Genomic DNA, 72089 nt, shown 5'->3' with positions numbered 1-72089 from the left:
CTGGCATGCTGTTCAGCTGGTGTGTGATCCGTTTTTTCCACTCTTCTGGGATGGGGGAATCTTCCAAATCAAAGTTGGTGGTGTTACTCTGAGACTGAGGGATGTCAGGCACAGTCATATTTTGGGATTCAGACGGCATCACATACTGTGCTACCATCATTTCAGCTATCACCTGCCTTGGATGCAGTGTGACACTACGATCAGTCACATTTCTGAGAATGACAGGAATCTTGTTTAAAGATCGAAGTGGAGTTTCTATCAAGGAATTTTCAACGAACACTCCACCAGGTAAGGAAACGGTTTCAGGGGATTCGACCACGAAAAGAGAACGTGGGAAATGTTTCTTCACTCTGACATCTCCAAAGACAGACACTTTTCTTCCTGGTGGAATGGTGACAGGATGGCGGCCATGCAACTTAACATGATTGGCGGAAATCTCTTCCTGATGACTTAGGGCAACATGCTGGAACAGCAAGATACAGTCACTATTGATATTGGGCCTTTGTAAGAATTCTCTTCCATGCTTTTCTATGCCACCTTCATATAATCTGTCAAGGACATTGGTTCCAATCAATAGAGGAATCTGAGTGTTAAAATGGCAATTTGGCACAATGAGAACTAATGAAGAGACCTGTTCAGCTACGCCAGTGATGCTGCTGGGGAAGGAGATGAGGGCTTGGATATAACCCTGGTAAGGAACATGTTGACCACCTGCACCTTCTATCTGGAAAAGAGTCTGAATGGGCTGGATGGGGAGGAACGATAAGTGGTTCAAGTAGAATGTCTCTGAAATGGTTGTTACTTGGGAACCGGTGTCAAGGATTGATTCACATTCTATTCCTTCAATGGAGACAGATGCAGTGCAGCGTGGCCCTACAAGTTCACAGGGAAGGGATTGGCTATTTCGGTATCTTTGTCTGTATCTATTTTTTCTTGTCTGGGTTCTATTCATAATATCATTAATGGGTTTGGGACTCTTATGCTGGTACTTAGCTCCTGAACGTCCCGAAACAGGAGCTGCTACTAGTTTAAAGGCATGGAGGTGAAGGTATGCGTATTCCTGTGAGCTTCACGTTTTTGTCTCAGCTCGGTGTTCTTTTGATGGACAAGAACGGGGTTGGGGGCACTCACACAGTGGGCAGCAATGTGACCATCTCCACCACATTTAAAGCAGAACCATGGCTTGGGAAAACGAGGCGTGTAAATTCGAGGTGTGGAGGCATTCGCGACCATACAGCTGGTTTCAATCTGAGTTCTGTTTGGCTGTGGTTCTTCCTTGATGGACAGGGTTGCAATTTGTTTCTTTAACTCAGCTACCTCATCGTGGAGTTTCTGTGTGTCTTCATTTTTGTTTTCGGCTGGGGCTTCGATTCCATAAACAGTGTGGGCATGCACTGAAGCTTTTGAGCTCCCTAGATGTTTCTTCATCCTATCTAGTTTAGCTGAACGACGGCCTTCTTCTGTCCTAAGCTGATGAAGCAATTCAGGAAATGAGGGTGGGCTATTTTTTTTCTGTTCAAGCTGAAGACCTAAAATCAACGAGTGGTCCCAGCATCCTCTGCAGAACTGTCTTATTAAGTGTTTTTCTGAATCTACAAGTGAAGCTCCCCCTCTAGAGATGACTTTAGTGAGGAGGGTCTGAAGTCTGAATAAATAATCAGATGGCTTCTCTCCAGAATTCTGGTTTGCACTCAAGAATGCAGCAAAAAGCTCTTCTCCATCTTCTACGACTCCAAAGGCTGATTCGATGTGGTTTACGTACGCAACAGGGTTTGCATTGACACCAAGTGGTTTCACCATGTCAGAAGCTGGACCAACCAAACTCTCTAGAACCTTTCTGATTTTTTGTGAATCGGTGACATAGGTGTCACTTAGAAGCAGCTCAACTTGAGTTCTCCAAGCTTCATAATCTACTTCCCCATTTGGCTTTGGAAGCCTACCTGAGAAGGTTCGAATTTTACTTGGGCTACTGTATGCTTGTGTTGACTCATTCTTAATAACATGTTCTACTACTATGTTCTGGATACTCGGGGGACTAATGATGTCTCCTTCAAGGCTCATTGAATTACGCACGGATGAGTGTGTGGTTGGAGCACGGTGAATGTCAGATATAGATGGCCATCTGTTACATTCCTGGGTCATGCTAGGCATGTGCTCAACATCAATGTTAGGCTGAGTGTCCTGCATAGGGCTGTGATCCGGTAAAGACATGTTGTCAGTTTTCTGTGATGCTGTAGACCGAATGCGTCTCAGTTCATTTTCTAAGATGGAGGCATAGCCTGACATGGCACTACCACCAATAGCGCTGAGTTCTTCGAGATATTGCTGGGCTAAGTCTTTGCCTATTTCCTCTTGACATATTTGTCTAATTGTTCTGACATTCCATAGAGTAGTTGGATCAACAGGGCTAGGTATAAGGCCAAGGGTATCTGGGGTTATCCTGGTGATTGACTTTTCACACTCAAATTCTATTAATACCCTACCATTAGGTTGGTTGGGCTCATCCGCAACTCTGATGCAGGTTGAGATCTTCCCATGTTGTTCGAAGAAGCTTATTATCGTTTCGGCAGAGCTCATTTCATTGACACCTTCAACTAATAAGCAGTTTTGTCCATGGACTTTATACTGATTGCAAAGATCCATATTGACTGTGTTATTTTCAAAAATAAAAAAATATATAATCAAGTATTTTATAGAGAGGTGTGGTCAGTGGGGTAGTATATGGCCTGAAAGGCTAATTAACCAATCTCCTGGCTGGCTCGCCAACTTTCTGTAACCTGCACGACAGGGGAAGGGGCCTATGCTTGCGCAGGGACAGTTTACAGTCTAATGTCTAAGTTCAGTGGAGATTGGTGTAGGTTTTTTTCTAGACCAGATTCTAGTACTCACCCCAAAGACAACACACACTCGTGGGTATAGTTTACAATAAAAAAAAAACAATTTATTTCAACAGTTCAAAGTAAAGTTATTTCAATATCAATACTAAATTAGATGTGTTATATATATATATATATATATATATATATACACATACATATACATATATATATATATATATATATATATATATATATATTACTCTATTATACTTTTTAAAAGTTCCTCCTAATATTCTATTTATTGTCTATATCTATCTATATTCTATTTTATACCCTTCTAATATATTACTTATGCAGCCATATTCTACACTAACAAATTAAAGAAAATAATCCAAAATAAAGTATGAGTGCACTCAAAGAAATAATAAAGAAAAGAAAAGGGGGAATGATTCAGTCTTCCAATCTGTGCAAGGTGCAATGTCCAGATCCTACCACAATCACAGGGGCAAGTTAATGTAGAGGCGATGATGATGAATCCAAATCCAGGGCGATGATGGGGGCAATCCAAAGGGGGTATCCAAGGGTTCCAAACGGTGTAGCAAGGGGGGTTGTTCAGGGTACAAAAAAAACCAGTCAGGATTCCAGCAGCGTACAAAACACAAGAGAAAAGAGTCTTCCTTCTTCCTTCAACGGGAGATCATCTGTCAAGGAAGCTTCGTGGGAGGGATCTTTTTTGTCGTAGTTCAAATGTCCTGTAGCTCAAATATCCGTAGTTCAAATATCAATAATTCAGGTATCCATAGTCAAAGTTGTCCGTATTTCTAAATATCCGTATTTCTCTTCTCTATTGTCGACGGTTGTTTGCATGGTTTAAACTCTGTAGCTCGTGTGCCTCCTAGAGGCTACTCGTGGAACTTACATACGTCACAGGGTACATGTAATCATGTGGGTTACACCTGCATTTCCTGAGGAGGCTGAGGAGCGCCCATCTATCCCCCAAAATTCTCCCCAACTTCTACCACTGCACCATAGAGAGCATCCTGACCATCTGCATCTCAGTGTGGTACGGCAACTGCACCTCAGTAGACCAGAAAGCCCTGCAGCGGGTTGTCAAGGCGGCCCAGCACATCACCGGTACCCAGTTCCCAGCCATGAAAGACATTTATCACAAACGCTGCCTTCGAAGGGGTCTGAGCATCAGCAGAGATCTCACCCACCCCAACCATGGACTGTTCTCCCCCCTGCGCTCTGGGAGGCGCTACAGGAGCCTCAGAGCCCGCACTACCAGGCTCAAAAACAGCTGCTTTCCACAAGCTGTTGCCTACCTGAACCTGGCTACCCACTGAATGTCTGTAGATATTTTTAAATATTTTGTACTCCAGCTCTTTTAACTTATTGTTAGCTTTTGGTCTTCATGTGTGTATATCTTATATTATGTTTGCTGTGTTTGTCTGTGTCTGTCTTGCACTGTTTGGTAAAGCCACAGCCCTCTTTCATTTTAACATGCGCCTGCACTTTGTTTTTAATGAAAATAAATTGAATTAATGAAAATGTCAAAACTATAATAACCCTGGTGTGTGTCTTGATGCGTGCTCAATAATCCAGTTAAGAAAATCAAATAAGGTTGAATCAGTCTATCTGGATACAACGTTTGTTGACAGAAACGTTTCACCACTCAAATAAGTGACCTCTTCAGTCTAAACTGACTGCAGGTATCCCCGCCCTTTTAACCAATACAGTACAATACCGTGCCTAATGACCGAAACCAGCAACCTGCTTCATATGCAAATATGGGTGTGACCATTGATCATGTGTACTATTCACAGAGGGTTGGGGAATAGTTTCAATCACAGCATTGTAAGATGGCTACAGATGTACTACACTGGAGCAAGGACGCCGAACCACTGAGCTGACAGTCAATGACAATGTCCCCACCAACACAGCGGCCAGGGACGGGGAGAAGTCCCACACTAAACAGGCCCTGGGTAAGTGTGGTTATCCTAACTGGGCGTTTGTCAAAGGCAGGAAGACGCCTGTGCACCAGCCGATTGACGAGAGCGTGGTGCCCCCTCTCAGGTTCTAATAGAGAGTATGAGCCGTTGTCTGCAAAGAACAAGTTTCGTACACTAGACTTTGACACTTTACTGAAGGAGGTCCAGAAAAATCTGGAGGTAACAAGAGGTCTGCCACTGGAGGCAATAAACACTTACCTCAGAGTTGTTGGATGGCTCCACACATTCAACGCTGCCTTTCATAGAGCCCTGTGAAGGACTGGCGGCCTGTCCAGGGTGTCTCCCCAACGGCTGCCAAATGACCGCTTATCCTGACGGCCTGGATAACGGAGGGATGGAGAAGGACAACAGCTCCCTAACCGTAAACCAGTGGTGTTTCTGTATATGGCAGGAGTGTTGGAAAAGCGGAGACACGTATTTTCAAAACACTGCGTCTCAGTTGATTTCAAACCCCAAAACATGAAGTTGGTCCACCCCAAGGATCGGGTCCCCTGGCACAAACAGAGCAATATAGTGTGCCAGGCAGATTGCCGTGACTTGTACATTGAAGAAACTAAACAGACGTTGGCCAAGAGGATGGCACAACACAGGAGAGCTAACATATCAGGCCAGGACTCCACAGTCTACACCCATCTACAGGCCAGGGCCCGGTCTTTCAAGGATGAGGATGTGCACATACTTGATAGGGAGGAACGATGGTTTGAACGGGGAGTAGAAGAGGCCATCTATGTGAAGAGGGAACGACCATCCCTGAACCGAGGCCTGATCTGTGGGGGGCTAAGAGTACATGTGTCACCATTTTACAATGCTGTGACTGCAACAATCCCTAATCCTCTGTGAATAGTACACACGATCAATGGTCACACTCATATTTGCATATGAAACTCGTCGTTGGTTGCGGTCGTTAGGCAACTGTATTGTTTATAAGGGTGGGCTACCTGCAGTCCGTTTAGACTGAAGAGGTCACTTAGATGGGTGATGAAATGTATCCATCAATAAACGTTGTATCCAGATGAACTGATTTAACCTTCTTTGAACCTTGGTGTGTGTGTGTGGGTGTGTGTGTGTGTGGGTGTACCAAAAGCAAGTCAGGTAACATTGTGTAACACAGTGTTGCATCAGTCAAGTCAAACAGCATTATTGCCGTTCAACCGCAACAGTAAACAGCATACAGGAGCCAAGTTAAGTCAAGTCAAACTTTATATACAACATTTCATACACAGCAACACAATGTGCTTTACACAACGTGACAATACAGCTGCAACACAATCATAAAAGTGCAACGGCGTGAAGTATATATGCATATCAACAGGTGTTAGTGCAGTTATGCAGGAATCACTGCAGAATACAACACGGTGTTCCTCAGGACCACAGTACAACAGGACAATACAACACACGAGACTACAATACACAGCTCAATATCTAAAACACACTGAGACTACATCCAGCAAAATAAGCTGCGAATAATAAAACACCTTGGTACTATATATAAAGTGCAGGTTATGTGTGGCAGGTAAACACAAAGTCTAGAAATATAAATATAGGTGTAAAACATCTATATTTCTATTTCTAGACAAATAAAAATAATTTTATTTTTGGTTTCAAATACAGCCAACGTGTAAAATGTAAACGCCAACTCCTGAACCTCATTGCGGGGCAGGCAAAAATGGCTATTTATGTGAGCCGGGGGGGGAAAGCATGGAAGAGTGTGCACAAGCTGATGGTGAACTGTTGTTTAGCAGGATGCTCAGGACGAGGCAGATTTGAATCATTACGAATCAATGAAGGATCTGGACACATTCCCAGCCATGTGGTGTGGTTCAGGGGCGCTGTGTGCCACCAGAGAGGATGAGCTGTTTTTTTCTGCAGAGCTCGGGTGAAAGGGGTTTTACCTGTTTTCTTTTTTTTGTTGTTTGTTTGTTGTTTTTTTTAATGTTATGAGTTGTTGTCGAATGATTATTTTTGGGATTGTTAAAAGACGCAGGTTAAGTGTTTGTTTGTAATGTGACAAATATTGTTTATATTGTTACAAAGATATCAAGTCTTTTATTTGATCTTTTTTTTGTTAAATAAAGACTTGTTTTAAAAAAACAAAATACTCCCTCTCTTTCACTCACGCATGCACGCACGCACACATTGTAGCATGTTCAAGTTCAGCATGGTCTATAAGTATCAGATGTGCACAGTTTGTTATATCAAAGAAAGGTGAATCAGTTCATCTGGACACAATGTTTATCTACAGAAACGTTGTATCACTCATCCAAGTGACCTCTTCAGTCTTAACTGACTGCAGGTATCCCCACCCTTGTAAACATGTGTGGCGGGAGTGTCGGAAAGGTTGAGACGTGTATTTGCTTTCGTAGTTGCTTTCAAACCCCAAAACATGCTGCGCCAGAAGTTGGTCCACCCCAAGGATCGGGTCGCCCGGCACAAACAGAGCAATATAGTGTACGCTGTTAAGTGCCAGGAGGATTGCCGTGACTCGTACATCGGGGAAACCATACAGATGCTGGCCAAGAGGATGACACAACACAGGAGAGCTAACACATCAGGCCAGGACTCCACAGTCTACACCATCTACAGGCCAGTGGCCACTCTTTCAAGGATGAGGGTGTGCCCATCCTTGAGAGGGAGGAACGCTGGTTTGAATGGGGAGTCAGAGGCCATCTATGTGAAGAGGGAACGACCATTCCTGAATCGGGGGGGCTAGAAGTACACTACCGTTCAAAAGTTTGGGATCACCCAAACAATTTTGTGTTTTCCATGAAAAGTCACACTTATTCACCACCATATGTTGTGAAATGAATAGAAAATAGAGTCAAGACATTGACAAGGTTAGAAATAATGATTTGTATTTGAAATAAGATTTTTTTTACATCAAACTTTGCTTTCGTCAAAGAATCCTCCATTTGCAGCAATTACAGCATTGCAGACCTTTGGCATTCTAGCTGTTAATTTGTTGAGGTAATCTGGAGAAATTGCACCCCACGCTTCCAGAAGCAGCTCCCACAAGTTGGATTGGTTGGATGGGCACTTCTTGCGTACCATACGGTCAAGCTGCTCCCACAACAGCTCAATGGGGTTCAGATCTGGTGACTGCGCTGGCCACTCCATTACCGATAGAATACCAGCTGCCTGCTTCTGCTCTAAATAGTTCTTGCACAATTTGGAGGTGTGTTTAGGGTCATTGTCCTGTTGTAGGATGAAATTGGCTCCAATCAAGCGCTGTCCACTGGGTATGGCATGGCGTTGCAAAATGGAGTGATAGCCTTCCTTATTCAGAATCCCTTTTACCCTGTACAAATCTCCCACCTTACCAGCACCAAAGCAACCCCAGACCATCACATTACCTCCACCATGCTTAACAGATGGCGTCAGGCATTCTTCCAGCATCTTTTCATTTGTTCTGCGTCTCACAAACGTTCTTCTTTGTGATCCAAACACCTCAAACTTGGATTCATCCGTCCACAACACTTTTTTCCAGTCTTCCTCTGTCCAATGTCTGTGTTCTTTTGCCCATCTTAATCTTTTTCTTTTATTGGTCAGTCTCAGATATGGCTTTTTCTTTGCCACTCTGCCCTGAAGCCCAGAATCCCGCAGCCGCCTCTTCACTGTAGATGTTGACACTGGTGTTTTGCGGGTACTATTTAATGAAGATGCCAGTTGGGGACCTGTGAGGCGTCTGTTTCTCAAACTAGAGACTCTAATGTACTTATCTTCTTGCTCAGTTGTGCAACGCGGCCTCCCACTTCTTTTTCTACTCTGGTTAGAGCCTGTTTGTGCTGTCCTCTGAAGGGAGTAGTACACACCGGAGTAGGAAATCTTCAATTTCTTAGCAATTTCTCGCATGGAATAGCCTTCATTTCTAAGAACAAGAATAGACTGTCGAGTTTCAGATGAAAGTTCTCTTTTTCTGGCCATTTTGAGCGTTTAATTGACCCCACAAATGTGATGCTCCAGAAACTCAATCTGCTCAAAGGAAGGTCAGTTTTGTAGCTTCTGTAACGAGCTAAGCTGTTTTCAGATGTGTGAACATGATTGCACAAGGGTTTTCTAATCATCAATTAGCCTTCTGAGCCAATGAGCAAACACATTGTACCATTAGAACACTGGAGTGATAGTTGCTTGAAATGGGCCTCTATACACCTATGTAGATATTGCACCAAAAACCAGACATTTGCAGCTAGAATAGTCATTTACCACATTAGCAATGTATAGAGTGTATTTCTTTAAAGTTAAGACTAGTTTAAAGTTATCTTCATTGAAAAGTACAGTGCTTTTCCTTCAAAAATATGGACATTTCAATGTGATCCCAAACTTTTGAACGGTAGTGTACATCTGTCGCCATCTTACAATACTGTGATTGCAAATATTCCCAAATCCTCTGTGAACAGTATACATGAACATTGAAGCTCTAGTTAATGGTCACGCCTATTTACATATGAAACTGATCATTGGTCTCAATCGTTTACCAGGTTGTTACTCTTGTAAACTGTATTGTTTTTAGGGAGTTGTTCCTTATCCGATGCGAGGGTCTAAGGACAGGCTGTTGTGTTGCTCTAAAGCCCCTTGAGGCAAATTTGTAATTTGTGATATTGGGCTATACAAATAAAATTGACTTGACTGTTGTTTATAAGGGTGGGGATACCTGCAGTCAGTAGAGACTGAAGAGGTCACTTAGATGAGTGATGAACGTTGTGCCCAGATGAACTGATTCAACCTTCTTTGATTTCCTTACCTGGATTTCTGAGTATGCAAAGAATGGTGCACTGTTGCCGGGGCCAAATGTTTAGTGGAAGTTTAGGGAGAGGCCTGCCCCTTCTGGGGTGTGGTGTGTAGTGGGGAGATAGGAGTGACAACTCTGTGGGCAGAGAGAGAGACGTGCTGAGAGTTCAGCAGAATAATGTTGTTCCGTAAGACGTGGCTGTGGCCGGAAATACAGGCAACGCTCAGTTGTCACTTATGTCAGTGTGTTCTTTAATAGCGGTGAACGATATGTCAGAAGAAAACTCAGCGGTGGACCACCAGGGGTGGGCAATCTTATCCAGAAAGGGCCGGTGTGGGTGAAGGTTTTTGTTCCAACCAAGCAGTTACACACCTGATCCCACTGAGCAACCAGTAGAGTCTTTGCTGAGAAACCTGATTAGGGGACACAGGTGTGTAACTGCCTGGTTGGAACAAAAACCTTCACCCACACCGGCCCTTTCTGGACTAGGTTGCCCACCCTTGGATACGGACATTCTGTGAACCGGAGGGCTAATGTAACAGAGTTAAAAGCTCTTTAATAATTCTTGTTTCAATTCAATTCAATTTTATTGTCATTAAAAACAATGTGCAGGCACATGTTAAAAATGAAATGAGGGCTGTGGCTTCACCAAACAGTGCAAGACAGACAGAAAAACACAGCAAACACAGTATAAGATAAACACATGAGGACCAAAGCTAAAAATAAGTTAAAAAGAGCTGGAGTACAAAATATTTAAAAATATCTACAGACATTCAGTGGGTAGCCAGGTTCAGGTGGGCAACACCTTGTGGAAAGAAGTTGTTTTTGAGCCTGGTAGTGCGGGCTCTGAGATTCCTGTAGCGCCTCCCAGAGCGCAGCGGGGAGAATGGTCCATGGTTGGGGTGGGTGGGATCTCTGCTGATGCTCAGACCCCTTCGAAGGCAGCGTTTGTGATAAATGTCTTTTATGGCTGGGAGCTAGGTACCGGTGACATGCTGGGCCGCCTTGACGACCCGCTGCAGAGCTTTCTGGTCTACTGAGGTGCAGTTGCCGTACCACACTGAGATGCAGATGGTCAGGATGCTCTCTATGGTGCAGTGGTAGAAGTTGGTAAGAATTTTGGGGGGTAGACGGGAGCTCCTCAGCCTCCTCAGGAAATGCAGGCGTTGTTGGGCCTTTTTCCACAAGGGCCTGGGTGTTTAATGTCCATGAAAGGTCCTCGCTGATGTGGACTCCAAGGAATTTAAAGCTGTTAACACTTGCCACTTCCACCCCATTGATGTGTATGGGGGAGTGGCTGCAGCTTCTAGACCTCCTGAAGTCCACAATCAGCTCCTTTGTCTTCTGCACATTAAGGACAAGATTGTTGGTAATACACCATGATGTGAGGTGCTGAATCTCGTCCCTGTAGGCCGTCTCGTCATTGTTGGTGATACGGCCAATGACTGTGGTGTCATCTGCAAACTTAATTATAACATTTGAAGGGTGAGTTGGCAGGCAGTCGTTGGTAAAGAGGAAGAAAAGGAAGGGGCTCAGAACACAGCCTTGAGGGGCACCTGTGCTGAGGGTCAGGGTGGAGGAGGTGTGGTCACCTAACCTAACAGACTGAGGTCTGTTGGTCAGGAAGTCCAGGATCCAGTTACCGAGGGAGGGGTTGAGGCCAAGGGAGTTTGGTGGTTAGTTTGGCGGGGATGATAGTGTTGAAGGCAGAGTTATAATCTATAAACAGCATCCGAATGTATGTGTTGTTAAGTTCAAGGTGGGTCAGAGCAACGTGCAGGGCAGTGGCAATGGCATCCTCAGTAGACCTTCCGTAGACCTTCCGAATAGTATTTGTGGATTTGATTTTACTGAGTAAAAATTTTACTGTGAGGGAATTTACCTCACCGCACATCGCCTTTCTGTACCTCCTGGGTTTCCGTAGCCCCTACCGCCTCCTCACGTTACCGTTTTATATTGCTGAGGGTAAGTTGTGTGGGAAAAATTTGTTGCTTTCCTTAGAAACTGAGCGGTTCATGTTGTACCTTTAATGCATCTTGTTTACTGTTGATACTGTTGCGTTACCCAGCTGTTTTGTGTTGTTTTGACCCTTAATATAAGTTTTGTAGACGGTTTTTTATTTATCTCTCTGGCGCCATGTGATCAACGTAACGCCGCAGGTTTTGGCGCCCATTTCTTCGTGTGAATGCTGCTATTTTGCATGTTTAGGAGTGGCTGTGCAGAGGGGACCAGAAGACAACCCATGTGTGTTGTGTTTGTCTTCTGCAGGTATGTGATTTTCCCTCCCTTATTAAATGTTATAATTGTCGTTGTCTGTTTAGTAAGCCAACCCCCATGCACCTTTTACTTTGCCCACAGGGTGGCACTGTTTTCCCTTTTGTATATTTTTCATGGTTAAGTTTTGAAGAGGAGCGAGTAAACACTTTGGTGTGGTATTGTGAGACTGGCGACCTGTCCAGGGTGTCTCCCCGCCTGCCGCCCACTGACTGCTGGGATGGGCTCCAGCATCCCGCGACCCCAGCTGGGGTAAGCGGCTTGGATAATGGATGGAGAGCAGACATTGCCGTTTTGCATTGCAGAGGAAGTGGATGTGCAGAGGGGACCAGAAGGCAACTCGTGTGTTGTGTTTGTCTCCTGCTCTGCAGGAGCAAATAAAAGCTCAGTGGTTGGTAGTCAGTGGTGATTATCAGTGAACTAAGAGACTTAAATGTTCCAGTCCGGAAATGGACAAGCAACATAAAAATAATAATATATGAATTTTGATTTAAAATCGATTAAAACGTGTCAGAGCCATTCAGTTTCCTCCTAAAGTCCAAGGATATGCTTGTCAGGTGAGCTGAAGACGTAGAACGGCAGTAGACACTGTTATGTCTGCACACATCGACAGTGCTGCATTTGATTTGGTGCTGTTCTATTGTGCTGGGATCGATTGGTGATGCCTGCGGGCTCTGGGTTGTTTGATCGGGTCTGCCTTTGATGCTGTGTCAGTCTAAATAAAGAATGCCACGGAGAGGTTGTGTCGAGCGACAGTGCTGTGTCCTGACGTGATTTAAAAATAGAATATTGGCGACGAGGATGGCTGATATCTCTCTCCCACCACCTGCCCCCTTCCTGGCATTACCTGGCGAGCCTCCGGTACCATGGACTCGCTGGCTACATAGTTTTGAAAATTACATCATCGCCTCAGGGCTCGACGACGTGAGCCAGGCTAGGAAGACGGCTCTGTTGCTACACTGCTTGGGAGCAGAGGGTCATCGTGTGCTCGGGACTCTGGGGAACGTCACAAGCTTTGCCGAAGCTGTGGGACTTAAGAGCACCCATTTCGCTGCTCCACAGAGTGCCCTCCTTCGGCGATTTATATTCCGTCAGCGACACCAACTGCCTGGTGAGTCTGTGCGGCAGTACGTAGCTAATTTGCGAGGGCTAGCTAGCTCATGCAAGTTTGGCGCGCTTCAGGACGAGATGGTTCGCGACCAGCTAATCGAACACACCAACAACGCAAAGGTGCGTGAGACTCTCCTGCTGGAAAAAGACGATCTGCTGCTGTCCAGAGCAATTACCATCGCACTACAGGTTGAGGGAGCAGCTGAGTGTGCTGCTATGCTAAATACACAGCAAGTGGCCACCTCCAGTCAAGCTGCCAACGACTCCTCCCTCTACTCACGGCTGCCCCTCGGGACGCAACCCAACCAGAGCGAGGCGGGCGCCGACTCCACTGGGGACGTCTTGCAACTGCAACGACGGCGTTCTCGGCCCCGCCCTCAACAGTCCTGTGGTAACTGTGGGTCTCGGTCTCATGTTTCAAGGGCTCAGACATGCCGTAGCTGCGGTAAGCAAAATCACTTTGCCAACGTCTGTCGATCTTCCCCGGCTGGGTCAGAGGGCCACACCCCCCAGTCTTCAACCGCCGTCATTCACAAGGTGAGCTCTGGGCCAGTGTCATTCAAATCATGCACAGTCAACATTAATGATGTGTGCATCCCCCTGCTGTTGGACACCGGTGCAAGTGTGTCTCTCCTGAATGTTGATACCTACAGTCAATTTTTCGGTTCACTGCCACTGTCCGCACCCTCAGCTGTCCTCTGTGGGTATGGTGACTCCAAAATCGATCTGGTTGGCTCTCTCCAAGTGACTGTCCGCTATGGAACCAAGCTGGTGCCCAATGCAGTTTTTCATGTGGCACGCCGTGGGGCCAACCTGATGGGCCTGGACCTGTTCTCCGCTCTGGGGTTCTCCCTCTTAGACACAAGGGGGGCAGCAATCCTGACTGTCGCCACACCTTGGCAGCAGAAGTGGCCATCGCTGTTTATGGGGCTGGGCTGCCTCTCCGCCTTCACCCATCAACCTCTCCTCAACCCTGCTGTGAAATCTGTCATCCAACCACTGCGCTGCATCCCGTTGGCTCTCCGTGATGGGGTCTCCGCCGAGCTGCAACAACTGCTGGAAGCTGGCATCATTGAACCGGTGGACGCATCACCTTGGGTCTCAAACCTCGTGGTGGCTAAGAAGAAGTCGGGGGGCCTGCGTGTCTGTGTCGATCTACGTGCAGTAAATAAGGCAGTGGTCCCTGATAAGTATCCACTGCCCACCTCAGAAGAACTCACTGCTCGGTTCTATGGCTCTGAGGTGTTCTCCAAGCTCGACCTCAGACAGGGGTACTTACAGGTGCCCCTCCACCCCAGCAGCCGAAACCTCACAGCCTTTGTGACACATGCAGGAGTGTTTCGCTACACCAGGATGCCTTTCGGTCTCAGCTCCGCCCCTAGCTGCTTCCAGAAAATCATGGTCTCTGTGCTGGCTGGCATACTGGGCGTGGCCATTTATCTGGACGATATAGTGGTACACGGGCCCACCAGTGAAATCCACGACAAGCGCCTTAACATGGTCTTCGCAGCCCTGTCCAAGCACAAGCTAACTCTCAATGCTGAGAAATGTGTCCTCTCTGTGCCAGCCATCGACTTCGTGGGGTTCCGGCTGTCAGCGAGCGGTGTAACTCCACTACAATCCAACGTGGACGCCATTCAGGCCATCCCCGAGGCCAGCTCGGCCGCCCAGGTCGCCTCCTTCCTGGGTATGACAAGTTACTACCTGAGGTTTCTTCCCCAGTACTCTGCGACCACAGCCCCCCTGCGCCAGCTGCTGCGTAAGGACGAGCCATGGGTGTGGTCAAAGGCATGCAGTGACGCTGTGCGTGATCTCAAGACTCAACTGACTTCACCACCAGTGTTGGCTCACTTCGACATCTCCAGCTCCACCTTTGGGACCTGTGACGCATCAGCCACAGCGATAGGGGCTGTGCTGTCTCAAACCCAGAACGGTGTGGAGAAGCCCATTGCCTTCGCCTCCCGTGCCCTCAACCTGACCGAGCAGTGGTACTCCGTGGGTGAGCGTGAGGCGTTAGCCTGTATCTGGGCTTGTGAAAGGTGGCACCTCTACCTCTATGGCCGCTCCTTCACCCTCAGGACAGATCACCAGGCCCTGACAGCGCTGCTGTCCACATCTGGGACAGGCCACAAACCCCTGAGGCTGCACCGCTGGTCTGACCGCCTCCGCCAGTACAACTTCAGCCTGCAGTTCACCCCAGGCAGAGACAATGTTGTCGCCGACCTGCTCTCTCGCTCTGTCTCCACCCCAGCTCCACAGACGGACACTGACTGTGTGGAAAAGGACATTGTCCAAATGCTACACACACCCCTCCAGGCCACTGTCTCTCTGCAGGAGCTGAGGGCAGCCTGCGAACAGGACCCTGTCCTCTCCCAGCTCCGCACCTACATCCAGAACGGCTGGCCTTACAAGGTCCCAGAGGAGCTGGCTGCGTTCGCCCGAGTCAGACAGGAGCTCTTCTGCTGGAACGACACCTGCGTGGCACGTGGGTTTTGCACAGTGGTCCCAGCTGCTCTCCGTGCACGTGTTTTGAATACGGCGCATGAAGGCCACCTGGGCATTGTGAAACTGAAACAGCGCTGCCGAGACCTGGTGTGGTGGCCGGGGATAGACAGAGATATTGAGGCTCTGGTGAAGGACTGTTCTGCCTGCCTTGTGAGTGGCAAGACTTGCCACCAGGCTCCCCCACCCCTGCAACCTCTCGCCTGGCCCTCTCAGCCCTGGGAACACCTGCAGTTGGACATTTGTGGTGAGATCCATGGAGTTCCCCACCACCAACGCTTCATGGTGGTCGCCTACGATCTACACTCAAAATGGCCTGAACTCACCACTTCCGGCACTGTGACCTCACAGATCATCATCGACTTCCTGGACTCTCTTTTCTCTCGTTGGGGCCTCCCAAAGGCCATCACCACTGACAACGGCCCTCAGCTGGTCTCTGCTGAGTTCACTGCTTATCTCGAAAGCAAGGGCATCCGTCATATACGCACTGCGTACTACCACCCCCAGGCCAATGGCGGCGTTGAACGTTTTCACCAGTCACTGAAGAACGGCCTCAGAGCACACATGGCCCAAGGGTGCGCTTTCACGCAGGCCATCCGTCACACCCTGCTGCACTATCGGGCCACACAGCACTCGACCACAGGCGTCTCCCCAGCCTCTCTCATGCTAGGCCGGGAACTGTACATGCCCCTTGACAGGCTCCGCCCCTCCACACCTCAGGCACCTCCCTCTGGGGTCAGAGCCTCAGTCACTCGTCAGCAGACGCGGATGAAGCAACGGTTTGACCAGTCAAAACGAACCAGGGTGCCAGACATCAATGTGTCAGACTGGGTCAGGGTCCACAGGCCCCACAGGGAAAATAAAATGGCTTCATACTGGTCCTCTCCTCTCCAAGTCACCCGTCAGCTGGGCCCAGCCACTTATCTCCTCAGCGATGGCACTCAGTGGCACTCCAGTCGTCTACGGAAGGTGTCAGCTCCGCCACACACAGCTGGTGACACAACCATAGCCATTCCCTCAGCATGGCGAGACGCCCCGGGGCTTCATGCAGCTCCTACATGGGCCCCAGACATTTCTGGGCCTCAGCTTCCCCTGCCATCTCCCTCCCCACCTCGGCCTGCCCAGCCTCAGGCCGCCCCGCGACCTGTTCGCACACGTTTACGCCCTGGCCACCTAGAGGACTTTGTGTCAACCTTTCATGTTTGAAATCCTGCCGGGGGGGGGGGGTGTTATGTCTGCACACATCGACAGTGCTGCATTTGATTTGGTGCTGTTCTATTGTGCTGGGATCGATTGGTGATGCCTGCGGGCTCTGGGTTGTTTGATCGGGTCTCCCTTTGATGCTGTGTCAGTCTAAATAAAGAATGCCACGGAGAGGTTGTGTCGAGCGACAGCGCTGTGTCCTGACGTGATTTAAAAATACAATAGACACATTTTTTAAAATGTTTTGCTTTAACTTATGATTATGAAGTAAATGTTGATTGCACAGTGTAATGGCTACAGAATCATGACACCATCGGCATTTAGATTGGTTCACTATAGTTAGCCTTGGTTTCAGGCCAGACTAAAGCGTTTGCATGGAAACAGGTTAGCTATCAGTTAGGTTAAGTTTAGGGTTAGATTGAGGTTTCTGCTGTCTTATGGGTCAAAAAGGCCCATAACAGTGTTTAACAGCAGACAAAATATGCTATTTTTTTCAACCTGAATTTTGACGACTTTTCCTAGAGTGACCCCAACATTAGAAAAAGTGAAACATTGTTTTTGTTCATAGTTCCATGAAAGCTGTACACCACTAGGCTACTAGGATTGTCTTAGGGTCATGTTTGACCCTATAAAAACGAGTGGTGTCCACTGATTAAGTGCAGTCTTTCTGCACGGTAAAGAGGGAAAACCAAGATTGTTAGGGCTCGGTCTGTTGACCAACCTGGCAACCAGCAATGAGAGCGGGGGAAGGGCGCGTCTGAAACACCTGCAGCCTACCTACTCGTTAACCACTCTAGTATAAGTTTGTTTGCTTTCCAGAACTCGTCGCGAGTTCGTCCTGAACAGTCCCGTGAGTAAATTCTTCGTCTCGAGTTTTGTGACATTTCTGTGTCTCCCGGTGGAGTACAGATTGTAGTATTCTCCGTGTTTTTGCTTGTTTGATTATTCCCTTGTGTCAGTTCTCCTTGAGAGCTTGTTCGGAGAAGAACTCTTTGTGTTTTCCCCATTGGATTTTCCCATCGTGATTTTCTAGTTGAGATCAAGTTTTTTGATATTCTAATTTCTCCTCTCTCACTGTGGATCTTATTACTCGGTTGGACTTCTACCTTAAAGGAGCAGTTTGTGTTTTTTCCCCTTTCGGACTTTAAAGGAGCAGTTTGTGTTTTGTTCCCTTTCGGACTTTAAAGGAGCAGTTTACGTTTTTTCCCTTTCGGACTTAAAGGGAGCAGTTTACGTTTTTTCCTTTTCGGATTAAGGGGGCAGTTTACGTTTTCCCATTTTTAAGAAGCTATTCTCAAGTTCCGCCTGAAGCGCCTCCCCCTTCTGTCCAGGCCCGGCCGGCTCTCCTCTACGAGTCCTGCCAGGTTGGTGCTTTACTTTGTCTTGTGTTCGGTCAGGATCCGGGTGTCCGATTGAGCAGGATCCAGCAGGGCAGTGGCAGTGTCACTGACTACTCAGTCGAGTTCAGGCTGGCTGCGGCTGAGAGTGGCTGGAACGACCAGTCACTTCGGGTAACCTTCCTTAGGGGCCTCAGCGATGCCGTCAAGGATCAGCTAGCCACCCGGGAGGATCCTACCTCACTCGACGACCTTATCAGCCTTGCCATCCGCATCGATGGACGTCTCCGCGAGAGAAGGCGCGAGCGAGGTCTACGGGGAACCGTTTCTACCTCTCAGCCATCCAGAGCTTCCGAAAGGGGCTCTTCTTCGTCGCACTCCACTTCCCCTGTGGCAAGCCTCTCCTCCTCCCAGACAGTGACAGAGGAGGAACCTATGCAGCTTGGGCGTACACGACTGACTCCCGCTGAACGTGAGGCCCGGTTCAAGGCAGGTCTCTGTCTTTACTGCGGTCTTAAGGGACACCGGATCAGCGAGTGTCCTACGCGGCCAAAAGATTAGGCTCACTGGGACCCCGGGAGATCCTAGTGAGCCGTCTTTCCTGTTCCCGCCATCCTGCTCCGGCTAACCATCTTGTGAGCGTTACCCTGGCTTGGGCAGACCAGCGGCTCACTGTAGGCGCACTCATCGATTCGGGAGCTGATGGGTGTTTCTTGGACTCTACGTTTGCTGCTCAAGCTAACATTCCATGTGTGGAATTGGAGAGGCCAATAGAGGCCTTTGCTCTGGATGAGCGCCGCCTGGCCAGTGTTACCCGACAGTCCTGTCCCGTGTCTCTCACTATTGCTGGAAACCATGTGGAGAGCCTTCAGTTCTTCGTCATCCAGTCTCCCTTAGTTCCTGTGATCTTGGGGCGTCCCTGGTTGGCTCAGCATGAGCCACACATTGCTTGGTCGTCTGGTAACATTTTGGAGTGGAGCTCCTCCTGTCACGCCCGGTGTCTTCAGGCCGCACCTGGTCCAGCAGTCCAGACTGTTCCGATTGCCCCTCCTCCCGATCTTTCCTCTGTTCCTCCCGAGTATCATGATCTCGGGGAGGTCTTCAGCAAGACGCGGGCTCAGTCTCTCCCTCCGCATCGGCCATATGATTGTGCTATCAACCTCCGTCCTGGGGCCTCTCTCCCTAGCAGTCGTCTTTACAGCCTTTCCATTCCCGAGAAGGCTGCTATGGACGATTACATTTCAGAATCGTTGGCGGCAGGGCTCATCCGACCCTCATCCTCCCAGGTGGCAGCTGGTTTCTTTTTCGTTAAGAAGAAGGATGGTGGTCTCCGACCCTGCATTGATTATCGCCAACTCAACGACATCACCATCAAGAATAAATACCCCCTGCCTCTGATGAGCTCCACCCTCGAACCCCTGACCCAGGCGACTGTCTTCACTAAGCTGGATCTCCGGAACGCCTACCATCTCGTTCGGATCCGGAAAGGGGACGAGTGGAAGACAGCCTTTAAGACTCCCCGTGGTCATTATGAGTACCTGGTAATGCCGTTCGGCCTCACCAACGCCCCGGCGGTGTTCCAGGCACTCATGAATGACATCCTTCGCGACATGCTCGACCAATTCGTTGTCGTCTACCTTGATGACATCCTCATCTTCTCCAGGTCCCTCGAGGAGCATGTCCAGCACGTGCGGCAGGTTCTCGAACGCCTCCTTCGTAACCGGCTGTTCGTCAAGGCTGAGAAATGCCTGTTCCATTCTGAGTCAGTGGACTACTTAGGTTTTATCGTAGAGGGAGGCAAGACTCGAGCTGATCCTCGCAAGATCAAAGCGGTGGTGGAATGACCGGATCCTAAGTCACGTAAGGAACTGCAGAGCTTCCTCGGGTTCGCGAACTTTTACAGGAGGTTCGTCCGAAACTACAGCTCTGTAGCAGAACCCCTCACCCGTCTAACCTCCCCCTCTCAGCCGTTCGTCTGGTCCCCAGCTGCTCGCTCTGCATTTCTGTCGCTCAAGGAGAGGTTCACCAGTGCCCCCGTCCTACTCCATCCCGATCCCAAGAGGCAGTTCATAGTTGAGGTGGACGCTTCGGACACCGGATTGGGGGCTGTGCTCTCCCAACGATCAGAGACCGACCAGAAGGTTCATCCTTGCGCGGTCTTCTCCCGCCGGTTCCTTCCCGCCGAGGAGAACTACGATGTTGGTAATCGGGAGCTTCTCGCTGTAGTGGCTGCACTTGAGGAATGGCGCCATTGGCTGGAGGGGGCAGAGCATCCATTTACCATCTGGACTGATCATAAGAACCTGACGTTCATCCGGGCAACCAAACGTCTCAATGGTCGGCAGGCACGGTGGGCCAGTTTCCTCAGTCGGTTCGACTTCACACTGACTTATCGTCCTGGCTCCCGCAACACCAAGGCAGATGCTCTGTCTCGTCAACACCTTAAGGAACCTGTAACGGTGGAGCCAAGTCCCGTCCTCCCTGAGACCAAGGTCGTTGGCGTGGTGACCTGGGGCCTTGAAACGGTGGTCAAGCGCGCCTTGCGCTCCAGTCCAGCCCCGAGCAACGTGCCGCCTCGCTGACTGTTTGTTCCGGACTCAGTGAGGTCTCGGGTCCTCAAATGGGGCCACACCAGTCAGCTCGCTTGCCACCCTGGAGTCCACCGCACTTTCACTTTCATAGCTCGACGGTTCTGGTGGCCCACTATGAGGAGGGACGTCAAGGAGTTCGTCATGGCCTGCACCATCTGTGCCCGCAGCAAGGCCTCTCACCAGGCACCGGCTGGTCTGCTGCAGCCCCTTCCTATTCCCAGTCGGCCCTGGTCCCATGTGGCGTTGGATTTTGTCTCTGGACTTCCTCCGTCTCAGGGCAACACAGTGATCCTGACGGTGGTGGATCGCTTCAGCAAGGGTGTTCACCTGGTGGCTTTGCCTAAGCTTCCTTCTGCTTCAGAAACCGCTGACCTCCTGATGAGCCACGTCTTCCGTTTGCATGGACTTCCCAAGGACATTGTGTCAGACAGAGGGCCCCAGTTTGTTTCCCGTGTGTGGCGTGCTTTCTGCAAGGGGTTGGGCGCCTCGGTCAGCCTTTCGTCGGGATATCATCCGCAGACTAACGGACAGACTGAGAGGATGAACCAGAGTGTGGAATCTGCTCTCCGTTGCGTCGCTGCCAAGAAGCCAACCTCCTGGAGTCAGTTTCTCCCCTGGGTCGAGTATGCGGTCAACTCCCTGGTCAGCTCTGCCACCGGCCTCTCGCCCTTTGAGGCATCCCTGGGTTACCAGCCGCCCGTCTTCTCTGCACAGGAGTCCGAAGTGGAGGTTCCCTCCGTGCAGACTCATCTGGACCGCTGTCGTCGTGTCTGGGAGATCACCAGGGCTGCGCTGCTCCGTGCTACGGAACGTGCCAGACGAGGAGCTAACCGTCGCCGATCCACAGCACCAGCTTACCAACCCGGACAGAGAGTCTGGCTGTCCACCAAGGATCTCCCCCTTCAGTCCTCTGCCAAGAAGCTGAATCCCCAGTTCGTTGGACCCTTCGAGATCCAGGAAGTACCCAGTCCTGCAGTTGTGCGTCTTAAGCTCCCGGCCTCCATGAAGATCCATCCGGTTTTTCATGTGTCCCGAGTAAAGCCTGTCTCCGAGAGCCCCCTTATGCCTCCGGCCCCAGCTCCGCCTCCCCCTGAGATTGTGGATGGGCATCCACAGTGGAAGGTCCGTCGGCTGATGGACGTCCGACGCAGGGGACGGGGGTTCCAGTATTTGGTTGACTGGGAGGGCTATGGGGTGGAGGAACGAAGCTGGGTATCCCGCCAGCTCATCATGGACCCTGGTCTGCTGGCTGAGTTCTATCGCCGTCACCCTGACAAGCCTGGCAGGTCGCCTGGTGGCTCCCGTAGAGGGGGGGGTACTGTTAGGGCTCGGTCTGTTGACCAACCTGGCAACCAGCAATGAGAGCGGGGGAAGGGCGCGTCTGAAACACCTGCAGCCTACCTACTCGTTAACCACTCTAGTATAAGTTTGTTTGCTTTCCAGAACTCGTCGCGAGTTCGTCCTGAACAGTCCCGTGAGTAAATTCTTCGTCTCGAGTTTTGTGACATTTCTGTGTCTCCCGGTGGAGTACAGATTGTAGTATTCTCCGTGTTTTTGCTTGTTTGATTATTCCCTTGTGTCAGTTCTCCTTGAGAGCTTGTTCGGAGAAGAACTCTTTGTGTTTTCCCCATTGGATTTTCCCATCGTGATTTTCTAGTTGAGATCAAGTTTTTTGATATTCTAATTTCTCCTCTCTCACTGTGGATCTTATTACTCGGTTGGACTTCTACCTTAAAGGAGCAGTTTGTGTTTTTTCCCCTTTCGGACTTTAAAGGAGCAGTTTGTGTTTTGTTCCCTTTCGGACTTTAAAGGAGCAGTTTACGTTTTTTCCCTTTCGGACTTTAAGGGAGCAGTTTACGTTTTTTCCTTTTCGGATTAAGGGGGCAGTTTACGTTTTCCCATTTTTAAGAAGCTATTCTCAAGTTCCGCCTGAAGCGCCTCCCCCTTCTGTCCAGGCCCGGCCGGCTCTCCTCTACGAGTCCTGCCAGGTTGGTGCTTTACTTTGTCTTGTGTTGTCGCTATTGGGTTCGTTCTACAAACCTTAACACAGATAGTTACAAAGTTTGTGATGAATGACAGGTTGTTTCTTCGTGCAAAATAGATTTGGGGTTTCAAATTAAATTAAGTTGCTTTAATTTAGAGGTTTAATGAAGGCGGGTCATAAATTACCCTTAAGACAAGGGCAGTATACAGAATGTGTAAACAACACAAGGGTTAGATTAAAGTTAATCAAGTGTCCCGGTGTTGTAGCAAACTCTGGCTAGGGGGAAACAGATCTTGATGGGGAGACAGAGTTCGATACAACACCCGGGACTTGAGAGGGTTCCAAACCGACGTTCAATTGGCATTATTTCTACTGGATCAGTAAGTAACACAACCTGCCTGCTTATTGATACTTCCGGATGTTTTACTTTTACTCTGCCTTTATCATAGCACTGAGATCGGGGTTTCCAGTTCAAACTGTCCATAGGTTTAAGTGGTGTGTATGTTGGCTCTGTGACGGACTGGTGACCAGTCCAGGGTGTTTGGTTTCTGCCCTATGCTGACTGGAGCGGGTCACAGCTCACTGAAACCCTGAGCTGGATTAAGTAATATTATGAATGAATGAACAGAACACACGTGTGTATTAATTGTATGACTGACGAGATGCCATCAAGTGTTACAGACTACCGTTTAAGGTCAAAACAATAGCTGACGGCTCGCTGGGTGTAGGTTTTTGGTGAACAACTCCACTAGGTGGAAGCATTGAACTACCACCGTTGTCTTGCATGTACGTGGCTTTCCTAGTACAATAATTCCTATTGATAAGATTAATAACAGCAGTAGCACGTGAACATCATCATTGTTTGAATGCCTGTATGTTAGTTTCATTTTTATTTTATTTTTTTGCATCTTCCCGTGTGGCGCTCTTGAACGTGCGTCGATTAAATGAACCAAATCAGAAGATGATTTCACGCTAATGGAAACCTATTGCTTTTCTTATCATGTGTGGGCTCTCATATACCCATAAACCATTTTGGGGCCAATGAGCTAGAGTTTGATAGATAGGGAAATGCCAATACTTTGTCGAGATTCTCTTAGTTTGTTCCAACAGTTTCGGAAATTTATCTCAGGATTAGCTTTGCCGAAGATGCATTGTGATGCACCCTGCAACCAGATGGGCCATATAAGGGAGCCAAGGTTTTTTTTGTTTTCTTATTCATATGAGTCTGGCAAGTTTTACCAACATATTGTCTGAATAACTGATTCTTATAAGGTTTAGAGACCTGTGACTAACGTGCCATAAAAGCTCCTGCAAGATTTTAGACTGCACTCGCACGGGTTATTCACACCATCGAGCTCTCCTTCCAGTCTTTGTTGCCCTGGCTTGATTTCTTCCATCTAAATAAGGAGACTCTGCTTAGACTTGTTGGACATATAGATTGTGAAACGGCACCAGCGAGAGTCGTGATGGGGCACTTTCATTCACCACTTCCTTCATCTGTATGGAGGGCTTATTATACATGGAATATGTGGAATCTGATGTTTGAGTCGTTTCTCCCCCAAGTACCTCTGAATCCCCATTCAGGAAGCCATGAGACGATCGGGTCTGGTTTAAAAATACACTCTTTGTCCACGTGAGAATTCATTGTATGAGGCAGGATTCTTTAAGCTTATGGATCAGACTGGCGTGTGAGTGTGTATGTGGAGGGGGGGCAGCTTGTGATCTCACCTCTGTGTCAGAGAGATTGAGGCAGAGGTGTTGGCAGACGGAGACGATAATCAGACTGCACGCTCACTGATTTTCAGACAAATTAAACGTCAGGGGAAACCAGGGAGCGGGACGGCTCCGCTGCTTTGAAAAGCTGAGGCAATCATAAATTATTAATGGTCCCTCCTCTCTCCACCCCCCCCCCCCACCCCCCTTCCTCTTTGGTCTTGCTCTCTCGCCTTATTTCCTCCTACTCTCCACCTTTCCCTTCATCGTTCCTATAGCCCACCTTGCCCTTAACTTTTCCGCCCCCTTCCATCCGTTACCCCCCCCCTTTTATCGTCCCCTTTGTTCATGCCTTACTTTACTCCTTCATTCCTCGTCCTTCAAGATGAAGTGAGGCAAAAGTTTGGAAAGTGCCTGCTGCTGCAAGACAGACGGAGGAGCCAAAAGAGAGAGATTGATAGATAGGCATCTGATTGATTGGACGGAGCAGATGGCACGGCTGCAAAGCCTGTGTGGCGGTCCAACTTTTAAAGCATGGGGGAAAATTGAGAAAGGATTTGTTGGTAGGCCTATTGAGAAGATTTAGAGCATGTGATAGTGGGGAAAGAAGACTCATTTAAGACTCTCTGGGGCAATATGGACTCATCCAAATGTTATTTGAAAGCACAGGCCTCCTCATTACCGCCATAAAATATGAGAGAATTCCACTCAGAATGCTCCGAGCTATCACACAGCCCCGGCGATAATTTTTCACACTTTTCTAATGGTCTATAGCCGCTTGGATCTCTTTCTCGCTTTCGCTCTCTCTCTGTCTTTGTCTCTCACTCTCACTCTCTCTCTCTCACACACACAAGAAATATTCGCACAAACACACATATACCCTGTAAAAAGACATACTCACAGACACACGGAGCAAAAACTTGAGCAAAAGCTCAGCGAGATGCAGAAAAGAAGGGCTTGATGATTGCATAAATGAATCTAGTTGTATTAACTCTCCGTCGTCACCTGGTGATGGGTTTATTCTGCAGGTCACAGCATTAAAGGCTCATTAGCAGCACTGGCTAATGCAGCCCTGCGATAGGATCCGCAAGTGCCACCGGGACATTGGCCAGGTTGCATTGGTCAGGTTGTGGCTCATGTTTGCTGCAGTGTGAGTTAAAGTGTGTGCATGCACATGTAACATGTGCATGTGAGCCTGTGTACAGGTAAGATTGTGTGTATCTTTGCATACATGTATGCCTGGCAATACATTCGTCCACGTGTGTGCGTACTTGTGAGGGCCTGTGTATGGTCAATATCTGTCTTTGATTGTCTGAACATACATTCTATTTGTGCGTTCGTGTGTGTCTGTTTGCTTGTAGTCGTGTGTGTTTGTGTGTTTGAAAATGACCAATACCTACTTACCCAGTGCTGTCTCATTAGCACTGTGCAGATGAATGTCCCCAATCAATGCGGTTTCCCTTAGAAAAGCTCTTGCCTATGTGGCATTCTAATTTAAATGAATTGGTCCCAGAAGGTCCTTGTGCAGCCACATGGCAGCCTACCAACGACATGCTTTTCTCGCTAATGTGTTTTAGCCGGGGATTGCAGTGGCCGATTTAGTCTCATCTCGGAAGGCTTGCGAGTAAACGGATGGCGTGAGAGAAAAGTATGAAGATTTTACTTCTAATGAAAAGCAGAACTTGTTAGCATCAACACAATATGTCTGTAATTCTTGTAAGACCTGGTTTCTTTATACATAAAATTAGCTGTTTAGCTCCGGTTCAGTTCACAAAATGAATTGTGGGACCACATCTGTTGTGAGCCCACACAGCAACAATGATGGTGTGTGCATGATAGTAAACTTAGGAACTTGCTTGTTAAGGATGGGTCATGATGTGACTTGACATCCATCCATCCATTATCCAAACCGCTTATCCTGCTGTCAGGGTCGCGGGGATGCTGGAGCCTATCCCAGCAGTCACTGGGCGGCAGGCGGGGAGACACCCTGGACAGGCTGCCAGACCATCACAGGGCTGACACACAAATTAGAAATTATAAATTTTGCCCATTTTGTCCTTTTGTCCTTCATTGGTCCTTCCTTCTATCTTTTTTTGGGATTTTTCCCCTCCTTTTCTCCTCAATTGTCAATTTTACTTGGCCACTTACCCCACTCTTCTGAGCCATCCTGGTCGCTGCTCCACCTCCTCTGCCGATCCGGGGAGGGCTGCAGACTACCACGTGCCTCCTCCGATACATGTGGAGTCGCCAGCCACTTCTTTTCACCTGAGAGTGAGGAGTTTTGCAAGGGGGACATAACACGTGGGAGGATCACACTATTCCCCCCCAGCCCCCCGAACAGGCGCCCAGACCGACCAGAGGAGGTGCTAGTGCGGCGATCAGGACACATACCCACATCCGGCTTCCCACCCACAGACATGGCCAATTGTGTTCGTAGGGACGTCCGACTAAGCCAACACGGGGATTCGAAACACCGATCCCCATGTTGGTAGGCAACGGAATAGACTGCCATGCTACCCGGACGCCCCCTTCCTTCTGTCTATCTATCGAGCCATCCATCCATCCATTTATGCATCCATCTACACTGTATGGACAAAAGTATTGAGACAACTGGCCATTACACGTACAGGAGCTTTTATGACATCCCATTCTAAATCCATAGGCATTAATATGGAGTTGGTCCCCCCTTTGCAGCTATAACAGCTTTCACTCTCCTGGGAAGGCTTTCCATGAGATTTTGGAGTGTGTCTGGGAATTTTTTCCCATTCATCCAGAAGAGCATTTGTGAAGTCAGGCACTGATGTGGGATGAGAAGACCTGGCTCGTAATCTCTGTTCTAGTTCATCCCAAAGGTGTTGGATGGGCTTGAGGCCAGGGCTTTGTGCGGGCCAGTCATGTTCTTCCACATCAAACTCACCCAACCATGTCTTAGTAGACCTTGCTTTGTGCACTGGGGCGCAGTCATGCTGCAACAGAAAAGGGCCCTCCCCAAACTGTTCTCACAAAGTTGGAAGCATAGAATTGTCCAAAATGTCTTGGTATGCTGAAACATTAAGATTTCCCTTCACAGGAACTAAGGGGCCTAGCTCAACCCCGGAAAACAACCCCATACCATTATTCCTCCTCCACCAAACTTTACAGTTGGTACAATACAGTCAGGCAGGTAACGTTCTCCTGGCATCTGCCGAACCCAGACTCACCCATCAGACTGCCAGACAGAGAAGCGTGATTCGTCACTCCACAGAACACGTTTCCACTGCTCCAGAGTCCAGTGGCAGCGTGCTTTACACCACTCCATCCGACGCTTGGCATTGTGCTTGGAGATGTAAGGCTTGCATGCAGCTGCTCGGCCATGGAAACCCATTCCATGAAGCTCCCGGCGCACAGTTTTTGTGCTGATGTTAATGCCAGAGGAAGTTTGGAACTGTGCAGTTATTGAGTCAACAGAGCGTTGGCGACTTTTACGCACTATGCACCTCAGCACTCGTTGACCCTGCTGTGTGACTTCATGTGGTCTGCCACATCGTGGCTGAGTTGCTGTTGTTCCTAAATGCTTCTTTTCAATAATACCACTTACAGTTGACCGTGGAATATCTAGCAGGGAAGAATTTCACAAACTGACTTATTGCAAAGGTGGCATCCTATAACAGTACCACACTTGAATTCACTGAGCTCTTCAGAACCACCCATTCTTTCACAAATGTTTGTAAATGCAGACTGCGTGGCTGGCTGCTTGATTTTATACACCTGTGGCAATGGGTCTGAATGAAACACCTGAATTCAGTGATTAAGTGGTGTGTCCCAATACTTTTGTCCATGTAGGCTATCTGTCTGTCTGTCTATTTCAAACGTATATGTGCCACAAATGGCTACTGACTCCGGCTCCTATACTTCTCTTATCTGCTACATAGGCCAGTCAGCAGCGGTGTAGCTGTCATAGTAGTGTACAGTAGATCGGTGTAATGGTATAGTCAGTCCTGTGTGCTGTCAAATCATTGGTGTCTGTGTATTGCTGGTGTCTTGCAAAAATCTGTTCCCCATTTTGCTTTTTTCATACCCAGCTGAAAACTGCCACTTCTCAGTGGGAATGTTTTCTGACCTTGATACCAAGTCAGAATGTTAACTGCATTAATTAGCATATAGACTGCAATTGCATTAAATTAATCTAAATTGCACAGATGTTTCTGTACATTTCCCCCTAAAGTAAGCGGATGGAGTTTTTTTAACCAGCTTGTTAGCGTACGCCTCATATGTCTCTGTCTAAACTGGCACAGGAGTAATTTACCCAGATTGCAACTGGACTTCAGTCTGACTTTACCCATCTGGTATCCAAACACATTAAAGCTCTGTCCCTGATGAAAACCCCTTCTGTTGTGTGGTTAAAACACAGAAAACAGCTTTCATTTTGTTCAGGTTTATCATTCCCAATGTGCCATAAGGAATGAGAACAAGTGAAGCGCTCCTGGCACTACTAAACTTGTGTGCAGTCTATTACTTTTTTTTACCAGATTATGTATATGTTTGACAAGAGACAGCTATTTTGGCTCCGGGGAACTGGTTCAATCCCATTCAGTCAATTAGTGCAGCGGTTGATTAATATGGCTGGACTGGCGCTGGCAGCAACACCAACCAGGAGAGAAGCTGGCCAGTAAACTCATCATCACCACAGGAGATCTGGAGCGCTGCTGTGTGGATTGTTATCACCATAGATTAAAGGGGAAATAAACCAACATTTTAAATCTGGTTCTTGCTGTCAGATTCATTTTTCAGGATGACAAAACAGGGGTAATTTTTTGGGCAATGGAGTTGGGGAAAATTCAGCACTGCTAAGTGAAGTTAAGCTACAAAAAAATAAAACAATTAATTTCTTCACCTAGATTTATATGAATACGTTCTAGAGTATCAGAAATGTTTTGTCAATGTACATCTTTCAGTCCATTTTGTTGCCAAGTGTGTTCATCTATCTTCCATTATTCATTGCTGTGAGAGAGGTACCTGTTTTGGCTTCTCTACCATCCACAAAGCTCCAAACATTGTTACTGTATTCAGTAGGTACGTGACCTGTCTTCATATGGGCTGTTATCAGTATTTGAACTCTGTTACAGGATACTTACAGCTCACCGTGGAATACGATGAGAACGTTTGGCATTTTATAGACGTCAGAGGGACCAAATCGGGAACATTTCTCAATGCAGAGCTCTTTGAGAAAAACACAGACAGGAGCAATTTTCTGCAGACATGTAGCAGTCACACCCTGCCCGCCAAATAAGCCTGTCCAAGAGCCAGTTACACCGAGTCGCCAAAGAATACATTCAAGTGAACGGGACGAAGTGAAAAGAAAATGCCTTTTTTTTTAACTGATTCAGGGAAAAACACTAATGAGAAGTTTGTCTTACCCAAGTAGTAGACAGACTCAGAGGTTGTAGAAAGAATGAATGATTACAAACCAAACAGACTTGAAACTAGCTCTTCACTCGGTATCATATTCTAAATAAAACATTGGCACATTTTGAGTGCAGATCCTGCCCTAAGTAATATATATATCAGCTGCCAATGTGATTTAATCACATTGGCAGCTGAGTGCGCGATGCACGAAACAAGCTTATACTGAAATGCATTAAAGTTTTTTTTCCCCCTACACTTATCTATATCTATATATATAATTTTTTTCCGCAGGAGGAAACAAGGAACATCCACAAATACATCAGAAAGAGCCCCCCCCAGGACGAACTGCTGAGTGAGTACCTCAGGCAGCAGAAGACTGAGTAGGGAGGAAGAAGAAGAGGAGGATGAGCAAGACTAAGCCCCTCCATGGCATGTACCATCGATGGATAGAAGACGGGGCTAATATCAAGAAATCCTACCAGTGGCTAGGAAAAGCTGGACTGAAGGACAGCACAGAGGCTCTGATCATAGTAGCACAAGAACAGGCACTTGGCACCAGGTTGGTTGAGGCAGGGGTCTACCACACCAGACAAGCCCCAAGATGCAGGCTGTGCAAAGATGCCCCCTTGAGACAGTCCACTACTTATTAGCAGCGTGTAAAATGCTTGTTGGGAAAGAATACACTGAAAAGCATAACCAAGTGGCTGGGATAGTGTACAGGAACATCTGTACTGAATACAGACTGGAAGTCCCCAAGTCCAAATGGGAGACACCGCCAATGGTGGTTGAGAATGGCAGAGCAAAGATCCTGTGGGGCTTCAAGTTCCAGACTGACAAGCAGGTGCTGGCTAACCCACCAGGCAGTGTGGTGGTCGACAAGGAACAGATTTAAAAAAAACCCAAACAATCAAAAAAAGACAGCAGTAGTGATCGATCTAGCAATCCCGAGTGACGGCAACATCAGTAAGAAAGTATGAGAAGCTAGAGAAATACCAGGGGCTGAAGAAAGCACTAGATCAGATGTGGAAGGTGAAATCCATAGTTGTCCCAGTGGTAAAAGGAGCAGAAGGGGCTATGACCCCAAAACTAAGAGAGTGGCTCCAGCAGATTCTAGGAACAACATCTAAGGTCTCTGTCCAGAGGCGCACAGTCCTAGGAACAGCTAAGATACTGCGCAGAATCCTCAAACTGGTAGATGACCCGAGCTTGAGGAAGACACGCACCACCCAAAAAGGGGTGAGAGGGATATATATATATATATATATATATATATATATATATATATATATATATCCATCCATTATCTTAACTGCTTATCCTGCTCTCAGGGTCCAGCAGTCATTGGGCGGCAGGCGGGGAGACACCAGGCCGTCACAGGGCACACACACACACACACACACACACACGCACGCACGCATTCATACCTAGGGACAATTTAGTACGGCCAATTCACCAGACTTGCATGTCTTTGGACTATGGGAGGAAACCCACGCAGACATGGGGAGAACATGCAAACTCCACACAGAGGAGAACTCGGGATGACCCACCAAGGTTGGACTACCCTGGGGCTCGAACCCAGGACCTTCTTACTGTGAGGCGACCGCGCTAACCACAGCGCCATATAGCGTTTTTTCCCCAAAACCGTACAGGCCTGTTTCGTGCGTCTCGTGTGAAACAGGCCTGTACTGCTATGCATTAAAACTTTTTTTTCCTGTATGTGTGTTGATATTCCTCTCCTCATTAGTTAAGCACTTATAACACCATTGACGGTTTCGGAAAAAAAGTTATATAGGGGAAAAAAACATACATAGCAGTACAAGCCTGTTTTGTGTGTTACGTACTCATCAGCTGCCAAGGTGGCTAAACAACAAAGAAAAAAAACTGAATAAATGCTAAATATAGGTAACCGTAGGTGCGCTCGCTAATTGCGCCCAGATCATAATAAACATATGAAACAGTTCTTCCACCCAGGACTGGGCCATGCTATTAATATTAAAAGCACAATTTACTGCAACTCGAAAAATGTGATTTGTACCATTAAATGCATATGCATAGTTTCTATGTGGGCAAAACATCCAGAGGTGTGCAGCAGAATATTGGAGTACTGCAATGCCATCAAACATGCAGATCTCACAAGCCCTGGGGTATTTCAGTTTAAAGCAGCTGTAGACAACTTTTTACCCCCCCCCCCCCACAGCGTTTCCAAGTGTTTTTGTTGTTTGCACCGCTGTGGCAAAGACGACCAGATCACTTTCCGTTTATTAGCAGCCTGGCTACTGTCCAAAAGCAAGAAACAACCGTAAGAATCCCAGTTTGAACTGGAAACTCCGATCTCAGTGCCATTGTTTCGTTACAACCCAGTTAATATGTTGGAAGTCTTGTTTCCGTTTTCGAAAGTAATTCTTTGTTTCCGTATTTTGTTGCGGTCACTTTAAGAGTCACAGGCTGTCAGTAACAGGAAGTTATGTCATGTGACCAGTAATCAGGAAGTAGTGAGCGCGACAGAGCGCCGTTGTTTTATTGTATCCGAGCTAATCCAGCGACATGTGCAAATGGGGGAAAGGGGTAGTGCTAAGTGAGAACTGTGGAGTTAAAGAAAACGTTGAATGTGCAGTATTGCAGTGTAACATGTATGAAGCGGAAAGAGGTTACAGGATGAAGTCCGAGAGGCTGGACAGGAGTGGCATCTGATGGGGATACTGGGAACGGAAGGAGAGGGAGAAGAGATTAAAACAACCAGGAAGGCACTGTTTATCTTAAGTGACACAAGGTTGATGGGTAGAATCTAAGAAATAGGGTAACATGACATGATGTTACACACTCTTGTACAGTAGGTGGCGGTATGCACCTTAGAGTTGTTTGCGATTCGCCAGTAAACCGATAGAAGAAGAAGCGACACCTGCATACTTCTTATGCCTTTGGTAGCGTCGTGGGTATGCATTGATTGTTTTATCGTTGTCTACGATCGCGGATCATTAGTTTTGGGACAGTGTTACATTCTGTGAAGTTGGACGCAGAAATCTACCGAGTTACTATTGCTAATGGCTACACTGTTCCGAGGCCACTGGAAGTTCATATAAGAGAGTAAATAAATGAACAGATAATTACTTGTGAAGATATGCCATTTATTACATTTGAAGTTAAATATACAATGACTACAACCTGAAACAGTAAAAAGCAAGGGGATTTAATTAATTTTAAAGACTGAGTTGGTATATTTACATTGTGTATATCTGCACATGTTAAAAGAAGGCATACTGTTGATTATGCTTTTTGTGTGTTTTAGTTTCACCTTTCCTTGCAACGTCAATACACCGGTGGACAAGGGGCCAACTGTCTTCAGAGTCTTGGTGTTAGGAGGGCATTGATCTGACTGTCAAGTTATATACAGCACAGGTATGATAAAGGCAGAGTAAAACATCCGGTAGTATTAATAAGTAGGCAGGTTGTGTTACTTACTGATCCAGTAGAAATAATGCCAACTGAATGTCAGTTTGGAACCCTCTCAAGTCCAAGATGTTGTATCTAACTTTGTTTCCCCATTGAGATCCGTTTGCCCCTAGCCAGAGTTCGATACAACACCGGGATGCTTGATTAACCCTAACCTAACCTCAACCTCAGACTAACCTTAACCTCAACCTCAAACTAACCCTAACCTTAACCTAACTTCAACCTTAACCCTAAGCTTAACCTAATGCTTACCTTAACCTAATCATAACCGATAGCTAACCTGTTTCCATGCGAATGCTTTAGTCTGGCCAGGGGGAAACGGATCTCAATGGGGAAACAGATTTCGATACAACACTGGATCTCGCTCCACCAAGTGAATGCCCATCTGGGGTCCACTCTTGTTTTACCTCTGTTTCTATTACTCTCCCTTGTCACCTTTTTTGCCTGCTCCGTCAACAGGGTTCTTTTTCTCTTGCCAGGTAGAGTTTCCACGGTCACTTCGGTTTCGCCATTTCCACTACAAGGGATAGCTACCGAAAGCTACTGGGGAAAGGCACTGTCCTCTTCCTATTTTGGTTGCGCAATGGTTGATGCACTTCCTTTGTGCCATAAATTGTGGCCTCATTTTCCCGTAAGATCATACCTGATGGCAGACAAAATTGCATCGTGAAAGTGAGGCTTATAGGGCACCAATGTAAATGCCGATGGTATCATTATTCTATAGCCATTACACTGTGCAATCAACATTTACTTCATAATGATAAGTTAAAGCAAAAAAAGTTGCCTACTGCCACTTTAAGAGTGGGGTCATGCCCTATGTGGATATGTTTACTTTGGGATTGTGTTGATAACACACAATAATCACCCAAAGCTATGCATTTGGAGAAAGACGAGAGTGCATTATCAATCAATTTTAGTTCTGTATAGGTAAATGAGCTCCCCTCTTTTTTTACATGATGTCAGCGTACTTGGAGCTCTGTATAGATTTGTAGGATTTTATCTCTCTTGCTTTCTTGTGTGGTATTATATTTTGCCCTCCATCTCAGAGTCCGGAGAACCAGGAAAGAAGCCTTGATTTACTCTCTAAATGCATCCCGATGAAGGCCTTCTGATGGGTTGAAATGTTTGGAGAAATGGATTATATGAAATATAAATGTTTTTACTGGCAACAAGAGTTGCAATATTTTCTGTTTTTGAAGGTTTCTACATTTTTGGCTTTGCCTTCTCGCAGTTAGTTCAAGTGTAATACCTTTCAAATAATAGTTTGTTACGGGTAAACGGCACACTGAAATTTCCTCATTATCCCATGCAGACGGGTGTAAGTATTATTACAGTAAAAGACTGGAAGTAGTGCGGCGCGGTGGCGCAGTGGTTAGCACGGTCCCCTCACAGCAAGAAGGTCCTGGGTTCAAACCCCGGCATTGTCCAACCTTGGGGGTCAGCTCAGGTCGTCCTCTGTGTGGAGTTTGCATGTTCTCCCCATGTCCGTGTGGGTTTCCTCCGGGTGCTCCGGTTTCCTCCCACAGTCCAAAGTCGTGTAGGTCCGGTGAATCTGCCATACTAAAAAATTGTCCCTCGGTGTGAATGTGTGGGCCCTGTGATGGACTGGTGGTCTGTCCAGGGTGTCTCCCCACCTACCGCCCAACGACTGCTGGGATAGGCTCCAGCATCCCGTGACCCCAATTGGGATAAGCAGCTTGGCTAATGGATAGATGGACTGGAAGTAAATAGATATTTTGATGTGTACTATAATTGACACATATTATTAATGTGATGTTTGAGATCTAAATACATTATCATCATTCAATATGCCACAACACATGGAATTCCCTTTTTCCATAATCGCTGACTGCACAATGAACAGTGTATTTCTTAACGATTAAAAGGTCTTGTTACCTGCAGGAACACGGCTCGGCAACTTGGCTACTCAACTCGCATTCTTTGTTTTTTAAAATCTGAATCGAACCTTTTCATTTTCCACTTCACCTCCGAGCGAGTTGCACAAAAACAGGACCTTGCAAACCTCGCAAAACTCGTTGTAAGCACTCAAAAACGTGTGGACAAATCCACCGGTTCTTTAAAAAGTTCCCATTCTCGTGGAAAACGAGGTTTTGTTTTGTTTTTCCCTGTTCTTTGGAACGACAGCTTGAAAATGATTTGGACACACAGACACATATAAGACAGTGTTGTGGCTGGGAGTTCTTTATGCATGCCAGGCACAATGCCGCTGCTGGAAGGAGTCGTATATATACTGAACAATAATAAGCGGGGGGATAATTCCAGCGTGAAGGAAAATAAGTGTAAAGAATGTTTTCATCAGAGAGCCTTGGACTGACTCCAACCTCATCAGAGGGGGCACACTTATTTTGGAGTCAGAAATGCATTTGCTTTAATTTCACGCTGTACGCATCCTGATACAGGCGAGAGGCTGAAAGAGAGGAGACGGGAGAGGAAAGGGAGAGAAAATATGAAGTTTAAAAGTCAACATGCCCAAGAGAATGAAAACCGATACACTTGCGCACAAAGGAGGGAGAAAAAGAAAATGAGACACACCGAAAACATCACTATTTGTATGTAGAGGTTTACATCATTCGTTGTCTCTGTTTTGTCTTCAGCTTTGAGAATTGTGATTGTCGGGCGTGAGGAGAATTCAGGAGAGGAGAACGATCGGCCTTGTCCATCACTTCCTTCATGTGAACAGGGTTCACGCTAATAATAACACAGATATGTCTGATACTTCACATAAAATCCTGTCGTTTTGCAGTAGGTTCGTCTCTGTTTTGGGATGCTAGAGAGTTAACAGCCATGCTTGATCCATTGCATGGCATCCACGTCTATATTTAGACTATTAAAATGGGACTTTTGCAAGTGGGTGTCACTGTGATGCTGCCGTCTCTAAAACTAAGTTATATGGAAGAGACAGATCTTAGTTGTATTTGATCAGAGACGATGGGGTCCGTCCATATAGTGGTCCATCTGCCTCATATAGGATATAAAAATAAAGTATAAACAGATCTGTTGTCATTCTCTTTCATTTTTAATTGGATTTAACACCGAGACAGTCTTGTCTGGGGGGGGGGGGAGTAAATTTAATGGCTTTAAATCTCGAGATTATAAAAACCAAGTGTTGGAAAACATGACAGTTATGACACGTCTGCTTCTCTGTATTTCTTAAAAACAGGCTTCAAGAGGGGGCAACGTTTCCTTTCGGCGTTGGCGTTATTTTCCTCCACCGGATCGCACACGAGTGTCATTTATCATGTGGACCAGGTTGCAGAAATATAATGTCATCATTTGCCACTGCAGTCGGCCCCCTGATGACACCAATACAGAGGTATATATGGCTTGTCTGAGCGCTATTATGATGGATGTAGGAGAAGATTGTGTGTGTGCGTGTGTGTGTAGAGTTGGGTGTGAAAACACATCGAGTACAATGGAGTAATCCTTATCAAATGCAATTGGTGACAGTGGCACCACTGAGTACATTACATTTCGATTTCTAATTGGGTTTTTACAGTAAGGACGGTTCATGATGTATTCTTCATTCATTTTTTTAAACTCACTAAAAAGTGCATCATGGCTGAAAAACTAATGATCATCCCTTCACGGACATTTATACATCCCTTGAATGATAATTGATGCAAATCATGGTTGTGGCTTTGTCCAAAAAAAAAAGGTAAATTTATTTTCTATTTATTTTAAATGTAGTATTGACAAATTATTTCAATAGAGTGTCACTGGTGAAATCACAACCAAGTGACACTTTCCCCAAATTGATTAAAATGACTAAATACTAAGGTAACATGAATATCCACAAAACCTCAGCATCCATCAAGCAGTCCATCATCATTCATTCCATCCATCCATCCCTCCATGCCTCCAGCCATCCATCTATTGTAATTAGTACATCAGTAGTACCAAATCATACTCCATGCAGAGCCATCTGTGCATGTTTCTATCTGTGTGTGTGTACGTGATTTCTTTGCAGCCCAACAGTATACCAGTTTATCTGTCCTGTCAACACACTTAAAACTAGACAGGGGCGGACTGTTATGCACCTTTTCCACTTCATGGTACCGGCTCAGCTTGACTCGACTCGCAGAGTGTTGTTTTCCATTACCGTAACAGTACCCCCTCAGTGTAGCTGGTCTGCATTGGTTTTGGTACCCGCTCCAGTTTTTTTGGAACCTCGACAAAGGTGGTACCAGAAAAGGTAACAGTTACCAAATGCCAGTACTTTCCAGTAATGGAAAACGAAAAAGTAGAGTCAAGTTGAGCCGGTACCGTGTAGTGGAAAAGGGGCATTAGTGAAACCAGTATAGTGTTTTATCCAGGTGACTTCTATGTTGTTTTAAATCAGATTGGGTCTTCATGAAAATCCTGGTGCCTGTTCTCAGACTAAGAGTAAGCGAGGCATCAAAGGGACCGGAGGTACAAGAAACGGGCAAAAATTATGAATATGAAGCTCCTGCTGGCCCAGTTGGCCTCGGCCAGTTTTTAATCTTGGACCAATCACAGCAGCCCCCTGCTGAAGGACAGGCTATTTAATACAGAGAAAATCAGTTTGTGCCGCGCAGTAATGATTCCTGCGCCACTTCTTGCTTTGTTGTGACATACCATAAATGTCGCCTCTGTTTCTGAAGAGAAAGACTTCTTTTTTATGAGTCGCTTTATTTTTGTGGAATCTCCAGCCTCTACGAGGGCAGATTATGTGTAGATTGTTTTTCAGGTCCTTATTTCCATTTAATCAGTGACGCCTTTCAAGCTGCTGAAAAACCCCTCTGCCAAGCCGTGGCTTTAAACAGAAACATGTTGCCACCGGATCAGGCACCTCTTCAAAGGCAAATGAAGCCCTCCACTGTGTTTGCACTAGCCGTGACTACAAGATTAAAGACTTAACTAAACAGATTGCCATATAGGTGTTGGAAATGTGGTTTCCACATCCATCCCAGAATTCCTCTCCGTTACTTCCAGGATACTCTGGTGCAGCAGCTGCTGCTCAAACATCAAACAATGAGCTTTTCGAGAAAAAAAAAAGAGAAACTTTAGTCATGCAAAGAGCTTTATCGGATTATCGGTATTGTCATATAGTAAAAATTGGGGTTAGGGTTTAAGGTATCCTAAATCAACATATACTAAAAGATGCTTTGAAGACGCTCTAAGGATGTCTTGGAAGCCGTGCAAGCTGGAATATAAAAAGACGGCATGAATATTTATTATAGCCATTTATTTGTGGCTAGCTTATTTCAAGGTAATGAAACCAACTGCCCACTTTGAGGCAAATAAAACTGAAAAATGAAGAAAACTTTTTGGCCTGCTAGCAAACGGTCATTTGAAAATCGCAATTGCAAACCTGCTATTAAATAATGCAATGTAATGTTAATTACCTGGGAATTTCTACTGACGACAGTGACTGAATTGATAAAGCACTTCCCATTTCTCATTACCTCTTCTTGCTGGTCCACTTCTGCATGCTCGTTGCTGCAAAGATTGCTAGTTCCAACACGTTGGACGCATAGCTGTGGGTGGGCCTAGGTGGGCCTGGGCCCACCCACTTGGAACTCAAGCCACCCAATCAGAAGGCTTCCCTTTTTGATGGCTCAACCAGTGAATACCAGTCAATAAATACTGTCAATTATCTGAACACGCGACCAATAAAAATAAAACAATTCTTGTTTGTTGCTTCTTGATAAGTCAGATTTTTTGAGTGGCAGTGCATTTCGCAAATGCCAGCTTGCGAGCAGCCCCTCCTCTTTCACTTAGTGTACAGCCCACGCCATTGCAGAGGGACAGAGATCTGCTATTACTGTAGGTTAAAGATTAAAAAGAAAGAGGAGGAAAAAGCATGACGAAACAAAGCTGGGCACATGCTACAGCACTGGGCAGAACCGAAGGATACAATCAACATACTGTTACGACCACGGATGACTAGACTCGCTAGCCCTTGGCTAACGAGTTGGGCCCTTTCGTGGTTAGCGCAGTTGCCCGTGGTGCGGGCGACCCAGGTTTGCTTCCCGGCTGCAGCGGCGGTTCCCGGCTGCCCCCTGAATTCGCTACATTGGTGTCAGAAGTGAGATTGGAAGCGCGTGCGCCCAGAGGCGTGAGGGAGCTGATATGCTGAAGCATGGGGACGTGTTTCCTGAAGGAGGGGGGTAGTGTAACGACCACGGATGACTAGACTCGCTAGCCCTTGGCTAAGGGGCCGGACCCTTTAGTTGACTGGTTAGCACAGTCGTCCGTAGTGCGGGTGACCCGGGTTCGCTTCCCAGCTGTGGCGGCGGTTCCCGGCTGCCCCCTGAATTCGCTACATTGGTGTCAGAAGTGAGATTGGAAGCGCGTGCGCCCAGAGGCGTGAGGGAGCTGATATGCTGAAGCATGGGGACGTGTTTCCTGAAGGAGGGGGGTAGTGTAACGACCACGGATGACTAGACTCGCTAGCCCTTGGCTAAGGGGCCGGACCCTTTAGTTGACTGGTTAGCACAGTCGTCCGTAGTGCGGGTGACCCGGGTTCGCTTCCCAGCTGTGGCGGCGGTTCCCGGCTGCCCCCTGAATTCGCTTCAATACTATCAACAGGGCATTTGTGGAAAGGAATAGAGGGCACATTAAAATTGTAACAGACCTCGTTTTATTCTGTGCAAAACAAGATATCCCGTTGCGTGGGCATCGTGAAAACAAAGAAGCATTGAACAGAGGCAACTTATTGTTAATTATTTCAACTGATCTCTAACTGTGAGTCAGAAATGAAACGGTGACAGGAGGAGTTACCAAGAAAAGGGAAACTTATGAGCCCCGACATCTAGAATGAGACACTGGAAATTGCAACATTGCTATTTATCCGCAAAATAAAGATGGAGTTGAATGACGAGACAGACGTGCTATGCAATTTTGGCAGACGAGTGTGAACACTTGAAAATGAAAACTTGTTGCAATCTGTGTCAGATACATACACAAAGGCATGCTGAAGGAAAGGGCTCAGGGTTTTGTGGAGACTGGGGACATGAATGCAAATGCTATATCAGCAAAGATCCTGCAAGTACTGGAGCCGTTGCAGCTGGACCCCGCGTTGTGCGTTGGATTTGGCTTCGATGGGGCATTGGTTATGTCTGGGAACAAAGAAGGGGTACATATGATTTTAAAGAAGACGTTTCAATTCCCATCACCTAAACCTCATCCTGCGCACAGCATCAAAGGTGCCCCCCGGCATTTCATCATTTTTCGATGTCATTAAGAACCTGCATAGTTTCATAACAGGGTCACATAGACATGCTAGATTTATGGAAATCCATAACAGCTGTGACTAGGGAGGCGAACTTTGGAACTAGAGAGATCCTGCGATGTTGGATGGAGCTCGTGGTCAAGTGCAGTAAGTAGTCTTGACAGTTAGTGGTTCAATTTTGGAGACCCTTGCTGAATTCTCTGAACGCTCCGGCTACTCAAAACTTTAAGCTGACTCGCTACTTCAGGAAATGTAAATGAAAAAAAAAAGTGTTTTTGCTTGTCAAAACCACTATCGGCTTGCAGTCTTCCACCGTATCAGTTACAGATTGTGTTGATCTAACTGAGTGTCTTAAGGAGAGCTGCAACACATTCAGGAACACAGAAATGACTGATAAAGTAATGACACTAACAGATGATCTGAAGAAGAAACATGACCTTCTGAGCTGGGATGTCACTGGGTCTCAAAAGAGGAAGTTGCCAGCTAAGTTGAGCAATACACAGGTTGAACCTACCCTGGGAAAAACATCACGTGTAAAGGACAACTCAGACCTAAAATATATGGAATGATATACTAGACAGGCAGATCATGGAACTGAAGACTTGTTTTAAGGAGGACAGGTATGGGTTTATGAGAGCCGCTGCTTCTGGCTTGCCTCGGTCAAACACCTTTAGTGACAAGGCATTAATATAGCCCACCAGCACACACTTTTCCATCAGATAAACTGGCATCAGGGCATCAGTAATGACTTACAGACTGAACACTTTGTCCCTGCTCTCCTTTGAAAGAGAACTAACTGACTCGTTGGACTGTAATGAAATAATTTCAGTGTTGAACACCAAGCCCCTGTTCATCAAAAATAAGCTAATTTGCAATTTCGGGCTGTAGTAGCCTATTGCCTACTTCAATATTATTGTTTATTGGGTATAATTTTTGTTGGGCGTACGATTGGATTTTATGCTTGTGTGTGTGTGTGTGTGTGTGTGTGAGAGAGAGAGTGTGTGTTAAACATTACAGAGCATGATGGTGCCGGTGTACCTCTATCCATAGATAATGATTAATGATGCTGTTGTGTCTGTCGGCTGTGTGTGTGTGTGTGTGTGTGTGTGTGTGTGTGTGTCTGTCTGTCTGTCTGTCTGTCTGTCTGTGTGAACATGTGGCTACCATGCCAGGTTATGAGATGCTGTTGTTCGTCTTGGTGCCTGTAACATCACCTCTGATTATGTATAAGCCTTGTATGTGTAGCATTCAGGCAAGTATAGTTGTAATTGCCTATTTTGGTTAGCATAAGCGTTTCAGAACCTGTTAAGCATGATTGGACGGGCTAGGCCCACCTGATTTTCTCTGTGCCCACCCGCTCTGCGATTTCTGGCTATGCTACAGCAACACATTAACACTGAAAGCTACTCTCTCCTTTTCTGGGCACCAGATAGAACAAGTGACATGTTGGTAAACATCGGAACACAAAGAGCCATGGACATCAACAGCTCTGACAACGACTTCAAAGAGGATAAATTCTGAGTCTCATCACCAGCCAGTCAGACTAGCTTGGTATAGTCAGAAAGGCACGAACTGAAGAAGCCTCTTGGATGAGAGGCGAAACGTCTTCGCGGATATATACCAAGTCCAGTTGCACTTGATTCAACTCCTTTGGATAAAATGACATCTAATGCTGCAATCCGAAGATATTTCAATAAATTAATCAATAAATAAAACTGCTATGTGGCCAGCAGCTCCAGATATAACTTAACCATTATGTCAAGCTGTAATTGACCTTTAATGCTGATGATAGGAAAGTGATGGAAACCTTTATGGCAAAGTCAACAGAAGAGAGCTGGAGAGAAATTGATAATGTGTTCCTCGAAACATGGGACTCCTCCATTTGTATTGTTGTGATGGTAAACATATTGTAATATAAGCACACCCTGTGTCAGGCAACTCGAACTTCAGTTACAGGAAAATTCTTTCTGTGGTCTTGTTGGCACTAGTGGATGGTGAAAACAAATTCAGACTGGTTACCATAGGAGAGGATTGTTGGTGCTGTGATACAGGTGTGTTTAGGGTATCAGCACTGGCTAGAGAGCAGCAGGCCACAGTCATGGATATGCTACCAGATGCTGCCATGACTGGTGCTCAGGATTTAGGACCCATTCCCTTCATCACTGCCATTTTCTCTTACACCCTTATTCGATGAGGCCCTGGACGCAAAGTTGCAGCTGAAATTACAGACTCGCTCGCACCAAAGACATGACAAATGTTTTCAGGATATTGGCTTCCAGGTTTGCAACTCCTCCACTGTATAATCTATCGTCACCACAAGAGGGTGGATGCCATCGTGTTGACAGCCTGCATTCTACACAGTTTTCTTCTCTTCTCACAACAGCTGAGAACCAGCTGGACTATTAAGCAGAAAGCAAAGAATCAGCTGGAAGGTTTTCAGTGGTGGTGGTGTGTTGGTGGGTGGGGGGGAGTGAGCAACCAAGGTGGGTGACTGGCATATGCTGTGAGGGACATGCTGTGCCAATATATCAGCTCGCCAGAGGGAAATGTGTCCTGGCAGAGACTGCATGGTTTAAGTTGACCTTGGGGAACTTGTGATTTATTGCACCCTTTGGGTCCTAATATTAAAATGACGTAGCTAACAGTAAGTAAACCCTAGACCATTTGAGTAAGTTTTCGGACATCTACAGGCTGAAACCATGTGAGGGTTAAAAGCATGGCAGGCTGGTGTGATGTTAGCATAACAGGATAAACACAGCTACAGATAATAACATTAATAATGGCTCTGTCGGATTTAGGTGTACCAGCGTACCTATCAGCATTGACAGACAGACCGATAGGAGTAAGACGGAATAAATATGTGTGAATGAGAGGGAGGACAGTGGAATGGTGAGGATGCAAGGAGTAGAGTTGATGAAGGCATATTAATTTGAATATTTGGGGTAAACTGTCCAAGGTAACGGGGAGTGCAGAAGAGAGTGTAGGCAGGGTGGAGTGGGTGGAGAAGAGTGTCCGCAGTGCTTTGCGACAGAACGGTACCAGCAAGAGTTAAAGGGAAGGTTTACAAGATGGTTGTGAGACCAGCTATGTTACATGGTTTGGAGACAGTGGCACTGACGAAAAGACAGGAGGCGGAGCTGGAGGTGGCAGAGTTGAAGATGCTAAGATTTTCATTGGGAGTGTCGAAGAAGGACAGGATTAGGAACGATTATATTAGAGGGACAGCTCAGGTTGGACGGTTTGGAGACAAAGCAAGAGAGGCAAGATTGAGATGGCTTGGACATGTGTGGAGGAGAGATGCTGGGTATATTGGGAGAAGGATACTGAATATGGAGCTGCCAGGCAAGAGGAAAAGAGGAAGGCCACAGAGGAGGTTTATGGATGTGGTGAGAGAGGACATGCAGGTGGCTGGCGTGACAGAGGAAGATGGAGAGGACAGGAAGAAATGGAAATACAGATGATCCGCTGTGGCGACCCGTAACGGGAGCTGCCAAAAGTAGTCGTAGTAGTAGATTTTATCACAATCTATGTGCTCAAAAGTTTTTGAAGCAGTCTATAGACATTAACGTCCCAGATGATGATGATGATTGATGAGAAATGTCACGTAGCCTAAATTTTGAATTACTGGATGTTATATGATAAAAATTAAATTGCAAGTCTCTTATAAGGTCTTCTAAGAGGTTCTGCACAAGAGAAAAATAATACCTGAAACACCTTAGAAATTTTTTGAAAAAATACTTTGACAGTGGTATTTGGAGTTCTCTTCATTAATTGAAAGATTTTCAATGTGTATCTGGTCATGTATTATGAGCAGCTTAATGGTATGCCACTTGTATTCCAGTTCTCTATATGGAGCTGCATCTAGACTTGAACGAAGAGTCTTTTTGTCTGTAGTAGTTCAGTGCATGAAGTCATGAATCGCAAAATTGACTCTCATAACTACAGTGTGGTTGTTGTACTTCCCCCAGCACGACCTCTTCTGTTTCATACTCCCACTTACATTTCCTTGGCATGCAACTGCTTTCGGCCTTAACATTTGCTACCCTCAATCATCAACGTTATTGCAGGCATCCAGTTTGATCCTTGCTGTTGTCTTTAATATGTTTTTAACAATATTTCTGTGTCTCCTCGTTTACGGCCTAAGAAAATTGCCAAAAATCTTATTCCTTGATTTGACCTTCGATAGATGGAGAGATACGATAGAACATAATGAAAGGTTGTTGTTCTAATCCAGGCTTCTCTATAGCCTTGGTTTTCAACCTGGGGGTCGAGACCCCCAAGGGGGGTTGCGAGATAATTTCCAGGGGTCGCCAGATTTTTGTGGAGAAAACGAGCATGAAACCATCCAGACTCATGGCACACCTGACACAAAATAAAAAGCAGTGTCTCTTTAATTGCTGTGCTGTCCCAGTATAAAAGGCAGTAGGGAGCTCTGCGCTCGCTTCGGTATACTTCAAGACTTCTTGGAGAGAGCATTACAGTGCTAACGGTCTATGTTAAGTAGATAATGATAATCATTCTTCTGATCAGGATCAGCATGAAAAAACATTGCTGTCATTGAACATTACAAAAATCAAACATAAATCATTGTCACCTTTAAAAACGCATTCAGTTTATTGTCAAATGATTCACCTGAAGACATACATCAGCAATAACGGCTTCTGATAGGGATACATTTTAAGCATCATCTTCTTAAGCGGACCCTGGGATCCCACAGTCTTGGTGGCTATTGTGCGTAGAGGAACGGTTGTTGAGAAAATCAAAGGAGAGCGAGGACAATAGCAGGTGCGGCCCACAACAACAAGGTTAATGTATGTGGTTGATATATCAAAGACTATAACAAAGATGCGAGTAGGACGCATGAGTTCAGCAATCGAAGGACAGCAAGGAAAGCAGCAGACTAATAGCACATGCAGTCCAGCGTGCTCGCATGTGAGTGACCACATTTTGCGTCCATGAATGAGTGACCACAGTTTGCGATGCATTACCCATGACAGCAGTTCTGTGGCACCGTGGGAAAAATAAAATAACATATTTTAGACTGGGGAATGGTTTTTACATTACATGGTCTCTGCCAGTGACGTACTAATTATATTAGAATTTGCCTTAGAATAGATTTCATGAGTGTTTGTGCGAGTTTTAAGTGTGTGTGAACATGAGTTCTGATTGGACACACAAAAAAACTCTTTTCATTTTGCCACTTTAGTGCCACAGTATTGTGTTTAACCAAGTGGCTGTAGCCAGTTTTGCTAGCTATTGTATGGAATGACTATGGAACAACGGTTTCTTAGGAAAAGGTATTCCAGGTGGGGCCATCAGGAGGTGTCTCAAGCTGGGTCACCTGAAAGTCCAACAGTAGCACCATCAACTGAGAATGCTAGATGCCGGCGTTTCCAACAAAGCCCTGAGCTCCCAAGAAGCTTTGGAAATCAGAATCAGAACCCTGTTTATTGGCCATGTAGGTTTGCACATACATGGAATTTGACTCCGGTTTCGTGGCTCTCTCAGTGTACTTAACATAGAATAACAACACTACAACACAACCATCTTCAGATATATACAGAAGGATTGACTTATACAGGTGAAATAGGTGATAAAGTGTAGTGGTGCAGAGAATATATCAGAGATGCTGAAATAGATGTGAGCAGGTTACTTACATACATGCTGAGGTAGATGGACATGACAGAGCATGTCAGTATACGTACAATGTACAGTACAGTATACACAAAATGGTTGGATTTATTTGACAGTGTTAAGCATTCATCTGAATGACAGCCCGTGGAAAGAAACTGTTTTTATATCTGGTTGTTTTGGGGTACAGTGCTCTGTAGTGCCTGCCAGAGGGGAGGAGTTAGAAAAGGTTGTGACAAGGGTATGATGGGTCTGCAGTGATGTTGCCTGCCTGTTTCCTGAGTCTGGAGGTGTACAAGTCCTGAATGGAGGGCAGGTTGGCACCAATGATTTTCTTTGCAGTCTTAACTGTCCGTTGTAGTCTGTCCCTGTCCTGTTTGGCGGTCGAACCAAACCAAACAGTGATGGATGTGATTTGATTTTGATTGTGATATACTTTGTTGATCCCTGTAGGAAAATTCTTTCTCTGCATTTAACCCATCCTAGCTGTGTAGCTAGGAGCAGTGGGAAGCCACTGTGCAGCGCCCGGGGACCAACTCCAGTTTGTCTTGCCATGCCTCGGTCAAGGGCACAGACAGGAGTATTAACCTTAACATGCATGTCTTTTTTGATGGTGGGGGAAACCGGAGCACCCAGAGGAAACCCACCACAGACACGGGGAGAACATGCAAACGCCACACAGAGGATGACCGCCCCCCCCCCCCAAGGTTGGACAACCCCGGGGTTTGAACCCAGGACCTTCTTGCTATAAGGCGACAGCGCTAACCGCTGAGCCACTATGCCGCCCACATGTTTAGAGGACAAACTGGATTATTGCAGGGTAGAACTTCATCAGCAGTTCCTAAGGCAGGTTAAATTTCTTGAGATGGTGGAGAAAGTACATCCTCTGCTGGACCTTTTTGGTGATTATGTCTATGTTGGATGCCCACCTTAGGTCCTGGGAGATTGTGGAACGCAGAAATCTATAGGTTTTCAATATAAACCCTGGTTGGAAGATCTGAATGGTCTAGAGGTGGAGTAAGGATGCAAAAATTCGGAAATGTATAAAGGGGCAAGATGATGTAGGGCCTTATATGTGATAAGCAATATCTTGAAGTCTATTCTATAATTTACTGGGAGCCAATGAAGGGATGTGAGGGTTAGTGTGATGTGGGATCTAAGATTGGTATTGGTTAGCAGCCTGACTGTAGCGTTTTGCACGAATTGCAGGTGGGACAGCGCTGCTTGGCTGAAACAGGAGAAAAGAGCATTGAAGTAATCAAAGCATGAAAAAATTAGGGTATAAATTAGTAGTTCAAGATCTCTGGTTGGTAGCATTGATTTGATTTTCGCAATGTTCCAGAGTTGGAAAAAGTAGGTTTGCACAAGCTTGTTTATGTGTAGGTCAAAATTCAGATTTTGCTCAAAGAGTACACCCAGATTTCTTGAGGAGGGTTTAACAGTGGTGGTCAGAGGGCCAATACAAGATTTCACATCTGAGACAAACTTATTAAGACCAGTAAGGAGAAACTCAGTTTTGTTTGAATTGAGCTGAATGAAATTGGGTGACATCCATTCCTTAATAACAGCCAGGCAGCCATGAAGGGCACCAATATTACCCATATAATTTGGCTTAACTGATAAATACAGCTGCATGTCGTCAGCGTAGCAGTGGTGAGAGATGCAGTTGAACTAGCTAACCAGATTGCCGAGAGGTAGCATGCGGAATTCCACAGAGTATAGGGGCAGTTGAGGACACAAAGTTGTCTATGGCAACTTGAAACTTCCTGTTAAACAAATAGGACAAGAGCCAACTGAGAGTAGAGCCCGAGATACCAACCCACTTAATTAAACGTTCAACCAAGATGGAGTGATCAGTAGCATCAAAAGCAGCAGTTAAGTCAAGCAGGACCAGGATAGAATGTTCCCCATTGTCAGCTTGCATGAGGATGTCCTTTGACACTGTTAGTAGTGCTGTTTCTGTGCTATGTTGGCGGCGAAAGCCAGATTGGAATGTATTGAAGATATTGTGTCCTTCAGTGACCTCAAGGAGCTGCTGTGCAAGGACTTTTTTCAAGAATTTTGGAGATGAATGGTAGTTTTGAAATAGGTCTTTAGTTATTTGGTAGGGTTGGATAAAGAACTTTTTTTTAATAGGTTGGACACTCGCCATCTTTCTCTCAGCATTGAGAGAAAGGTTAATAACTGAGAGCAGGCTAGAGCCCAGGGTAGGCAGGACCTCTATAAGGAATTTATGAGGGGGTTACATCTAAAGGACAAGAGGACAGGTGTATATGGGATACAGTATCAATAAGATTGTGCAGAGAGATCAGGGAGAAATCAGACAGGAGATTAGGACAGTAAACTGATGAGTCAGAGGAAATCAGAATCAGAATACTTTATTCATCCCCGAGGGGAAATTGGGTATTTGCAATGTTACAATTAGAATGAATGTTATAAATTTCACAGTCTACCGGGGAGGAGGCAGATACAACAGGATGGACAGGGTTTACAAGCCAGTCAGTGGCTTTAAACAGGAACCTCTGATTGTGTTATTGTCCCTAATTAGGCCTGCAGAGCAGACAACTCTCGCCTCTTTGACGTTTTGGCTGAGCATGGACAGCAGTTCATTCAGACGGAAGAGAATGAGCCCTGAGTTTGGATTTGTTCCACCTACGCTCCACTCTTCTGACCTCTCTTTTCAGATGATGAATGTTGTCATTAATCCAGGGGCAAGAGTGTTGACGAAAATGACCTGTTAGAGTAAGGAGCTGTGGTATCTAGCGCCTGAAGCACACTGAACATTGAACCAGGTTACAAGATCATTAACATCGGAGGAGTCAGGTGGTGGAGTATAGGAATCAGAGAAACAGGATGAAAAAGTAGCTAGAGAGTTGGCATTGAAGAAGCGAGCGTTTACTGTGTGCTTGTGCGGTTGAGCAGAAAACCGAAGCATGGTGTCAAAAACTGCATTTGTGGTCAGAGACAAAATCAAACATGGGAAGAGAGTTCAAGGTCAGAGCAAGGGTAAAAACAAGGTCAAGAGTGTGACCATGGTCATGCGTAGAGCTGGACACATGTTGAACAAGGTCAAAAGAGTTGGTAATATTGAGGAGTCCGGGTGGCTTGGCAGTCTATTCCATTGCCTACCAACACGGGGACTGCCGGTCCGAATCCCCGTGTTACCTCCGGTTTGGTCGGGTGTCCCTACAGACACAATTGGCCGTGTCTGCGGGTTGGAAGCCGGATGTGGGTATGTGTCCTGGTCACTGCACTAGCACCTCCGATCAATTGGGGCACCTGTTCAGGGGTAAGGGGCAACTGGGGGGAATAGTGTGATCCTCTCAGGCGCTACGTCCCCCTAGCGAAACTCCTAATTGTCAGGTGAAAAGACGTGGCTGGCGACTCCACAAGTATCGGAGGAGGCATGTGGTAGCCTGCAGCCCCCCCCCCCCCCCGATCGGCAGAGGGGGTGGAGCAGCGACCGAGACAGCTCAGAAGAGTGGGGTGATTGGCCGGATACAATTGGGGAGAAATCAAAAAAAAGTTGTTAATATCTAAAAAGTTGGTTGCAAGAGAATCTGATAATGTAATGTGTACATTAAAATTGCCAGCAACAATAACTCTGTCATATTTGAGAACAATCAAATTTACAGTTCAGAGAGTTCATTTAAAAAAGAACTGTGAAGGTTGGGTGGTCAGTAAATGTCAGTTAAATGTCAGTTGCTTAACCCCTCGACGTTTGAGTGAATACTGTCTTTTTTGTAAAAGTCCCTCCTTTGTCAGATTGAGTCAGAGTTCATAATGAAACCATGGCCTATAGCAGTAGGCAAAATCATTAACCAGCAGTGCAGACTGAAGAGGCGGCTAAAGCACTCTGAGCCCTTATGTAGGGATGGAATGGGGCCAGACAGGATACATTTTCTTTTACCCTGGCCTCTCTACAGTAGGAGCGAGGGACTCAAAGTCAGACTGTAGCTGTAATGATTGCCTTGACATGATGCTATTGGTTCCAATGTGCATGGTAACTGCGGACAGTTGGATGGCAATCAAGTGTGGCTGGAATATGTATAGAGACATCAGAAACTTTACATCCAGAGAAACAGTAAGTTATGGAAGGTGGATGGAGTACTTTGATGGGCTGATGAATGAAGAAAATGAGAGAGAAGGTTGGAGGATGTGGGGATAGTGAATCAGGAAATGTTGATTAGCAAGGAGGAAGTGAGGGTGGCTATTAAGAGGAAGAAGAGTGGAAAGGCAGTTGGTCCAGATGACATACCTGTGGAGGCATGGAGGTGTTTAGGAGAGATGGCAGTGGAGTTTTTAACTAGATTGTCTAACACAATCTTGGAAAGTGAGGATGTCTGAGGAGTGGAGAAGAAGTGTACCAGTACCGAATTTCATCATCATCATACCGATTTTATCTAAGGGGAATGAAAGTCAGTAGGAGCAAGACAGAATACATATACATGAATGAGAGGGAAGACAGCAGAATGGTGAAGATGCAAAGAGTAGAGGTGATGAAGGTGGATGAGTTTGAATACTTGGATCAACTTCAAAGTAATGGGAAGTGCGGAACAGAGGTGACGAAGAGAGTGCAGGCAGGGTGGAGAAGAGTGTCAGGAGTGATTTGTGACAGAACGGTACCAGCTACAGTTAAAGGGAAGGTTTACAAGATGGTTGTGAGAGCAGCTATGTTGTATGGTTTGGAGACAGTGGCACTGATGAAAAGACAGGAGGTGGAGCTGGAGGTGGCAGAGTTGAAGATGATAAGATTTTCATTGGGAGTGACGAAGAAGGACAGGATTAGGAACAATTATATAAGAGGGACAGTTCAGGTTGGACGGTTTGGAGACAAAGCAAGAAAGGCAAGATTGAGATGGTTCGGACATGTGTGGAGGAGAGATGCTGGGTATATTGGGAGAAGGATGCTGAATATGGAGCTGCCAGAGAAGAGGAAAAGAGGAAGGCCAAAGAGGAGATTTATGGATGTGGTGAGGGAGGACATGCAGGTGGCTGGTGTGACAGAAGAAGATGCAGAGGAAGAGATGGAAACATGATTTGCTGTGGCAACCCCTAAGAAGAAGAAGAAGAAGAAGAAGAAGAAGAAGAAGAAGAAGACATTTTTGTGAAAAGACATTTTCCACACTGTCATTCATCAACAACAAATACAGATCACGGCTCATCTTTGTGTCGAGTCTACAACATAAAACAAAGAGTTTATTTGCTTTGTTTAGATAAGCAGGCCCAGCCATCCCACTAGAATGTGTCAGGGTAAGGGAATGATGTTCCTGCTGCATAAAAAAAAAGAACTGATAGATATTAGGTAACAAGCCTTTAAATGGAAGTCATAACTGAGTGAACAGACAGAATCTCCATTATTACAGGAAAATGTACTGAATAAACTGATACAAACAGAATAGCTCTAAACAGATAAGAAAACAGATCTTAAACTAAGGCCTGTACGACCCTAAGGCTATATATGTCAATTTTATTTATATAGCCCAATATCACAAATATACTCTGTAAATGCACTCTCTATATGTACTCTGTTTCATACTTGTTAACGGGCCTCAGTAATAATAGAATGTATTTCTATCTATTGTTATTGTTTTAGGCCTAAAGCAGACCTGTTGACTGTGAAGGTTGTGGATATGCGTCCTGGTCACTGCACTAGCACCTCCTCTGGTTTATTTGATATTAACTAAATGACGCCACCCCACCCATTATTGACTGGCTTCAGTTCCTGATTCATACAGTCAACTTGAATTAATTAAGTCTGATTTTCAGGGGGGGGGTTGTGCTTACTCTATTAACAGTTATAAAATCAATTGTATAGAATAGCTGTTTTCTGTGTTATATGTAATTTCAGTAATAAAAAAAAAATCAGCCTGTCCCTATGTTCTGGTCAACTCTGTTACCTCTGTTATAAAACTGTATAGAAATCTCCTAAGCGTTAATATAAAAAGCATGTGACCTGCACCCAGTGATGTCACTTCCTCTGGCGGGTAACCTTTGGAGGGCAATGAGGTACTATGTCATGCTTTCATTATTTTGTACAAAATGTTGAGGATATACCAACAGTAGGTTAATTATTTGTCAAATCTGTTATTGTGATATTGTAGTGAATCTCTTATTCAATGTTTAACAAACAATACGACGAAAATCCATAAAATTCCGTTTTTAGATATGCCGTGTGGAATCTGGTTTGGGGTTAGCGCGTGGAGTTAAGGCACAAAATGTTGGAAAAAGTCAACTCTGTTACGGTCAACTCTGTTAATGGTTTAAACAGTTTAACGATAACAGAGTTGATGGCGAGTAAGAGTCAAATATTCCCAATCACATTTAAGCATTTTGCATTTTGCACTTATTGTGGATTCTGTGTCATTTTACTGTAAAGGGTACATTTTTGATACACCATTGCAGGTTAAGGAAATTAAATAATTTCTGTTCTAGGTACATGAAGCTGTCAGCAGCAGAAAGGAAACAGCAATACAGGGCACAACAAGATGCTGACCATCCAAGGAAGGCAGAAATGTTGCAAAACGACAGAAATAGGTGGCAGTAAAAGGAGAAATAAAGGGCAGACAAGCACAGTGGCCAATCTGGATGAAAGGGAGCAAAGATACAAGTACAGATGTTGTAGGGATGACACCACCACAAAGTCCTGAGCGAGACCCTGAACCGCAGATATCCAGGTTAGATTAGTGCATGGTTAGGTGAGTGCATAGGTCCATGAGTCTATAATTATATTATAGAGTAACTGTACAGTAAGTCACAGGTAGACTGAGAAAAGTGTAGTTCTTTGATTGTTAGCATTGTCAGTATTGTGTCATGATTGACAACATAGTATGTAACTCAACTGTGACCTTTGATAATAAAGGGTATTTTAACTTACTGTTAAGGATTAAGGAGTGTGTCTTTAAGTTAACTGCCCATGTTCTAAGTAAGCTGAAAAATATTAATTGAAATAGGCTACTTGAAATTCAAATTGTTTTATCGTTTAAGACAAAAGAGGTCAAGGCGAAGAAAATTAAAATGGGAGAACTCCAAATCATACAGAGAAATTCAAAAATTAAAGAGTTTGCTGAAAAAGAAAATCACTGCTTGTCCAAAAATACCAGAAATGCATCCAGAGACTGAAGTGTGCGTCTGAATCCCCTCGATCAAAAACACGGAAGCAGATAGGAAGACATAAAGTCCCTGCAGAGGTTCAAAGAACTCTATTTTGTCATAATGCACTGATAAATAATATCAGACAAAAGTACCAAGAGACCAAAGAAGAGAGAGTGCATCAGATGATACAAAGAATTGTGTCAGGAAAGATCATAAAAATTTTACAAAGTACAGAAAACAACAGAGACCTCATGGTTTGGCAAGAGGAACCAAAGTGAACTGTCTTTTCAAAAAAGAAAATATTGATCAACACAAAACAAGCTCCAAAAGAAGGTACGGGAATTCTTTTTGAGAGATGATGTCAGCCGCTTAGCTGCGGGAAATAAACAAACCATCACAAGGGGAAAAAGCAAAAATGCAGAAAAGGTTTCTAAATGAGACCATGAAAAATCGTCATTGCAAATTCCTTCTTGAGAATCCATCAAGTCAGCAGTCATATGCACCTTTCTGTTGCATGCATCCTTTCTGGGTTGTCCACCCATCCATATCTGACAGAGGAGCCTGTCTCTGTAAAGTTCTTGAGAACATATCCTTCCTTGTGCAGAAGCTTCATACACTCCAGCTTCTTACGACGACTCAGTTGGAAATCATCACAAACTCAATATGCTGTGACCCTGGAAGCAAAGAATGCATGTATGGAGAATGCGCCAAATGCAGAAGCAATGTCTATCAGCTCAGCCGTGACTATGATGCTGAGGCTCCAATGAGATTTATTCAGTGGACAACTGAACTGGGAGAAAGGAGGAAGAAAAACAAAGAAAGTGAGAAAGAATCACAACCAGTCCAAACAACTGTGAAAAGGGAGCTGGAGAGTTCTCCAGGAGATATGACTGATATGATCCAGAACCAGCTGAGTTTTCACAAGGCATCATTTCAAGATTAAAACGCACTACATCCAATACCGTGAGTGCAAGAAAGGCATGAAATCTCACGAGTGTTTGATTGACATTGATTTTTCCAAAAATGATGCATGAAAATTGTCAGCAGAGATTCAGGCAGTTCACTTCACATCCTCTCAGCAGCAGGCGACTGCATACGGGAATCCTTCATGTGGGTGGACTGGACAAACATTTGTGCTTCATGACCATCTCAGCTTCAAAAGACAAAAGTCCACCTACTGTATGTCTTGATGAATGCCCAATAAACCAGGTAAGGAAATCACAGAAAGTTGAATCAGTTCATCTGGACACAACGAGAAAGTTTCATCACTCATCTAAGTGACCTCTTCAGCCTCAACTGACTCAACTGTCGCCATTTTACAATGCTGTGATTACACAGCATTTGCATATGAAACCAATCACAGGTTTCGGTCGTTATGCAACTGTGCTGTTTATAAGGGTGGGGATCCCTGCAGTCAGTTGAGACTGAAGAAGTCACTTAGATGGGTGATGAAATGTTTCTCCCAATAAACATTAGGTCCAGATGAACTGATTCAACTTTCTGTGATTTCCTGACCTAGATTAGTGGGCATGCATGCATCAAGACATTTTGACTCATTTCGGTGAGAATTGCCTTAAACTTGTGTGTGAGTACGAGCAAACGGCGTGTAAAATGGCAGACTACAGGAACCACCTGAGATTCAGCCTCAGCTGCAGACAGAGTGGGATTACTCCTAACAGCCTGCAAATGAAATCTTCGGTTAAGGGCCACCAAGCCAACAAGATCCTCCGGAAAGCACAGTGCCAGCTGTTGAACGAATGGGTGAGACAAACTAATTTTACCATCGATGCTTTGAAAGTTAAAGCGGAGCAGATCCAGCAGAGACTCACGTCACGTCTAGATGAGACCACCTTCCAACGTGTGATTGAGTTGTGCTTGTCTAGCACAACATGGAAAGTCAAAAACAAGGCAGCAAAGGAAGTTCGACCTACTTGCTGCACGTCAGAGACATTGGCAGACAATGGACGGCGTCTTCATCGACAGACAGAGAGACGGACGCCAGACACACGCCAGCGATGTGGACAAGTGGGTGAAGAATCTGTCTGACAGACAACTCACCCAGGCGGAGAAGGACATCCTTGCTAAGGGGCTGAATTTTGCCGTAACACCGAGGCAGGGAGAGCAACAGAGGAGGGATCGCTCTCCCAAGATGGACAGCGTGCAATGGATGTTGTGTCACAATTTACAGAATACAACATTGGAAGAGGATAACAGAAATATAATGGAATTAGAAAATTATGAAGAATTATCTTATTAGACTTAAAGTTGAAATAATGGACGAAGAGACAAAAGTTGTCTTTGGGAAGACAGGGTTTTAAAATTGTATAACATTTGTTGACTATATATATTTGACCCGATTTGTCTATAACAGAGTTGGTCGATTTTCATGTTAGTACATTGGTTTTCAGAATAAATATCTTAAATCTTACAGGTTTGAGATCAGGAAATACTGAAAATGTTGAATTCAGAATGTGTTCTGGGAGAATAAAAAAGTTTTATGAAAAAAAAAAGATTCCTATTTTTTGTTTTCTTTCGACAGTTGAAATGTATCCGCAATTCTGGAATGGGCCGGGAACGAACATCCATTTGATCCTTCCATTCGTCCATCTGTTTGTCCTGTCAGGCAGACAGCAATCCATCTTTCCCATTTCAGTGGTGGGCAGGGGGAAAAAAAGCTCTCCCTCCTAGCTTACCTTGAAAACCACAGTTAATCACGAGAATGCGTTTGTAAATTTTGTCAAACGAATTCGACACCGCTACCCTCTTTCATCCCCTTTTCAAATCGCTTGTTGTACCCAAACCGGCTTATTTACACAAAACACATTTTTCTCCTAAATAGCAGAGCTCTTCCCCATGTTCTCGTGGGGCCTGGCGGAGTACCGGATGCTTCATTCTGCTCTGTTCAGCAGCCTCCCTGCCCGCCACACCTGCCAAGTACTGCTTCTATTTCTGGGATCGGGTAATGCTTTAGGGACTGTAAAATGCAACATGGATCACAATACCCTGCCATGACAGACATAATATGAGATAATTGGAGGAAACAATATATTGTCATTTTGTACCACTGGAGACTGAGAAATTTTGTTTTAAGATTGTTGTATCAGAATCAGAATCAATTTTGTTGGCCAAGTGTGCCTAGACACACAAGGAATTTGACTCTGGTACACAGAACTTCTAGCGCTAGCAGCCATAACTCATACAGAAAAAGAAAAATGAAAATGACAAAAACAAGAAATAAATGGAACAGCAACAGGACACTGGAGGCAAGCATGTATGCACAACAGGTTTGTCGCCACTATACAGAGTTTTGTTATGGTTGAATAATCAACAACCTGTGCCCATATAGATACCATATTGCTTTTAATATATTGCCCATACACTATACCATATACCGTACCACAACTCCACAACCCTTCATGCCCATACAATGCTATATACTCCCACTACATTACACTATATTATCTTATTTACCAGAAATATACACTATATATTCACCTCACAACCACATACTATATTATATACCACGTTACAACAATAACATACCATACCACAACTCCACAACCATTCATGCCCATACAATGCTATATACTCTCACTATATTACACTATATTATTTTATTCACCAGAAATATACATTTTATAGTCACCTCACAGCTACATACTATATTATATACCATGTTACAACAATAACAGCAACACTTTGTAACGATGTACAACGTTGTACATTGATGTCATTTTATTTGCATCAATAAGCTGATACATTATGATACATTCTTATTCATGTCTCCTCCTGTTCCACATAATTACACTATTGTATGTAGTTTCATCCCTGTTTGGTCTATATTGCATTCCTTTTGTCCTCATCAGCATTATTACATACACACCTCACACACTGAAAATAGTCTCCCTAGTTTTCTAGTAGCACTACAGTCAGGGATCAGAGTTTATTTAGACAAGTGTCGGTGAAATCTTTTCGAGTCGCCACCCCTGCCCGTGTTCAGTCTAGACAGTCGCAATAGGTCTGGGTCAGCCAGGGGCTCTGGATGACGCCTGGACAGTGTTCTTGTTTTGTGGTAATGGATAGAGTCCCCTCTATGCCGCTTTGTGTTGGAGATCCATGTGGCGCCAGCGGGGAACCAGCAGAGAAAACATAAACGTGTACCGGCAGACGAATATACACAACACACACATACACACAAAGAAAGTGAGAGAAAGAACAAATAGTGGTAGGTAACAAACACGGAAAACCAATTGTAAATATACAAGATAGACTGGGTGCGCTACAGACATTGTGGCCCCTGCTTGGGATTTCACTCAAGTTCGAGTTTCACATATACATCTATAAAAAAATACCTTCAAATACAATGAAATGCATGTGCCCTGGCGCTCTCAGCCCTTAAAAACTATATGTTAGGAAATAATAAAAAACGAAAAAATAAGACATGGGTGGCTGGTGTCCTCCATGATACTTAGGGCCTTCCTTCTGCAACGGGTGGTCTACATGTGCCGAAGTCGTGGCAGTGCTGCTCCTATGATGTTTGAAGCTGTTTTTAGTATCCTCCTCAGTTGTTTGTGGTCCTGTTCAGTCAGGTTGCCAAACCACACCAGTATGCTTCCAGTAAGGATGCTCTCTATGGTAGTCTGATAGGAAACTGACCAGGGTTTTTGTGGACATTCTGCATTTTTTAAGACATCTCAGAAAGTATGGTCTCTGTTCTGCCTTCTTAGTGACACAACTGGTGTTTAGCGACCAGGAGGGGGAGTCTGAGATCTGAATCAGGAATCGGGAACAATTTATTGTCATTTCATCTGTATACTTGCGTACACAAAAGAAACAAAATTTCATTTCTCCCAGCCCACAGCAGTGCGACACAAAAGATAAAAACATATACCGAAATTTCCCAAAAACGACACCACCAAAAACATGCAAAAACAGAGAGAACAAAGCAAAAAAACACTAAAACAGTTAACATCACAGTCCATTCAATGAAACAGTCCAAAAACTCCATCATCCAGACAACGAACGCCAGCCAGGATGACTGTCGGAACTGCCGGTCTGCATGGGCTAGCAGTTAGCTTAGCCTCCCCACTTTTGCATCCTGTCAGACCGCCCTTGGTGTTTCCTCTTCGGGCACAGCTCCGGGCAGGGCCGTGGTCCTTGGGCCCACCGGATGCAGCAGACCAGGCTCCCCCAGCCGCTCCAACTCTAGCTCTCCCAGCCTTCGACACACCTCCCCCACACAACACACGACGTCACAAACGCAGACAAAAACACTGCACAGTCGACGCTAGGTGAGGCCGCTGTCAGACCGCCTCGGTGTTTCCTCTTCGGGCACAGCTCTGTGCAGGGCCGTGGTCCTTGGGCCTACCAGATGCACCAGACCAGGCTCCCCCAGCTGCTCCAACTCTAGCTCTCCCAACCATTAAACGGGGGGGGGGGGGATCAATGATCACAGACATAAATTCTCGCAAAATTCTTCACATGATGACCCGACGTGGACAAAGACACTGCATTATCGGTACTGGGTGAGGCTGTCGCAAATGTGCGTTCGCACCGCCATCTTCCCCTCTCCAGTCAGATCAGAACACCAACAAATCAGAATTTCCTCTCAATTTCAACGGGGACATTGTCGATGTAACCTGGTGTCTGAACCGTTTTGGACTTCCTAAAATCAGTAGTACAACTCTTGCACGAGTGAAGCCCTACATACATAGCAGAACAAAGCCTGCATCTTCACCACACGCTTGTTTTAGGAATTAACGTGAGTTATGTGCTGCGTAATGACACATAGACAGCTATATAGATGACTTCATATGCCGAGGCGGAGGTGAAGACATATTTTACATGGACAAGATAGAAAAGCAATCAAACATTTCTCTCATAAAGCGATGTATGAAATCATCCATCTACTTCTTATTACTTACCATCTCTAAACCCTTCCTTCTGTTTTCATTGCCCTCCTCATCTGTCTTTCTCTCTCTGTTTGTCGATGGCTATTTTGGTCATAAAGAGAGCACATCCTTCATGGAGTGTCAAAGAGTCGGTAACATCACTTCCTGGCAGCCATATTTTTTCAAATAAAGTTTCAGATATTTGGATTTCTTTCTTCTTCTTTTTTGAAAATCTGATTAGGCACAGATCATTTATCGCTCGTCTTTGTTGAAATATTCAAAATCAACTGTGGTTTATTTCATGGCAGACATGCTTGCACTACTATCCTGCTCCAACCTGGACTCGATGCCTGCGAGAGTAATTTGGGATTTTACAGAAGATGATAATTTTCAAGAGAAGTGACAGAGATGTGGTACCCAACCTGGCCATTTGTGTTCATCAATGACATTGGACCTTTCCAAATGGCCACAACCAAGTCGTCTTTCTGTCCTTCAGAAACCACGCCGGCCTACGGAGCCATCGTCTACTGTGTGTGTGTGTACAACACCACGACAGTGTTTGTGACAATGTTGTGTTGTATTACAAAAACCCACTAGACTTTCTTTCTTTGCTCTCACCTCTAGGGTGTTGTTTCTGTAATTCTCGTTTTCTTTTCTTTTACCTCTGTTCTGACTTTGGACCCTCCTCTTTCTCCTCCTTCCATTCTCCATCACTGTGCTCTCTCTCTCTCGCTCTCACTGCCTGTTTTCCTCTCTGTTTCTCCCTCCATGTCTGCCCTGCTCTTTTCTTTTCTTCACTCTCTCTTTTTGTCTCTCTCCCCCCTCCTCATCCATCGTCCCTCTACCGTACATACCCCCCTTCACCTGTCTCTCCCTCCTGGCCCCGGCCCCCTTTCACCTACATCTCAGCTTGCTTGATTCCTTTATCTCTCTCTGGCTTTCAATCCCTCCCTCTCTCCCCTCGTTCATTCCTTCCCTCTCTCTCTCTCTCTCTCTCTTGCTCTCTCCCTCTCCCCCTCTCGCACCTGCGGGTCTGACTGATGGCCCATTGAGGCGAGGCAGACGGGAGGTGGGTGAGGGATTGCCCCTGCCAGACTCTGACATGGGCCCCATTCAGGCCAGGGAAATGATCGATGTTAAATCTAATTTTAAACACACCCGCTTTAACTCCCGCAGACACGAGGAGAGGGGGGCGGTGTCTGGCGACACAGCTGGGGGAGCCCGATAAGACCTTAAGTCCTACCTGTGTCTGAGTCGAGGCGTGTGAGTCGCGGTGTGTATGTGTGTGTGTGTGTGTGGGGGGGGGGTAATACCAGTTTATATGCTATATACAGGTTATGTGTATGTATGTATGTATGTATGTATGTATGTGTACATGTGTTTGTTTTGTGTTACCTGTGTGTTGCCTCCTAACTTGAAACAGCCCGAGGTGAGGAGCAATTCGTTCTGCGCTTTGAGGGGGGAACAGACGGGAAAGAAGATTTTTTTGCTCACTTTAGGCTAAATCCAGCAAGACAGCCCAATCATGCCACGGAGAAACCGACAACTGCAGCAGTGCTGATATGCAGTGGCTTAGAGTTTATGGGCTACCTTCATGGACGTAATTTCAGTTTTGGGTGAGGAGATGGGTGCAGGGTAACAGTCTGAATCCTGTTTTCAACAACGGCTGTTTCAAAGCTCCAGGGCAAGTGCACCAAACAAATAACCCTAGACTCTGTATTTGTTTTTTATTACCTTATTATCCCTTCTTGTATAATTCATCCTTTTTTGTTGCTTTTATTTGTTTTCCTAAAGCACTCTGCATCCATGTTTAAATGAATTAATTTAACCTGGCAAAGCATTGGCTTGACTCTATGTGCACATAAGACAATTTTCTGATTTCAGCTGACTTCTATTGAGAAAGTAAGAGGGGCGAATAGGAGACCTTGGTGGACAAGTTTAAGCATAAGGGTTGGTATGTTGTGTAATCATCTAGTTCGGTTGTAAAAGGTTTGTAAAACAGTCTCTTTGGGGTGTCCGGGTAGGGTAGCGGTCTATTCCGTTGCCTACCAATACGGGGATTCCAGTTCGAATCTCTGTGTTACCTCCAGCTTGGTCGGGCGTCCGTACAGACACAATTGGCCGTGTCTGTGGGAAGCCGGATGTGGGTATGTGTGCTGGTCGCTGCACTAGCGCCTCCTCTGGTGGTCAGGGCGCCTGTTCGGGGGGGGGGGGGGATAGCATGATCCTCCCACGTGCTATGTCCCACTGATGAAACTCCTCACTGTCAGGTGAAAAGAAGCGGCTGGCGACTCCACATGCATTGGGGGAGGCATGTGGTAGTCTGCAGCCCTCCCCGGATCAGCAGAGGGGGTTGAGCAGTGACCGGGACGGCTCAGAAAAGTGTGTGTGTGTGTGTGTGTGTGTGTGTGTGTGTGGGGGGTCTCTTTGCAGGCTGCGATTACTGTCTCCTGGCCATTGCTGGTCTGCACAAGCAACAGGCCAAACCTCAGCTTTTGCTGCCTCATTATCATTTACCTCCAAACAACATGGATTGCTTGTTGGCTCGAGTTTAACAATTCTACATCAGTAACACACGATATCCAACAATCTGGAGGTGTCTCTGAGCAAAGCACCGAGCACTTGTGTACAGTGTACCCAGAGGAAAAGTATCCTACTCACAAAGTTGTTTCTTTACTTTGTTGGATCGCCTGGATTAGATGGTATCTATTAGGTCCCCCAATGCTAGAGATGCTGAACACAGTATTTCAAAAGTGGTCATTTGGAAGAGATGTACATACTGCACTAATCAATTGATCATGAAAAGAGAATAAAGATTCATTTCACTGTGCTCGCTATCGCCCCGGGTCACTCTTGAACGGAGACATAAAACTGTTGTGAAAAGTTCTGGCAACCAGTTCAGAGACTTGAGAGAAGGCCTAACCTTATCCTAGGGTGCCTAACAACATCAAGCAAAGGGACTGCCGATGGAAACTCGCCTCTTTGATAACTTGGGTACGTTTACATTTGTTTCGAATGTTGATTATTGTACATTGTCCCCTCCCAAATAAAGGTTGTTTTTTTTTTTAAAAAAAAAAGGCCTTTGACATGTTGAATGGTTATTTCTGTGGTCAGTCTTACATCAAATGGGTCTTGGCTCTGGCTTTATAGGTATGATAAAAACTTTATTTTACAAACCTTCAGCTACTGTGGTTACAGGTAACATATGTTCCCCCTTTTTTTAAATAACTCAGTCCAGCCGACAGAGTGATCAACTCCTCGTTGCTTTCCGACTTATCGCCAGCACTTTCGGCCAGAGGTGGAAAACCCGGCTTCGGAAAGTAGAGGTACTAACCATGTATTCGCTCCACCCATGGACTCAACCAGCTGATTTCACTGATTAGTTCTCCTACCTGGCTGAAGTGTTGTGCTAATTAGAATCAGCCGGTTTAGCGCATGGGTGGAGCAAATACATGGTTAGTATTTCTACTTTCTGAAGCGGAGTTTTCCACCTCTGCTTTTGGCTCAGGAAGAAGGAGGCAGGTAACATGTTTATCCCAAATTTCAAGCTTTACTGTTTTTTTTGCATTCAAATTGCAAGCTATAGTGAAATGGTGGTTAAAGAGGGTTAATTACAATACTTTAGAGCCATGGGCGGCAAACTGTTGCCGGGGGTGGGGGGGTGAGGACCTGTGCAGACTTGACGTGTGAGGCCCTGCTCATTGACATACATATGCATGAATCACAGTCGCACGCACACAGCTATTCTAGTGCCACTGCACAGGCCGTCTTGCTGTGACACATTTTTAACAAGTGGAATAACACAGCGTCATCATGCACACCGTCTCAGCTGTGACTTCTTGCTATTATAGTCTTTCAAAGAAAAAGTCATCTGTAAAACTATTGGCTTTACATCATCAAGTCAGCTCGGCTGTCACTTTATTTTGGCATGTTGAAGTATGACTGTATGTTACAACTCAATATTTCAGCTCCGTAGCCTACGTTTCATTCAGATTTTAGATCATTTTTCAGACCAGTCATGACATGTAGGCTACGGTCACCGTCACATGCAGCCGCTAGCTTGGGACACCTGCTCAGCCACCACATCTCTGGAGATGTTGACAAATTTATCCAGCGGTCCTCGCGGTGACGTGAAAATCTTCTTTTTGAATTTTTCTTCCCTTTTCTCAGCACCTGACTCATGTTTATGAAATTGGTCGCGCTCTTGTGCAGCCGACGTCGCTTCCCCTTCTTCATCCGGAGCATGCACTTCGTAATGACGCAATAGTGAAAATTTTTTAAAAAAGCCCTGAATTTTAGATTAATTTTTTTTAGTTTCTTTTGTTGGATTTTCCATGTGACCTTGACTATGCATAATGGAACTGACACACAAGAATTTCATTTTAGAAGCATTTTAGAAGCATATTGGGTCAAGAACAGTCATAAGAAGTATGTTAACAAAACAAAAAACACAGGATTGAAGGCCAGGCGCAGGGCCCTGTGTGGTTGCACACCTTGCAGAGCCCTTGTGATGGTTCTGATGGGAGGTAATGGAAAAAGCCATGGTATTGCATATTCCTATTCTTCCCTTTTCTCAGCACCTGACTCGTGTTTATGAAATTGGTCGCACTCTCGTGCAGCCGACGTCGCTTCTCCTTCTTCATCCGGAGCATGCACTTCGTAATGACGCGATATTGAAAATTTTGTTAAAAAAAAGCCCTGAATTTTAGATTTTTTTTTTTTTAGTTTCTTTTGTTGGATTTTCCATGTGACCTTGACTATGCATAATGGAACTGACACACAAGAATTTCATTCCAGAAGCATTTTAGAAGCATGTTGGGTCAAGAACAGTCATAAGAAGTATGTTAACAAAACAAAAAACACAGGATTGAAGGCCAGGCGCAGGGCCCTGTGTGGTTACACACCTTGCAGAGCCCTTGTGATGGTTCTGATGGGAGGTAATGGAAAAAGCCATGGTATTGAATATTCCTATTAACGATATTTCTACTCAAATCTGTCAATGTGGAAGTATAAAACCAAGTATGGCCCAATTAAAGCACATCCAAACTTAGAGGAAAGTTGAGATTGGACGTCATTCATCATCCATAGTGACGTGCAGCTGACGTTGCTTCCAAAGGCATTGTGGAACTCAGTAGCGAGTGTTACATCTGAGGAAGGACGGTTTTTACTCGCTATACGTTTCAACTCCCGGCGGTCCCGTTCTGTGAGCTTGTGTGGTCTGCTGCTCCGTGGCTGGGCTGTCATTACTCTGAGATGTTTCCACTTCACATAACAGCACGTACAGTTGACCGGGGCAGATCTAGCAGGGCAGAAATCTAACTGACTTGCTGGAGAGGTGGTAGCCTATGACAGTGCCACATCGAAAGTCACTGAGCTCTGCAGTACGGCCCATCCTATGGGCAATGTTTGTCTATGGATGAGTGACAAATAGGTTTTGGGCCATCAAGAGCCTCCAGGACAGCTTCAGTGCTCCTTGCCATAGATTCTACAAGTCTCTGAACTCTACTGGAGGGATGAACATCATTCTTCCAGAAGATATTCCCTCATTTGGTGTTTTGATGATGGTGGTAGAGAGCGCTGTCTAACTTGTCAGTCCCAAATCTCCAATAGGTGTTCAACTGGGTTGAGATCTGGTGACTGTGAAGACCATAGCATGTGGATTACATAACTTTCATACTTATCCATTCAGTGGCCCCTCATACCCTGTCGATGGGGGCATTGTCATCCTCGAAGAGACCACTCCCATCGGGATAGAAATGTTTCGTAATAGGATAAAGGTGATCACTCAGGATAACTTTGTATTAATTTGCAGTGACCCTTCCCTCTAAAGGGACAAGTGGACCCAAAACCATGCCAGGGAAATGCCCCCAACAGCATAACAGAGACCCTGGACCTCTAATTGTAGGGGTCAAGCATTCAGGTTTTTCCTTTCATTTGTCACCCATCTGTATTTATCCATTCCATCCATTATCCAAACCACTTATCTCTCATTATCCATTATCCAAACCACTCTCAGGGTTGCGGGGATGCTGGAGCCTATCCTAGCAGTAATTGGGCGGCAGGCAGGGAGACACCCTGGACAGGCCGCCAGGCCATCATAGGGCACAACAATAGTAGAAGCCAATTAGTCGCATGTGTGTGAGCGTTAACTACCTGTGGAATAGTCACGTCAGTGGTGTGGAAGTATTTTAACCTTAAAGAAAAAAAAATCTGTATTTATGTGTACCGAAAATATTAGAAGATAGAAATGTGAGCTGTGAAATCCCCCACCTTACTACGCCAGGCAATTCTGTTTTGGGGTGGATTTTTCCCAAGAGCTCACACACCTCAACCTAATGATGATTTATGGCTGGCTGGGCAAGCTGATTAAATCATTGAACAGAATGCCAGGTAGCATTACAGCGGCTATTACTGCTCTATACAGCCGTCGCATGGCAACCGCTGCATTTCTATCTGCCTGGCTGGCTGTCTGTCTGTGTGTGTCGGTCTATCTCTGTCTGTCAGCCTATGGGTTGGAAAAAAAGAAAAAGGACACAAGATATTCCAGCAATGTAACTAAAGCTAATTAATCTCTATAGTTACCGTACTCAGCTAACTTTAAAAAAAGCTCTTATTTTGATCAGTAGACTCAAGAAGGCACACCAAACATACCACATCCCTACAAAGAGAACTACCCAACACAACAAGGAATATAAACGGGTCAGCCTAACTGTGTTTTAACCGAACAGGCGAATTTCGTGCCACATCACAGCAAGCATATATGATTACACCAACGCTGCTAACAAGTTTTCTGCACCCCATAGAAGACAGCTGAGCTATAGTGATGGGAATCGGCTCCGTGCTTAACTGTACTCCAGTGACTTCCGGTTTCTACTGCAGCGGTCATACCAGTTTCCTGTCCTCATAATCGTGGACGTAACTTGATATGTACAACTTGAAAATGTTCACCCGTTTGCTGGTGGGTGCAGGTGAAAGTTTGTCGGCAATTCTGTCCGTGTCGTTGACATTTATCCATGGTAAACCTTGCAGGCATCGCGAAAAATATGCCATTGTCAATAGTGCACGCCAGCAAACAGGAAACTGGTATGACTGCTGCAGTAGAAACCGGATGTCAGTGGACTACAGTTATGCACAAAGCTCTTTATAGCGAGCCACGTCCTTTAACTCAGCTCAGTAATAAGAGCCAAATGATATATGATAAATGATGTAAAAACATCAAGCACTATTACACGCGTGTCGAACGTTTTATTTATACTGTAGTATCATCTGTTGTCCTCCATCTTGACTGAAGCGATTTCTATAAAGGGGCGTGGCTTCTTGCCGTACCAGAAGGTGATTGGCTTTTGCCAGGCGAACTGTTCGCTCGAGTTGAACTCTCGCAGATTCGCCGCGATTAACCCACAATTGGCTTTTTATGCATTCGCACCGCTCGTAAATTTCGCTTCGCGTTTGGTTAAATCGCACCTTAAAGGAGGGATTTGTGTTTTTTTTTTAACTCTGTTCTGGCGTTTGCTATTGTAACGTGCATGGATAAGAAGACACGCTGGCCGTTGGCTCGCGGGTCTGACCCTTTAGTCTAGCGGTTAGCGATGTCTCCTGCAATACGGGCGATACAGGTTCGCTTCCCGGCCGCGGTAGTTCCTGTGATTGCCCCTCTGAATTCGCTACATTGGTGTCAGAAGTGGGAAACCCAGCCACTGAGGATGCACAAGCCAGTGCATCCTTAGTGCCGGTCCCAAGCCCGGACAAATGGGGAGGGTTGCGTCAGGAAGGGCATCCGGCGTAAAATCTTTGCCAAATCAAATATGCGGATCATAAATAAGACTTACATACCGGATCGGTCGAGGCCCGGGTTACCAACGACCGCCACCGGTACTGTTAACCAGCAGGGTGTCGGTGGAAACTATGCTACTGTTGGGCGAAGGAGAAGGAGAGGGGGAAAGCATGTCCAGAGGCAGCTAGAGAGGAGGAAGGGTAGGCATGTGGAGGTGAGAGTTGGAACTTTGAATGTTGGCACTATGACTGGTAAAGGGAGAGAGCTGGCTGACATGATGGAAAGAAGAAAGGTAGGCATACTGTGTGTGCAAGAGACCAGGTGGAAGGGGAGTAAGGCCAGGAGTATCGGAGGTGGGTTCAAACTCTTCTACCATGGTGTGAATGGGAGGAGAAATGGGGTAGGGGTAATTCTAAAGGAAGAGTATGTCAAGAGCGTGCTGGAGGTGAAGAGAGTGTCAGACAGAGTGATGAGTATGAAGCTGGAAATTGAAGGTTTATTGCTGAATGTTATCAGCGCATATGCCCCGCAAGTTGGGTGTGAGATGGAGGAAAAAGAAGAATTCTGGAATGAGTTGGACGACATGGTGGAGAGGGTACCCAAGGAGGAGAGAGTGGTGATTGGAGCGGACTTCAATGGACATGTTGGTGAAGGGAACAGAGGTGATGAGGAGGTGATGGGAAGGTATGGAGTCAAGAAGAGAAATGTGGAAGGACAGATGGTGGTCGATTTTGCGAAAAGGATGGAAATGGCTGTGGTGAATACATATTTCAAGAAGAGGGAGGAACACAGGGTGACGTACAAGAGTGGAGGAAAGTGCACACAGGTGGACTATATCTTATGTAGAATTCGCCATCTAAAAGGGATTGGAGACTGCAAGGTGGTGACAGGGGAGAGCGTAGCTAGGCAGCATCGGATGGTGGTCTGTAGGATGACTTTGGAGACCAAGAAGAGGAAGCGAGTGAAGACACAGCCGAAGATCAAATGGTGGAAGTTGAAGAAGGAAGACTGTTGTGTGGAGTTCAGGCAGGAGTTAAGACAGGCACTGGGTGGTAGTGAAGAGTTGCCAGATGGCTGGAAAACCACTGCAGAAATAGTTAAGGAGACAGCTAGGAAGGTACTTGGTGTGTCATCAGGACAGAGGAAGGAAGACAAGGAGACTTGGTGGTGGAATGAGGAAGTACAGCAAATTATACAGAGGAAAAGGTTGGCAAAGAAGAAATGGGATAGTCAGAGAGATGAAGAAAGTAGACAGGAGTACAAGGAGATGCAGCGTAAAGCAAAGAGAGAGGTGGCAAAGGCAAAGGAAAAGGCGTATGGTGAGTTGTATGACAGATTAGACACTAACGAAGGAGAAAAGGACTTGTACCGATTGGCTAGACAGAGGGACCAAGCTGCAAAGGATGTGCAGCAAGTTAGGGCGATCAAGGATAGAGATGGAAATGTGCTGACAAGCGAGGCGAGTGTGCTAAGAAGGTGGAAGGAATACTTTGAGGGGCTGATGAATGAAGAAAATGAGAGAGAGAGAAGGTTGGATGATGTAGGGATAGTGAATCAGGAAGTTCAGCGGATTAGCAAGGAGGAAGTGAGGGCAGCTATGAAGAGGATGAAGAATGGAAAGGCAGTTGGTCCTGATGACATACCTGTGGAGGCATGGAGATGTTTAGGAGAGATGGCAGTAGAGTTTTTAACTAGATTGTTTAACACAATCCTGGAAAGTGAGAGGATGCCTGAGGAGTGGAGAAGAAGCATACTGGTACCGATTTTCAAGAACAAGGGCGATGTGCAGAACTGTAACAACTACAGAGGTATAAAGTTGATCAGCCACAGCATGAAGATTTGGGAAAGAGTAATAGAAGCTAGGTTAAGAGGAGAGGTGATGATCAGCGAGCAGCAGTATGGTTTCATGCCACGAAAGAGCACCACAGATGCGATGTTTGCTTTGAGAATGTTGATTGAGAAGTATAGAGAAGGCCAGAAAGAGTTGCATTGTGTCTTTGTAGATTTAGAGAAAGCTTATGACAGAGTGCCGAGAGAGGAGGTGTGGTATTGTATGAGGAAGTCAGGAGTTGCAGAGAAGTATGTAGGAGTGGTGCAGGATACGTATGAGGGAAGTGTGACAATGGTGAGGTGTGCGGTTGGAATGACAGATGGGTTCAAGGTGGAGGTGGGATTACATCAAGGATCGGCTCTTAGCCCTTTCTTGTTTGCAATGGTGATGGACAGGTTGACGGACAAGATCAGGCAGGAGTCTCCATGGACGATGATGTTCGCGGATGACATTGTGATCTGTAGCGAGAGTAGGGTGCAGGTTGAGGAGAGCCTGGAGAGGTGGAGGTATGCACTGGAGAGAAGAGGAATGAAAGTCAGTAGGAGCAAGACGGAATACCTATGTGTGAATGAGAGAGAGGACAGTGGAATGGTCCGGATGCAAGGAGTGGAGGTGACAAAGGCATTTGAGTTTAAATACTTGGGGTCAACTGCCCAAAGTAACGGGGAGTGCAGTAGAGAGGTGAAAAAGAGAGTGCAGGCAGGTTGGAGTGGGTGGAGAAGTGTGTCAGGAGTGATTTGCGACAGAAGGGTATCAGCAAGAGTTAAAGGGAAAGTTTACAAGATGGTTGTGAGACCAGCTATGTTATATGGTTTGGAGACAGTGGCACTGACGAAAAGACAGGAGGCGGAGCTGGAGGTGGCAGAGTTGAAGATGCTAAGATTTTCACTGGGAGTAACGAAGAAGGACAGGATTAGGAGCGATTATATTAGAGGGACCGCTCAGGTTGGACGGTTTGGGGACAAAGCAAGAGAGGCAAGATTGAGATGGCTTGGACATGTGTGGAGGAGAGATGCCGAGTATATTGGGAGAAGGATGCTGAATATGGAGCTGCCAGGGAAGAGGAGAAGAGGAAGGCCAAAGAGGAGGTTTATGGATGTGGTGAGGGAAGACATGCAGGTGGCTGGTGTGACAGAGGAAGACGCAGAAGACAGGAAGAAATGGAAACGGATGATCCGCTGTGGCGACCCCTAACGGGAGCAGCCGAAAGTAGTAGTAGGTGTCAGAAGTGGGATGGAGCGACCGTAAGGCCATCGGAAGCGTAGGCACCCTGAGGCGTGAAGGAGCTGATATGCTTAAGCGCGGGGACGCGCTTCCCGAAGGAGGGGGATAGTGTAACGTGCATGGATAAGAAGACACGCTGGCCGCTGGTTCGCGGGTCTGACCCTTTAGTCTAGCGGTTAGCGATGTCTCCTGCGGTACGGCCGATACAGGTTGGCTTCCCAGCCGCGGCAGTTCCCGAGATTGCGTTGTCCCCCGAATTCGCTACACTTTATTATAATAAATCTGAAATCCACAACTTTTCTCGCCTCATCTGTTGAATTTGTTTGACCGGGTAGGATGGACAATGGTGCAGCGGAAACAACTCCAGCAGGGTAAAATAAATAAATAAATAACCGAAACGCGATGCCGATGTGGCGATGCCCATGTCAGACAAACAAACGATTGTGTGTGTTCGAACACCCGACTAACTCACCAAAAATGTGTTGTCGGCCATGTTGGAGGATCAGATCGCAGTGGGCGAATTGCGCTTCAGCAGCAAAATCGTCGTCGTAGTCAGACGTGCCTTCATTTTTTTAATTTACAAATATGGTAATAATAGCGACAAGAGTAAACACGTCGTTTTGTCGTGTTCCAAAATCATCAGGCACCCAGGAGAACAAGCCGAAGGACCGTCAACCGAGCGATTTAGGCCACGGCTTGCTGCTGTCAGTCGAGATGGCCTAACCGAAAAGATTTTGAAAAATGTGTGTACAACACAGTTACGATATATTGTGATCAAATTGTAACCGGTTATTTTCTTGCCCGGTGCGGGATTCGATTCAAGGTGTACTGCACCGCAAGGCGACGTCACTAACCGCTCGGCTAAAGGGTCAGACCCGTTAGCTAGGGACTAACGTGCCTTATTAGTAGTTTACAGTCGTCACCCTCCCCGGAAGCGCGCCCTCGCGCTTTGTTATTCCCGCGCTCCGAAGAGACTTCTGAGGATCTGCACACTTCCGGATCCCACCGCTGCCACCAATGTAACCGGTTATTTTCTCGCCCGGTGCGGGATTCGAAACGGGGTGTACTGCACCACAAGGCGACATCACTAACCGCTCGGCTAAAGGGTCAGACCCGTTGGCTAGGGGCTAACGTGTCTTATTAGTAGTTTACATTTGTATTTCCGGAAAATCGGTGTCGGGTCTTTTTCTCTCTGCCTCTACATCCAACCATATCGGAACATTGCTCTGCTGTGAAACTGGTTGTTTGTCCAGCAGAATTGCCACATTGTTATCATGTTATCATATAGCGAGAAAAGTTGCGGATCACAACTTTAATTAATGCACACTTCAAATTTCTAGTTGCAGGCCAACATCAGAATTGAAGAAGCCAAACAGATGTACGGGGAAATCTTTTCAAACCTGTGTTCACAGTCCAGGTCAGTGTGTCATTCATTTGTGTATAATTGAAGGCCAGTGTTTCAACCCTAAATTGGGTGAAACGATTTTAACTAACTAGCTATACATATTTGCCCTTCTCATTAAAAAAAACAGTCTGGATAGCGTAGCGGTCTGTTCCATTGCCTACCAACATGGGGATTGCCGGTTCGAATCCCCATGTTACCTCTGGCTTGGTCGGGCATCCCTACAGACAAAATAGGCCGTGTCTGCCGGTAGGAAGCCGGATGTGGGTATGTGTCCTGGTCGCTGCACTAGCGCCTCCTCTGGTCGGTAGGGGCGCCTGTTCAAGGGGGAGAGGGGGAACTGGGGGAATAACGTGATCTTCTCAGGCGCTACGTCCCCCTGGTGAAACTCCTCACTGTCAGGTGAAAAGAGGCGGCTGGCGACTCCACATGTATGGGAGGAGGCATGGGGTAGTCTGCAGCTCTCCCCGGATCGGCAGAGGGGGTGGAGCAGTGACTGGGATGGCTCAGAAGAGTGGGGTAATTGGCCAAGTGCAATCGGGGAGAAAAGCACCCCCCCCCACACCGAAAAAAAGACAGGTGAAACCATTTGAAAGCTTTTATGTCCTCTTGGTTTAATCCATACTTTTCAGTGGCTTTGCAAAGCAGCTCTCACTTTTAGTGTTGGGAGTCTAATATTCCTCACAATGAGTGCATAATACGTAGTACAGCCTGTATACTGTAAATGTGCTATTATGTTAGACACCTAATACACTGGTTAAGCATCCCCAGCAGCCCAGCAGTTGATGGCATCTAAATTGTTGATCAGTGGCTTGGCACAGGCAGGGTAAATTAATTCCAGCAAAATCCTTGAGGGTCGCAGCTGTCTCAACAAAGGCCAGACATGTGGCTGAGCATCAGAATGAGATGGGAGAGGGGG

General features: G+C 45.8%; 1 long non-coding RNA gene across 1 annotated transcript; it reads left to right on the top strand.

The window, feature by feature from the left end:
• The first annotated feature begins 33015 nt into the window (after positions 1-33015).
• On the top strand, positions 33016-52432 carry LOC130106762 (uncharacterized). The gene is made up of 3 exons (XR_008809762.1): positions 33016-33052; positions 36288-36440; positions 52389-52432. It is a non-coding gene; the product is annotated as an uncharacterized LOC130106762 (long non-coding RNA).
• Positions 52433-72089: the final 19657 nt, after the last annotated feature.

This window comes from Lampris incognitus, chromosome 2 (assembly GCF_029633865.1).
Source record: "Lampris incognitus isolate fLamInc1 chromosome 2, fLamInc1.hap2, whole genome shotgun sequence".
NCBI classification, from domain to species: Eukaryota; Metazoa; Chordata; class Actinopteri; order Lampriformes; family Lampridae; genus Lampris; species Lampris incognitus.
The sequence above is the reverse complement of the archived record's forward strand: the minus strand, read 5'-3'. Positions and strand labels throughout refer to the sequence as shown.